Source organism: Malurus melanocephalus, unplaced genomic scaffold (genome assembly GCF_030028575.1).
Source record: "Malurus melanocephalus ecotype Western Australia unplaced genomic scaffold, MMel_1.1 scaffold_74, whole genome shotgun sequence".
Taxonomy (NCBI): domain Eukaryota; kingdom Metazoa; phylum Chordata; class Aves; order Passeriformes; family Maluridae; genus Malurus; species Malurus melanocephalus.
In genome coordinates, this window is record NW_026623306.1 from 1,491,331 (window position 1) to 1,562,460 (window position 71,130).

Genomic DNA, 71,130 nt, shown 5'->3' on the forward strand with positions numbered 1-71,130 from the left:
TTCTTCTCAAAGTTTGTCTAGAGTAAGGTGTGGCTGTGCACAGTTCCCAGGCCTGCCATTGTCCAGGGAGCACCACTCCTGCCATTGCAGCACCAGCCCGGTGCCACCACGTCAGCACCATCCGAGGAGGAGGAATCTCCACTGACAAGTGCCAGCCAGCTCCTGTGACCTGTCACAGGCAGTGGGAACAGGGGCCAAAACTTGAGTGATCCTCTCCAAGATGTGAAAAATATCATGGCATGATATTGTGATGRTGAAATCTACAGTAAGTTCCTTTGATTAGGGACAAAAAAAATATAAAAATAGARAGATCCCAAACTTCTCTGTTCACAACTATGCTGGAAGCAGGGACTGGCTGACCTGTGCTTACAGCATTCCAGGTTCTGACTCAGAACAGTGAGAGAGGCTTTACACACCATCCTSTGCTGGCTCCCATCCCAGGACAGGGCAGAGGCATCAGGCAAAGTGCAGGGAGCAGGCAGGATATGGGGAACAGGCAGGATTTGGGGAGCAGGCAGGGTGCAACCCAGGTAAGGGGTCACAAGTGGGTGGGTGCTGCTCCCATGTTTTCCTCTGRCCAGCACAGGTGTCTCCTCCTCCATTTCCCATGTCTCTGCTGTGATGTGGAGAAYAAAGGGGAGCCAACTTCCTAGAGTTTCCACCCTCTCAAAAGGGCATGATCCCATTGTTACCACTCCAAGTCTGGCAAGGGAGGAGCTGGGGCAGAGCTGAAGGGGCAGGAGAGAGTGGAYTGATTTTGGTTAAGGCTGTAGATARCATGCTGCTGATTAGACATAATTTGCTGGAATACACTTATTTTTGGACCATTTTGCACAGGCACAGCATGGCGTAGGTAGATGTGCTGCAGAAATATTAATTGATAAGAACTGCAGATGTTCTCCCTGCTTTTTGAGAGTGCTTCAGGTCACAACATAACATGCTGTGCATAAAAGAAGCCRCATTGGCAGCACAGTCAAATTTGGATGTCACTTTATTGTGCTATTTCTGATATTATGAACAGTGTTCAAAGAGCCATTTGTGAGGATTTGGGTACATTAGCCCTGTTAAAGGGAATGAAATTTGCACACATCCTGGGGACACAGCATGGGCCATACAAGCTCTTTATTMCACACTGAAGTGGAGAAGCACCTGGGTGAGTGCTGCCTATTCAAACAAGGAGGATTTTGTTTGTGGGTGGCATGTTTTTACTCCTCTGGACAACAGCTGCTTTAAGTGTTTTGGTGCTGCTCTTGCTTTAAGAATAAATAAATCAATACATAGATTGATAAATTTATTTTTTAAAATTCCCTTTTTAGAAAAGAGGGTACTGAAAAGATTAGATTCGTTTCTTTAGATCAATTGCATTGTGTGAGGATGCAGTGTTTTGAATTTAAAATGTTGGGAGAGTAGTAGAGCATGTGTGTTGTGCTTGATAAATGTGCTCTCATGGCTGCTGTGAGGGAGTGAGATAGATCCACGCGTCAGAAAACAAGATAAAGCACAGCATCTGCTCTTCYCTTCCACCTCCACGTGCTTGTGGGAGTTCTTTCCTGTTTCCTTATTTCCCCATCTATAAATCTAAAACAACAAAGACCTCCCCCACTGGAAGTTGTGTAAGCAATTCATGACCGTACAACGTTAAAACCTGGAAGGGAAGTGCACTAGGAGAGCAAAAAATATTCACTCYATAAATTACAGAAACATAGCTAAACAAAGTGATAGACAGAAAAAATCACTACAAATTCTCCTGTCCCCTAATTACCTGGGTGCATCTCTTCCTTTGCTTATCYCTGACTGAGAAAGAGCTTGTATGTAAACACTCAGGCATTTCAGGGGTGGCATGAAATCTGAAAAAGCCTTTGGAAATTAGGATYGAAATTAGGAAATTAGTGGCTCTGCACTCGTGGCTGCAGTTATAGGATGTCAAATCACGTGATTGCTACCAGATGTCCAAGTGAGCCTGAGCCCTAATGCGTCCTTTGYATCAAAGGGTCAGGTATGTGCCCATGACCACCATGACCACCATTCCTTGCTGGTGCTTTATAGGGCTGTGGGATCACAATGGTTTTCTAGACTGAGCATCAATCAGCAAACTGAAAGAAAAGCTCTACCCATGCTGGATAGACTAGAAGTCAGGTTTCGGCAACGGCAGAGATCTCCTATCCCAGAGCAACAAGAGGATTGCAAGGAGCTGGAAAGACTTTTGTAGGTGTCAAGTCTGCTAGGCTATCTTTGAAATACTTGTTGTAATGGGCATTTTTGTTGTGCTCTTCATTAATTCTAGTTGCCTACACAAAGCTGATACCTTGCTTAAGGCTTAAACCAGGGCCTGGCTTATATAACAATAATTGTAGTTTGTGTTTTAATGGCACATACACATTTTCATGCTAGATGAGTGTAGAAAATTACTCTGATGTTGGGTAGAATTGTTCCCTGGGCCACCTGGTAGATAGTTCTGACTGGAGTGAAATGAAGAAGCTGTATGGCAACTGTTAAAAAGCTCAAGTTGGTTCGTGGGCTGGTTGGCCTAGGAGCTAGCCCAAAGATCACTGAAGAGCAGAGCTGAGGATCAGATGCTGAATTTCACAACATGCTTCCACAAGTGGACAAAATGATCCCTGTCTTCCGTGGGCACTGTCCAAGCTGAACCGAAGTGCTGCACATCCAACACAGAAGCACAACGGGACCAAGCAGACAGGATCAGTGCTCTGGGGGACGTAGCAAGGTGCAGAGATATCTGCACCCCAAGTTTTAGAGGCGTCCTGAGTTCAGAGACAGAACTGAAGACAGAAAYCCTGTAAATCCAGCACCTTCAGGCAGCTCCTGCTCTGGCCTCCCCTCACAAGGAGCCTCGCCTGGGGCCCAGCAAGACCCTTGTGTTCGTGCTCAGGCACTTGATTAAATCCTGCCATCTTTGCTGGTTGTTAGAGAAGCACTTCATCAGTTATGTCAGACACCTGTGTAACATGTTTCAAAAAAAACCCAGTATATTCATTCCGTCTTGACTATCATCTCTGAAGGCTGTATTGGTTTACTGGCAAGGAATAGACCATAGGTCTCTGATTCGAACTTGGCTTCTGAAGGATTTTAAAAGCAAGAGGATCCACCACAACCTCTTTGTCAGACCTCCTTCATGYGAATGACTTAGATTGCAGCCACTGTCTTACTTTTTTGTCTTGTCACCAGTAAAAATGTAGTGCCTGATGACACAGCCGCCATCACTAGGCTTCAGAGTTAACAGTGCTACTGATGAGAATTCCAGCCCGTGTGGAAAGTGAGACAAGAATGGCAAGTTTGGGTCGTGCGCGGGATATTTTCCCAGCCGGCGGGGGCTCCAGGAGCGTCTGAGGCGATTCCCCTTCCCGCGCTCCCCACCGGCCCCCGCCCCGCCCCGCCGCGCTCCGCCCCCGGGGCCGCCCCAGGTACCGGCGGGGGGGCGGCTCCCGCCACGCGAGCAGCGGCCGCGGAACCGCTCGGCTCGGCTCGGGTCACTTCGCTTCGGCTTGGCTTGGCTCCGCTCATCTTACCTCACCTCACTTCACTTCGTTTCAGTTCGGCTCGGCTCAGTTTGCTTCGACTCGTCCCAGCTTGGTTTGTCTCGGCTCGGAGCCGCCGCTCCTCCGCCTCAGGTAAGAGCCGCAGCCCCTCTGAGGGGGCTCCTCTCGCGCCGTCGGGGCTGCTTCCCCTYGAAGGTGACGAGGAGGGGGCTGGCGGTGTTCCGCGCCTCATGTCCCCATCGGGACCCGCAAACTCCTCCCGCCCYCCTCGCACCGACCGTCGGGGCTGTCCCGGGGCTCCGCGGGACGGGAGCCGGGGCTGGCAGCAGGAGGTGCCCGGCGGGTGAGCGCCGGGTGGGTGCTCCGTGCCCCGAGGTGTGGTGTAACGGGCAGCCCTTGGCAGCGGCGGGGCGGAGAGGGCAACAGCAGTTCCATCTCTAAAATAAACATTTCCCAGCAATGAGAGGCGATATAATATTGTTTTATGAGATATAATATTGTTTTATCTCTAAAATATCCTCAGCTCCGCGGGGGGGGGGAGGGCTGGAGAGCGGAGCCCTCCCGGCTGTTCTCCAGCTGGTGCGGAACCCGCCCGTTCCCGTCACYCGGGGCAGTGCCCGGCTCGGGAGTGGGGACAGGTAATAATAACACAACTGCTCGGTRATGGAGCACTGCCGGGAAACGCGGCATCCCGCTGTCGTCGTGGCTGCTCGGGCAGGGCAGGGACCCGCCGCTGCCGGACTGCACAGCCCGAGCTCCCACCGCAGAGCCGCTGCTCGGCAGAACGGGCGAGGAGGGGACTTGCCGGTACGCCCACTGCCCAAAGCCCAACGGATCAGTCATTCTAATTTAGTTCATAAAAAGTATAAACTCTCCAGTTTATCCAGTTTATGCTACACAAAACACACGTGAGGGTTTTTTTTTCCGTGCATTCTGAGACGACGCCTTGTTTTTCCCCACTGTTTTCTCCGTGTTTGCCAGCAGCCCGGCAGTGTCGTTGATGTCTGCGGTGACACCAGGCTGTGGGACCGCAGCGGTGTCACCAACACCGGCACGAGTGGCTCCACCTTTTCGCCTCTCAAGGTCCTGTCTCCACGCTGTCCTTTCTTTCTTAAAAGTGCGACGTGTTGCGTGCTTTTGCAGTGCATCAGGTTGATCTGACCCAAATTAAGTGTAACTTATCCAAAAAAAAAAAAAAAAAAAAAAAGTGGGGGTTAATTTTAACCTGGATTTTCCCATGTCCTGAGACAATATAAGACCGTGGCCTCAGAATACATTTCTGTACAATTCTTTGGTGGTAAAAACTGATTTTGACTTCTCCTGTTGTCTCATCACTTATTTCTCACCTAGTACTGCACTCTCAGTTGTGCAAATAACAGTCTGTGGGGCTTCAGAGTCACCTGGATTAGCTCTGGGTTAAAATGAACAGCCTCTTGTGAATGGGATTTTTTCTCCCCCTGAAGGTAATGTTACTGGAACTATAATTTTGAYCTCTGTGTTTGTAACTTTACCCACATCAGTGGAGCACTGCTATTGGGTTATTGTGGGTACAAAATTGAATCCATACACTGCTGTATGGAGTGGGTAACTAAAAGGCTTTTATTTCCTGTTATTTGTGCTTGCTATCCTGTCGGTGGTTGTATATGCATTTACTGAGACTTCACTGCCTTCAGGACAGTTTCATCAGAGCAATTTATAGGATAAGTCAGAAGAGACACAAATAAACCACTATTAAAATCAAGCTTCYTTTGCAATTTCGACGAAATTGTGCTGCCCTCTTTGCAGATCTGATATATTTTCAGGTRACAAAGTGAGAACACTTGTTAGCTTTAGGTTTTAATAGCATTAGTGCTTGTGTGTAGCAAAGCAATGCATTTGGTATTTGTTAACGTGGTGGTGGTTGTTTGTGATGTGGTAGTCATGTCAAGCTGTGTGTAGTTCACAGATTGTTTTTCCTACCTTGATTTTCATGTTTTCATGCAGCTCCAGATTAAAATGGGCAGGTCACAGCATCACAGTTCAGGGTCTTGCATCAYATTGATTGTAGTGCCAGGGAAGGGCTCTCATGTCCATCCCCAGTAGGTCCATGACTGTTCTCTTTTACTAGTTGGGCTGAATAAGTAGGGTTTTTTGAGGTAGTTCTCAATGGCTAATATTGAGAATGTTTTGATCTGGTCATTTCAGGTATGCTTTTTGCTGTAAAAATGTATCTTGGGTTTCAGGTTCTGCATATTTAGTGAGCTCCTGGAAATGTGTGCTCAGCTTAGTGCAGTAGTGTTTGATATTTGACATAAGCAGTAAGCTTTATGTTTGAAAGTATTAGCTCATTAAAACACGGGAAGTGTGAGGGTGCTTGTTGTAATCCCAGTTAGCAGGTGGCTTACTTTGCAGCATGGGAGAACATCACAGCACAGAGAAATGAATTAACTTATTCATCACAGATTTTCTGCTTGGAGGAGGAGGATAAAAGGCAGCAAATTAAACTTCTGCACTGCAGAGGCATCCTGAGCTGGCCCTATCTCTGTGTAGTTCTGGTTTGCAGGTGGTTTCTACAAGGCAATTCCAGTCTCTGGTCTCTTAATTTAGTCAGGACGGCAGCTTGCATTCACCTATAAGTGAAAGATTTTAGACCCAGTGATGCAGAAAAATCTGTAGCTGTCTCATGCTTACTGGTGGAGGGGTGTMCATCCTGAATCTGCTTGTGGCCTCACTCTTGCTCCAGACAGGATGAGTTCCAACATGATCCTGAACTTTCCTTATCTTCCACCACTGTGGGAGGGCATGGTCATGGCTTTCTCCATGGAGGGCTGTATCCCAGCAGAGCATAGCTGTTCCCTGCCTTCCAGCTGGGGAAGGATCAGCAGGGACTCACACGTGTCGKGTAGCAGAGCTGGTGCAGATTAGTYGTGTGTGTTGCTCTGTGTGCTCTTATGTCACTGCTACTTCAGTGTATTCAGCAGTGAGATACTCAGAAATACCTCRCTATTGCCAGTTCCTTCCTGGAGAAAGAGGCAGAACTGCAAGGCTGGAGGTCTGACGAGAAGGGGACTGAGTTCCGTTGTCTCGGCCATCGCTGCGGTGTTTGTGACAGGAAGGAAGGGCTTTGAAGGCAGTGAGTTTTGTAACAGCCATCAACCTCCTCAGTATGCGGTTCAGTGTTCTCTGGGACTGGGCTGGATTCAGGGTCTGCTTGCAGTTCTGTAAACCTAGAAATTGGCTGGCTCTGGGATTCCAAAATTCAACCGAAAATCAGGGAATTGCAGAAGTCTCTGCCTCCACTCTTTAGGGCGTAGGGAACATTCAAATCCCCTGTTTCATGCATACCTGGAAYAGAGCTGGGTTTAGTTAGTGGGTCCCCTTTACAAGGGGAGATTTTTTTTCCTGTTAAATATTTTTCTCTTTTTTTCTGGAGTAGTGTGCTTGCCAACAGGTATAGAACCATGTGATGGTAAGAGAGTGGCAAAAACTCAAGAAAACATTCCGAGAAGAGTGAAGAAATGTGGAAACTTATTTCTTTAATTTTTTTTTTTTTGTCACTGGAAAAATTAGAGTGACTAATTCCTCTTTCCTGAGAGTTTTATTGTGGCTCTAAAATGGACTTTGAGGATGTTGAATGTTGTGCAGGAAATGGGAGAGGCATGGCTTGATGTTACRCTCGAGGAAATCTTTTTAACAACAGTCCCAGCCTACTGTTGAACCAAATGTAGTTGTAAAAGTGGATAGCAAAAACGTGGTATCTGCTGGTTCTTGACTCCTACTACAGAACCAGCAAATTCTTAAAARCCTTTTTAAAGCTCTCTTTAAAGCCTGTGATCCCAAATCTAAATGGGTAATGAAAAAAAATAACCAGTGACATTGCTTAGAGGTTTTTGTCTTTGAGTTGTCATGCATATATTGAACTTTTTTTGTAGCATGTAAATTCCAGACCTAACCCACTACAAGCATCTTCTGGACTCATTAATAAATGAATTTTACTAAAGATAAAGCGCTCAAGATGAAGAGCTCATAATTTTGAAGTAATAAACATAGACTTTCTGTGCAGAGTTGTATTATTTTTGTTCTAGGTCTGTCAATTGAGCAATTCAGATGACAGCCCAAAATCAAGTCCTGGATAGTACTGAAGTGTGAGCCAGAGGCTATCACAGGGAGCAGCTGCTGCAGAGGGCAGGGCTATGGGAATAGGAGGAAACGTAATGAATACAGAAAAATGTGCAGTGCTTTGGGCTAGACCAAGCTGCTGTCTTGTTGCCAAGTGAAGTGATTGTTGATAGTGTGGATCCCGAGAAAGRGTTTATCTTTGATCCAAATTCTGGTCCAGAGTAGGTGGCTGCAGCGTGTTATTTACCTAAGGTCCAAGTTCGCCCATGTGTTCTGTCAGTCTCCAGAAGGCAAGATAATGTAAGTCAGGATGACAAATGGGCTGTACYCTGGCTTACTGGAGAGGAAATGCACCAGACACAAACTTGGCCTTTAGATTGTATTAGCCACGAGAAAGACAACTATATTCTGTTACGTTTTTCTGCTCTGGAATAATTATTACTTTAAGGCAGTATATGTGTTGTAAGTTGCAGATGTTTCCATGTCCTATTGCAGTTGCCTTTGCAGCACGGTAGGCTTTGATCCAGGCTTTGTGCAAAACACTTGTGTGTACAGATGTATTTTAGCTGCTCCTTGATTCCATTTGCTTTGCTGCCTTTCTGCAGAAAARATGTAATGATTCCTATTTAAAGTTTCCCATCCTTTGGTGAGATTTATCTAGAACCTCAGTTTTAGATTACTGAATATAATCTCCCTTTAATAAGCTTTAAACTGATGGCTTCGAATACTTGCTGTTACTTTAATGTCTGTCACTAACTCAAGCACTGTTTCTGTTCTCTTTGTACACTACAGGACTTTCTTCTTTATCTTCAGTGGAGGATTTCTGACCTTACTCAGCACTGTGTTCCCAGCCTAACCTGCCTACCAATGATTCTGTTATCTAGTATTCTTATTGTCCACCTTTATCATAATCATTGTAATCCTTTTGCTTCTACATCGCAGGTTCAACAGTGTGACCACTCTCTTGATTCATATACTCACAGCAAAGCCTTCATCTGTCTCATGGATTATAGATCTAAATTGGTAACTATCGCTTGCTTGCAATGTTTATTAGCAGTTGTGTATATTGCTCATACTCTRTTTTCTGCTTCTAATAAATCTCTCTTGTAGAACAGCATTTGTATAAGACTCTCTAAGGTCACGGCCTTATTTCCTTTATGAGCTTTATTCTTAGGATGGCACACATTGGCTGTAAAAAAATCCATTGCTTGATAGAAATCTGGTTCAGAATTGAACTTAATTTCTGGAAAAGACACCAGAAAGTATTTATTTTCCAATGACAAAGCGCATAAAGGAGTTYTTATAATAGAAAATTGACATAGATGTGTAATTTGTGAACTAGAATATTTTAAGCTTAGATGTACTTTTTAAAGACTATTTYTGGGGAAAAAAATACACAAAGTATTAATGCTTTTGAGAAGAAGTTATGTTGTACATTAGTAACACCTCTCCTGGGTTACTGTAGAAATATAGAGGAATGTTTTCACACTAATTAAAGAAATGTATGTTAGTAGGCGATAATGAATAATTCCAGTTTTGGCTTTAAAAATGAAACATTAAAAGAGAACTAGAAATGCCCAGAAGTTGTAATACAGAAAATATATGGGTTCATAACAATTTGATTTTGCAAATGTGTCTTAGGGCATAGTTTGAAGGATAAGTTGCATCAGAGTGACCATGTTTCATGGTTAACTGGGGTGACTGGCAGCAGAAAAGGAGACTCTTGTTCAAATTCAGACTTCTTTCTCACACTTTGTGAGAGGGAATGGGTCGTGGAAAGAGCATGTCTGTGAACACACCAATGTGGTTGCTAATAAAGAGACCTCTAAACTTACAAGGTAATGATTGGGTTTCTTGTTTCTTGTCTGTGAGAGGATGAAGAAGAGCCACCCTCCATTTTTTTGGTAGCCAAAACCATAAGGGTTGGCAACATTAAGTCAGCCTTAGCTTCTTTTTTTTTTTTTTTTCTGGCAATAAATTAATGGTGAGAGACATCASTTAATTTCTAGCCAACACTTTAAACAGTTCATGACTTTTACTGAAGCTACCTTTAGGCAGAAAATACTGCAGAGCAGGGGTTATAGTGACCATTTGCAGTGATTCCTAAGAGCAGGAACACTTTGTGTTGCACTACAAACCAGTTTGAGTGTTCACCATGATGCTGGTCACAAATTGAGGAGCACAGCTGTGTGGATCCATCTATATGACACATTTCAGTGAGCACTAAAACCAGCAAAGGCTTGTTTCTCATKGAGGTGTCTTAAGGCAATAGGATTTTTTCTTTTAAACTTCATTAGACCAAAATAGAAACTAAAGGCAGGGGAGCCACCTTGACCAAGGAATATATTCTTTGGTGGCTAATAAGCTTTGATTAAGATTTTATTGCTTTAGAGCATTTGCAGCATCCTGCTCTTATGTGGTTTCTTTGTCTAATAAAAGATGAGCTCACACTGCAGGCTTTTTCCTCAATAGGGAAATAATAAGGTATCTCAGAGCTACAAAACTGCCTATTCCCACAAAACTAGTTGGAAGTGGCATATTTGAGGCCTTGCTCCCATTGCTAATGCACTTGGGGAAAAAAGATTGTCAATATTAGTATGCTCTTAGCTACAAAGAAGTGTGTTACCCAGGCAAAGAATTAAATGATGCAAGGTCTCATACTGAAGTGCTCTCAAGGACAACCTGATTGGCAGCTTTTCCCTCTCCTGTGTAATGGGTTTTATGTAATGTAGCTAAACCTTTCCTGTATAAGTATCTTATTGATGGTTGTTTCAGGGCAGTTGAAATGGAACCAGTCTTGAGCCTCTCCTTTGCCCTCTGTGTGGCAGTTGTGTTTGACCTGGTCTTCTGTAACAGAACTCTCCCTGGGCTGTGTGTTTGTGTGARACAGCAGAGGTGCTGCTCTGTTTGGAGTCATCCTAAAAGAGCATCTGTGGCTGTGTGCCMAGGGAGCAGGGGTTACACTGCCAGCTGAACAGCCTTGAGCCAAGGAGGGAGGACAATCCCCTGGGAGCAGTGGCTGTGCAAGCCTTCGGGTGATTTGGACAGGAGCTGCATGACCTCAGCGTTTGTCTCAGTTTCCTGGTGCTGCAGAATCTCCTCCAGGTGCAGAGGGCCTGCAGGAGACRTGATTTCATGGACCTTTCTCTCAGTAGCATAGCAACTGCCACCACTTCCCACTGCTCTGTCCCTTCTGCTGGGCTCCCTCAGCTGTGCGGGATCAGGAACTGAACCAACTTTACAAACAGCCCTGCAAAACAGGAGAAGCTGTAGGAGGATTTATTTTTTAACTGGAATCTCTCTGCAGGGCTGACATGACTAGGGAGTGCTTGGAGCAGGAGTGGTCAACAGGTGGGGAAGAGAAAGGGAGGGGAGGAGAACCGGGAGAAAAGTCTGGTGTTTCCTGGCTTCGGATTTCAAGCACAAATTCAGGGGCAGCCCCGTGAACACTTACAGCCCAAGTGCTGGTGGAGCACAGCTTCAGTAATGATCTGCCATCAGAGGGATAATCAGAAATTAGTGTGAAAGTCCTTTCTGTGTGACTCTATTGAGTGGAGGGGAAAGGGAAAAGTCAAATTTAAGCAAGGGGATGGAGTTTTCTTTAAAATTTTTGTGCTCTGACTGCCTCTGGTGATTCAAGGCACTGACCTGCAGCATCTTCAGCCAGCACAGAGGCCAGCGAGGGTTGTGCTTCTATGACAACAGCCCCGCGTTCTGGGCAAGTATCATTTGATCTTATTCTCTGTGTTGTGCTTCTAACAAAGCTGCTGGAGCTGGCCACATTCTGTAATTGCTTTTTCAGCTGAGATCTGAAAGTCACATTTGTAGCCAGGTACAATTCTGATTAGAGCCATCTAGGAGGGTTAATAGAGGCAGCAGTGCTTCAGTTAAAAGATCAGCTTGGAGTGTGTGGATGGATTGTGGGAAGGCAGGGGRARAAARAAGATACTGATTCCTGTATGATTAGTGGAATACATCTTTGTTAAAGGTCTGCCTCTGAATCTTTAAAAGACCAGGCTTCAGGTGATGAGGGTTTCTCATTATTTCAAGCCTGTGTGAGCGGAATGGAGAAGTAGAGATTTTAATTTTTTTTTTCTTCTTTAGCAAGAGCACAAGTGTTCTCAGTGGCATTTRTGGAGGTTATAATGTGTATGGGGAAGCTAAATTATTCAAATAGAGAATTTTATGTCATCCAGTGTGGTGATAGTACAAATCAGCTAATCACCTGATTCATAATTTTTGCAGCTGAGATTTCTAATGTTAAGGAGGTGGTGAGTGCATTGGCCTGAGTGTGTGCATGGAAGTTAGTCAGTTGTTAAATTCTTCATTTTAGAAATTCCTGTTATGAACCACAACACATGGGTAGAAGAGCTGTTTTCTGATGCACTAATGAGAAGAAAATTTGTGCTTGTGTTTTCTGGAATGCTTGCAAAAGACTGTGTAGTCTGCCTGAAGAGCAGCTGAAGTTCGGAAGAGAGTGTATCAGAATTGTGCTGTATCCTACAGAGAAATACTTGTGGGAAGATTTTGTTGCATTCAGTGCAGCTGTTCACTATTGAGCTACTGATAAATTTCTTCAGAAACTGCCCTTGTGAATGCAATTTATGAACAAAATGTCTGTTGCACCAGCCCTTCTCTGTGTGAGAAAGTTGCATGTGTTTAATCAGAGATAAGCYGTTGTGCATATTGTACTGAAGTCTAAACTGAGTTGCTTTTGTTTTGTTTCCCCTCTGCTGGGAATTTAAATTAAATTATCATCCCTATTTAAACTGCCTTGGGACAGCATTTTGGTTCATAGTTGTGAATTTTGACCTGTTTGTTTTGGTTTTGTTTGAATTTGTGGGGTTTTGGTGGTGGTGTTTTCAGTGAGTGGGTGAAATCCTATGTGCAGGTGAGACTTGCTTAGAAGCAAAGTAATTGGGCATGAGCTGAGAGTAGACACTGGAGGGATTTTTGTTCGCGAAAGTGCCTATGAATCTGAGTGTAGGAGCAAATTAACTTRCTTCTGTGGATGCTGGGTGAAGGAGAGACTTCTGTCACTGCTCAGTGCCTTCTGACACTGCACAGGAGTAGCACAGGCCCTGGTTTGGATGAGTAGCTGTTAATTAGACCAGTGCTGTCATTGCCCCAATTTGCCAACCCTGTGACTGGTTATAAGGAGTCAAGACCTTTACTTGTTAGATGTGGGGTAGTTTCAAACAGCATGAGAGATTAGAAGTGTGGTATATCTGTTAAAAGGTGAACTTTCTTTTTTGTCGTCTGTAGTAATTTGGTCYGTGTAGTTGTGTTCTGTACAGAGATGAAAAGTCAGGGCTTTGCCTCCTCCCACCAAGTGTCTGAGCTGCATACATTTGAGCAACCAAGGCTGCTAATGGCCCTTGATAGTTCATATTCTGCTGCTGGTCTTTTTGTTTCTGAATATGAAAGGGATAATTTATCCTTTGCAAATGCTGCCTGCACCCCCACTGAGTCCTCACATTTTATACAGAGCTGTTTATTCCAATTACATCTTAAGAGTAGAGAGGTGTTTGATGGATTCAGTTTCCAACTGACATTCCTGTTTTTTATCTTTTCACAATGCCTTTTTTTTTCCTTCTGTAAATGTTGAGGACCAAACTTTTCTAAGGATAAAATGGTGGTGATGCCTGCACTAGAAATGCAGATTTTCCATAGAAGTCATAAAAGGAATTGTTTAGGTTTATTTACCTTGGAGGCTGCTTGATGAATTGCATGGTTGGATGCACTGTCAAAGATTWTAGTCCTTGGTTGCAGTTTATTGGAGCAACAGAAGTGGCACCCTGCCACTGGAGTAAAGAATGCTGTTTCCCCATGAGTATGTGAACAATCTGCAATGGCCATCTGTTATTCTGTTAAACACAAAGCAGTGCAACAGGTKTATTTCTTGGGTTTGGAAGTCTTACCAGTATGACTGAACAACAAACTTTTAAAGCTAGGATTTCAAAGAAGATTTCAAAGTGTGTTTGTCTTTATTCAGCAGATGTAGTGGTTATGACATTAGAAAGTAGAGAGGTAACCTAAACATATGGTACACAGTGAAGGAAAACAAATGCTGAACTGCTCTTAAATCTGTTCTTTTTCCATATTTGTCATTTTCTTAGATGGCTTCAGTAACAGATGCCAGGTACAGGCAGAAGGATACTTCAGACCAAAATTTTGATTACATGTTCAAGCTCCTGATCATTGGCAACAGCAGTGTGGGTAAAACATCCTTCCTCTTCAGATACGCCGATGACACCTTCACACCRGCCTTCGTCAGCACAGTGGGAATTGACTTCAAAGTGAAAACAGTTTACAGGAATGACAAGAGGGTGAAGCTGCAGATCTGGGTAAGTGCCAGTGTTTTCTAAAGTGCTTTACTTTAATTCCAGCAAAGATATGATGGTAGAAAATAGCTTGTTTGAAAGTAGATTTTTGGATTGATGTAGATTTTTGTTATTCATAAGTTCTGAATGGCTGGACCTTTGTGTCCCTGCAGTAAGGATGAAGGAATTCTCTGTGTGTTGCTGTCTCACTCAGCTGGTGGGTGTCCAGATGTGGTCTAAGCAGCTGTTCTACATTTTAGTGAACTCTACATGTAACTCACACTATCATTTTATGTCCTCTGCATAACATACTTTTATCTTCTGTAACTCATGTACCTGCTCAGCAGCCCATTTCTACCCARTTCCTGCCCCACCTGAGAGCCTAGTTTTCTAATTGATCTGCATACACTTGATCCATAATTWTTCTTTAATAATTGCATTTAAATGTAAAATTACAGTAATCACATCTGGGTTTTTTATTTATTGTGGTGATCTTGAATAGTGAGAATTTAAAATGAGACTTTTTGGTTTTGGTACGACAACTAAATGATTAATTTTATTTCTGTGTTGCTGGGTAGAAGGTACAATAAATTATTTAATAAGAGAACCTTTTTGTGTTGTAAAATCCTGACATTGAAACCAGTGTAGGTCACCTGACATGAAACTGTTTGATTTAATTTAGAGTTTTGGCAATAAAAATGTTTTTACTTCAGGCCCTATAACCAACTAAAGATGATTTCCATTTAGTTGATTTTTCTGAATCTTGGAACATGAAATTTTCTAAGAAATTGTGTAAAAGCAAGACAGAAAACAACATAAAATCCTAGGGTTTTTTGGAAAGATACTGTGATTAATGTGAATTAAGCAATAATCTTAATTAAATCTGTTAGAGGGCTTTGGGGCAAAAAGGRCTTTAATAACCTTAAACTCCTTATGAAAAGAGATGTCAGGTGGATTCCTCAGAGGGTGCTATGTATAGGACCTGTAATATTGGAGTTACCAACAACACTGTTGATTTAACATTTATTTTTAATAAAAGGTTCACGTAAGTATTGGACAGTTTCCAGAGCAACTTGTGTTCTGTTCTTTTCCCTTTTTGCACAGATCCCTGACATGAGTCATGATTCAAGGACCTTAACAAAAACACTGTGTACCTCTATCAAAACCACAGTTTTGAACTTGTTTATCTCCTGCCTGTCCTGAGATTATATTTGTAATTTCAGTGTGTTCTCCAGAGTACATGTAGTAATACTAGGGTCCATTAACATACCAAAACTATGGGTTTCTATGTGTAGGAAGGAAGAGTTTTTTTTTACCATCCTGTTTTCCAATTACCTTTTAAAATAATTTTCTGTGGCTATTGAGTTTCTGTGAGTGTGRTTGCATTAAAGCCTTTGCTTTGGCTTAAAATTTTGCAGTTATGTTGACATTCTTAAAAATTATGCTTCTCCTAGGCTTGGCATTAAGCCTTATCTGAATCAGGTTTAATGTGAAACTAAGTGAAGAAGGAGAAGGTACAGGTGTTTAACTGAAGCACCTCAAGTGTGTTTAAAATCCAGAGAAAAGCACTTCTAGGAACCTCCAGTGTTCTCTTCTCTGCAGACCCAGGGTTTTTTCAGTTCAGGGGTGCTTGTGGAGCTCTGAAGTGAGTGCAGCTGTGGCAGACTGGAGGTGCTCAAGGGCTGGGCTAAATAACCTTGTTCTGTGTTCWGCAAATCTCAAGGTGAGAGGGAAGTTATTGCTGCTGTGCTGTGATCCAGGGACATCCATGATCAGTGGGACATTCTACGTTGCCTGTGTTGAACAGAAGAACAGGATATTTGGGTGCAGTTACTTATGTTATCTTGAAACTCAGAAAAATTCACACTGCTTCAAGTGCCAGGCAGCTGCACATAAAGACTGACAGCTGTGTCAGTGAATGTCTCTCTGGCCTGTCTCATGGTTTTGTTCCTCTAGCAGAAATTGATGAGGGTTTTAAAGCCAGAGATCTTAAATTTGTGTTTGTGCTGTTTCAGGAAGTCTGTATTTTGTGAATCAGGATTTGACAAGCTGTCACATGGAAGAATCAGAAAAGAGTGCTCCTCTGTTTAATTTTGGTGTCATTAGTGGGCCTCTTGCTTTGTTGACATTAACGCCTCAATCAYCCAAATTCATATTTTAGTAAGAGCCCTATCAGTTGTGCTAGTGACTAAGCAGTCTGGGAAATGATCTGTTTTGAAAAGACTTGAAAGGAGTATTTCTTTAGCTTGAGAGGAATGGGACATAGCAAAGATATTCATGATGTTTTTAAGGTAGGATGACAACACTGCTTCTGCATATGAAAACGGTAAAATGGTCCAGAGAGGGATAATGTTTTGTAGGTTTTTTTTYCTTKTCTTTAAAGAATGCTAGGATCAGTTGGCTGTGTTTTAATTTCAAGAATTTTCTGTCTTGTTCAGGAGTGGTGATGTTATGTAAATGGAATAAATGAACTTTATTGAGAACATCAATTTTGTAGTTGAATGARTCTCAATAATTTAGTATCTAATAAAAAGCATTATTTACATAAATATAGTCATATATCATATAGCTGTTTACCTATCTACATAAATGCAATTCTTAGATTAGATTTTTTTTGTRCCACTGCCATCTGTAATAATACTTTCATATGAAGCATCTTCCTTATGTTTGGTTTGTAAGGAGCCAATTTATAATACCTCTCTGCATTTCTTGACTAACATTTTTGTATTCCCAGAGTTGCTAATTACTGTTTACTGAAGGAAAAGTATTGTCTTTTCAGCTAGGTATGTTTTTTATTATAAATAAATCTCAAAGGTAACATTATTATATTCTTAGCAAATGCAAACAGTTAATACTTAATGCAGAGTTCAGGTTGCCTAGCAGCTAGAGAGGGCCACTTTTTGTCCAGATCCAGATGGAAGCAGGGTGAATGAATAAAAGTGATTTCAATTTTAGGTAAGAGCAAGGTGAGATTTCTTTTTCTCCTTTCTGTGCATTTGTGTGCCTATTGCTGATAAGGAATAATGGTGGTGAAAATGACAGCAGAACTCCTGAGCAATGTGGAATCGAGGGGAGCTACTGAGGGGCAACCTCTGGTCCTTCGTGCTGGCCCAGTCCAGATTCATTACATGAACTCTTTGCACAGTAGCAGAAATTAACTGATGAATGATCATTAGCAGGGGTCAGCCCAAAACACTTCACACCTCAGCACTGGCACACCACACAATACRTACTTTGTGTGAGGAATTTAATTACACTTTCATTATACTTTTGTGCAGCACCTTACACRAGGGACTCTGCTTTTTTCTGCACATACCACACATAACACACAAACATTGATGTGATTAATAGYAAACATAACCAAATACAGGGTTTGGCAGCTGATGTTACAGTTGAAGCTGCTTTCAACACCATTGTAAAAGGCAGAGATTTAATTTAATTTCAGGTTAAAAGGCAGAAAGGCTGTGATGTTCAGACAGAGGCAGCATATTTGGACTGCAGTATGATTTTTTCTTTTAMGGAGCTGCTTATCGAAATTAAACTGCTAGGATGAAGGTTTTTCCTTCTCATTAACAAAAATGTCTCTGTGGCTTAACTGCTGAAACCTGTTGGGGTGTGAGATTAGCTGTAGTGGATGTCTCAAGCATGTGTTACAGCTCTCAGGCACAGCTGGGGAGAGGGTACAAAGCAACATTGCTGTGGGTTTTTTTGGATCTTTAAAACCGGAAATATGACAACTGCTAATTATACTGAGTGGCAGTTACCACTACAAAGCAGAAAAGTGTAAACCAAAATAACCCCCCTGCTGTGTAGCTGTCCAGAAGGCAAATACACAATGTTTTTAAAAGCTTTTTGTATCAGGCATCGCCTGGATGACATGATGATCTTGAGCAGCTCTCCTCTTAGGGAAGGAATTCAAAGAAGTAGCACTGGCAACTGAGGGGTTTTTTTTTGTTTCATTTACAGGAGGTAAAATTAGAACACCATCATATTTGATTGTAAATTTTAATGTTAATTGCACACTTAACCAAAAGCTAATTATGCATTTCAGATGAGAGAATCATCTATTCCCCAGGCATCCCATTCCTGTCATGGTTTTGCTAAGTTCCTTGCAAGCACTGACTTCAGGCTTGAATGCTTGCACAAAACTTGTTTCTAAAAARAGAGATAATAAGGTTCAGTAATTTAATGTATAGATGTGATTATGATGGGTGTCTCTAAGGCAGTAATGGGCCTGATYCTGCTTTTGTGGACTCTCAGTTGTTGTGAAATCCTCTGATTTCACAACATTTTTGCTATTTAGATGAAGAACTAAAAYGGAGAAATTCAAGATAGTGAAAAGAGCAGGTTGATCCTTGTAAGGGAGTCAAGGATTACATTTTATTTGCAGCATTAAGGACTTGCTGGGTCCCAGGAATGAAAATCCTTGTGGGTGAGTGGATGTAAAGCACTACTTCTCATGCTAAAATACAATGCAGAATATGTGACTGGAGAAGAGATGCAATAACAGTGTCTGTAATTCAATTCCAAGGTCTTGGTTATATCTCAAGTAATAATATGGCTGCTTTGAGAAGAACTTGGTGCTCATGCCACCCTGAATGAGCTTGAAGATTAGAGTTGCAAGAGTGATACAAAGGAGAGAAATCAAAACGTGGAAGATAAGACCCTGAGTGGTTAGTTACCCCACTCACTATTGAATTTATTGAACAGCCTAAGCTTGCTGAGCAGGGCATTGCTGTGTTTGGGGTTAAACAGTTGACATGGGGATTTTTTTCTGTTTGTAGTTAATCACCTCAATCCCATTGTTAYCTCATTATAACTCTGCATTACAGTGAAGGCCAAATTCAACTTCAGTCTAAGCTCTGTTACCACTGCAGTTATCCCTGCTGATAAAACTGGATTTGCTCTCACTGCATGGTTTAGTATCTCTTTTTGTGCTCTATCTTAGCAGAGTTACTGGGTCCTTGGAGCCCTCGTTTTGTGCATTTCAGTAAAATGAAAAACGTTGTGTTCAGAAGTAGCAGGCTGTATCCAGGGGCAGTGTCGAGTRTGTTTGTGTTAAGTTGATAAAGAGCTGTTGGTAGATCAAAGGTTTGGATCCTTCCTAGAGAAAATGAACCAATGTTGACTGTTTGTCCAGCRGAGGAAAAGCTGTACTTGGGAAATTTCAAGGGAAATTATTCACTTGATGTAGTAAGGCAGGCAAGCTTTGAGAGGACAAGTGAGTTGCCAGCCTCCCAGCATTTTGCATATAATGCCTTTCTACCAGAAATTCACAATAGAGATTTTGTAATCATTTTACATGAGGTCTTAGACTCGTGTGCCTCGAAACTTTTTCCTGTTGTCCTTGTCTTATCAGAATCACCCTTATTATGATTTTCTTTCACAAGGYTTTCTTCTGTATAATGACTGGGTATATTCTATATTTAAATATGCTTGGTTGCACTGTGATCAGTTATGAGATAATACAGTGGGTGGAATTTATGAGTTCTCATAGTGCTTGTCTYGAGTGCATATTTAAACTGTGTCATATTTGGTCAAATGAGAAAATATAACAACTGTGCTTACTCACATTTATAACTTTCATGCATTGTGTTGCCTACTGCAGTGTCATGTTTATGCAACAGTTGAGCGGCTGGTTTTAGAGCTGAAATAGGGAATCCAAAWATGAATGAGACTGGCAAAGTAGTAAACATAAATCCGTTTGGGATTAGAARTACCTTCCAATACACCTCAGCACCTTGAATTTTATGGTCAGGCGCCACTGCAGCCCAGRAATATACCTTAAGTATCCTGGTGCATCCATTTCTGTATTGTGTTGTTGTATCGGACTCTGCAGACAGAATTAAACACTGGTAAGAAGTACCAGAAACTGGACAAAAAAGCAGCACATTCCTGCAGTGTGGAGAGCTGGGAGGCCTATGGTTTGCTGGTTAGGTTCTCCCATCTGCAGAACAATGTAATGTTTACCAGGAGATGCTGATCTCAACCCAGATTTCTGGTGAGTTGTTCTGGCTGCCCAGCAAATATGAATGAGACTGGCAAAGTAGTAAACATAAATCCTGTTTGAGATTAGAAATACCTTCCAATACACCTCAGCACCTTGAATTTTATGGTCAGGCGCCACTGCAGCCCAGAAATGTACCTTAAGCATCCTGGTGCATCCTTCTCTGCTTCTGGCACAGTCAGTTTTGCAGCATTGCTGAGATGTTCCTCCATCCGAATGGAGCTGCCAGTCCCAAGTGTGTTGCTCAGCTCGCGCACAGCATCCTGTGCTTTTGTTGTGCACTTGCATCTTGTTTGAAAATTCCTCTGGTATTGCCAATTCTGCTTTGCATTGATTTCTGTTCTAATCAGATACTCGCTGCTTTGCTACTAATTTGTGCTAGAAACTGAAACGGGAGGTGGCAGGAGTGTTTGAAACTTGGGGGAGCAGGTGTAAGTGCAGCAGATGAACACACTGTGTTATGAGCTGCTGTGCTTCATTAGCTGAAGTACCTTCATATGATATATGAYTCAAGTGATTAAACTTTGTGTATTACACAAAGAAGGCTCGATGGTGGTATTTTCTCAGCTGGATTCTGGCTGGTTTGTCTCTCTGACAGACTGATCCAGACATCTGCAGCAGAGCTAGAGGGTAACGTCATGGCGAGAGAGCGGCGTCTGTGGATCCGTGTGTGCACGTATGCTCCTGATTTTACCAGGAGTTTTACTGTCCCTCTGCCTTCCCTGTAGTCAGAGCAATCAAACAGAACATACAGGGGACTTGTGAATAGGATGTTTACGAGGCAGACCACTCACCCTACTGCTGTTTTTGCTTTTGCATGTACTTATTCAAAGATTCACCTGCTGCTTCCCTCCTTGGGTCCCTCGGTCGGYGCTGACGCCGCAGCAGTTGTGAAGTTGCTGCGTGTTCCAGTGCCATGGTAACTGCATCCTGCTCGCCTGGCTGCCAGCGGGCACTGAGCCTGCCCAGTTGTGGAAGGAAGCAAGTGCTCCAAGTGCCAAATTGTGGTAGACTGGYGTGAGTCAGCTTTGATAAGTCCAAGTGAAGTCTTTTACCAAAGACTGCAAGTCTCTTTTTTTTGAGGGAAGAAAGAGAAATAATTCCCATCAAATGTGTTTTAGATTTTTTTTTTTTTTTTGAACTCTAAAAGGCTAAAAGATGTGTTTCCATTGGAATTACCACCAAGTGCTAAATTGCTTTCTTGCTCTGCAGTTTAGTCTCATGCTGTACACATTGCTGTAAGGCTGTGACACCTTTCCCATCGTTTTCTCTTGGCTCTGTGTTGTGTACCCTGGCTTGCTCTTGGAGACATTAGAGAACACCTTTGTAAGCACTTTTGCACTAACTTCAAGGACAGTTATCTCAGAGTACTGTGAGAACAACATTTGAAATCATGGACATGTGCCTAAGAGTGAACAAGTAAAGCTGGGGAAGAGACAAGAAGTCAGTTTATTGCTYGAGATGAGCAGTATTTCTGTGCTGATGCTCATTCTGACTGTTGTGGTGTAATTATGCAGCTTCTGTTAATCCATACCTGTTTAAGCCTCCTTATCCTAGCTAAAATGGATCTTCTCTTTTAGAAGAATGCCCTTCATCTTAAAAATACCGTGCAGGAAAGGTCACCACTGCAAAGATATTAAACGAGGTAAATTTGTGAGAACTGCTTAGTMCCCCTTGACTTTTTGGAGGTTGGAAATGAAACCAGGTTCCACTTGGTGCTGCTTAATGATTTTAAGGAAAAACAAACTCTTGCAAGGGAAGAATCTGCATAAAGTTCTGCTTCTGTGRTGTATTTTCTACTGTTCTGAGTTGCACATGCCTTGCTCCACAGTAGCCTGTTCAAAGCTGTGGCCGTCATTCTGAAGTCTTGAACGTATTTGTTATTACTTCAGTTTTCCTGCTAAAATTCTGATATAAATATGTATAGGAGCTACTTAGTATTCAAGAGAAATCTAAAGGGAACAAATTCAGTAAAAATCCATTATTGTCATGGCAAAACTGTGATTTGAATAATCTTCCAYGTAAATCTGGAAGTGGTCTTGGTTTTCAGGATATTTACTGCTTTAACATGAAATTTCAGCTGAGTCAGTGGAACTTGCAGAATCTGGCTGTAACTTGGACACAGCAGCAKCTTTGCATCAGTGCAGTGTGGGCTCAAAGTGATTTGTCAGTTCTCCCATCTGCAGCAGGGGCTGTGGGAATCCTCCCTTGCTCACCTGGCTGGGAGACCAGRAAGGAGTTGTATGTCAAAACCTGATGTTGCTAAGTGATGGCAAGGTGGCCACCTGCCTTAGCATTTACAAACCCCCAGTGCTCAAACAGAAGGAAATGAATAGCTTTATTTTCCATTAACTGTGTGCAGGGTGTTTATTCACTCAGGTCCTGGAAGTATCAAATATGTGCATCCCGTTTGCTTCAGCAGGAATCTTCAGAGTTTTAAAGTTCTTGGAATGGCAGCTGTTTATCCTGCTTGAGAGTGTATCCTCCCGACTAATGCTGTAACTGATTACCCCGTAATTGTGAGAGACAGTAGTGAGTTTAATGGTTAAAAAAAACAGACTTAAAAAAAATAGATAACCACCCAACCAAAAACCTAATACAACATCAAACTGCTTTTTGTCACCTAGTACAAAGGCAGAGGAAGAGGTGGTATTTGTTTTGTTGGTTACAGTGTCAGAATCCATTCCATTCCCCTCTTCTTTTTCTTTTCTCACCTTTTTCGTTTTTTAAACTACAGCCTATGTGGCCAAGAAGCATTGTAGCATTGATTTTATTTCTTACTGTATTTTTTTGTGAAGGAAGCTGAGAATAAATCCAGGCCATCATAGTCGGTAACTGCTCTGGGACTGTTATCAGGAAATAGGAGGAGATCTTTCACTTCTTGTCTACTTACTTTATGGATATTAAAAAAAATTTATAAAGGTTTAATTGCMCTCATGCCACAGGTGAGTCATGTGTGTTCTGCTAAAATCTGTCTGTTCAGTAAAGCACTTGTTCARAATAATCTCTCAAAGGGAGATGCTGAGTGACTTTTGCAGCCTTGACTCATTGGATCCTCATTTTTTTTAATGAAAAGATTCCCAAGACATGTTAATTTTAAGATCTCACCTATTAAATTCTTGATTAATAACAACAACAATATTAGTTTGACGGCATGTCAAGACTTGAGGGATTCATGTTACCAGTGTTCTCTATTCAGAAAAGGAGGGATAGTTTATTTTTTCACATAGAAGGACTTGGCACCAGGTTCCAGGTTCCTGGACTTGGTTCCAGGTTTGGAACTAGAACCCCTCAGCTAAGAGAGGGGAAGTTTTCCAGTAGTTGTCTCCCTGTGAGGTGCAATCAGGAATCCATCTCCCCAACTGCATGGTCTTCCCTTCATCCAGAGCACGTGGRGCACTTGTGTGTGTGCAGAGGAAGGGTCAGGGGTTGTCCAGAGTGAAATCTRTACTGGCATCACTGATTACTTCCGACTTCTCAAAAATGAGGTCTTCCCAAGTTTTACAGTCCTGCCCAGCACTGCTTGCCCTTTGAACTTGAATTTGAATTGGAGCTGTTTCCAGTAGGGCCTTCTGACCCCAGAGCAGCTCTCCCCTGACTCAGGAGTGTGTYCTGTGTAAAGAAGGTGTTCTTTCTTGGGAGGCTTGGTGCCTTGTTTCTTGGCTTTGGTGGTCCAAAATGTCAYTTAGCTCCCACAGGTTGCTGTAAAATCCTATAGGTTTAATTTCGCTGTTAACTGATCTCATTCACTCTGAGTAATAAATAGAACAGAAAATTGTGTTTCTTTGTTTTATTGAGTAATGAAAGAAAATTTTGTTTCCTTTACTAAAMAACCATTGCCAAAAATAGCACCTAACTGTATTTTATCTGTCTCTTCTTCCTTACTATTATTTTACTACACTAAATGCAATCTTTTTTTTCCCTTTGGATTTCTTTCTGTCTTTGTGCCCTGAAGCCTCAAACAGCAAATTTTGTGAGTCATATAAATGTTCTGAGACATCAAATTAAGTAGAAACTGGAGAATGAGTTCTCAAAAGGTTGTGAATGCTGCTGACGTCAATCTCAGATTGAAATAAGAAAGAAGATATGGCTGGCAGATCCTGTGAGCAAGACAGTAAGCACACTTATGCTAATTCTGTTGTTTGAGGAGAAATTGTGTTTTTATAAATGAAGGCAATAGTCCCAACTGAAGACTTAACAGGCATTCATCTTAGTAACTAGATGATCTCGAGCTTTCATACTTTATGCTGAAATTTGCCTTCAGCAGATTCAAACGAAATTGCTTGGAAGTGACTAAAATGAATGGCAGCATGCTTTCTGCTTTTTTCAACTGGTAATATAGTTCAGTTTTTCAGCTCTGCTTCTACAGAATTCCTCCTTCAAAGTGACATTGCAAAGTATGGGGTTTTTTTAATGAACAGAAGACTTTTTTTTAATGAACCTATTAAGAGATTTTTCTTGATTGGCTCTGTCAGAGAACAAAATCTTGACAGTAGCAAGGAGTTCTGAAAGTCAATATATCTTATGAATTATTTTGTTAACATGAAACATTTATCTTGTAGAAAGCAGTTAGTAATACTGGTTTTGAAGTTAAAARCATGCAGATTGCATATCCATGTTGAATTAATGGTGCCATTGAAAATTCCTATAGGTGTGGTGAGAAGAGTGTAAGAAATGACTAAAGGGAAGGGATGCTTTTTTTGTGGAAACTGCGGAGAAGTCATTTGCTATTAGCTTATCAGTGCAGAATGTTTTCGTGTATGTGCATGTTTTGGCTTTAATGAATGCAGTAGTTCAAAACTGACACATAACTGATGTACTTGTTGACTGCTTYATCTTACCTTCACTGAGTTGGGTCTCTGGGAGTCTGCATCCAATTGTTAATTAATAATGCTGCAGAGATCACTGAGTCTAGATGTGTTTTGACCAAAGGTATGTTTCCAGAGGTGAAATAGGAGTTGAAGATGTTTAGCCTTTTGTCAAATCAAACTGTCTTTTGGAGAGGATCTTACAGCAGCAGGTAAAATAGTGCCAGGCTCAGAGAGGCCAAAGTGAATTGAAGTGAGCCCAGAGGTATTGAAGGAGCAAGATAATGTGATTGCTGGTTAACTGGATCAGGGCAGCAGAGGGAATGCTTCCATCAGGTATCTATATTGCTGTGCTTTCTGATGCTGTGAAGAGCTTTTSACAGATTTCTGTGGGAAGTCAGTTTTCAGATTGGTGGCATAGCAGGTACCTGGTGCAGYCAAGGCCAGTATGAAAATAAACAAGAAATATCCCTTAAATTTAGAGATTAAATACAGGCTGGATTTACCTGCAGGTAGCTAGCAGGGGCTTGAGGGAAAGTAATGAAGTTGGACTGTCTAGCTGGGTACTCACTGCGAAATGTGCTTTTGCTTTGAAGCTGAGGAGAGTACAGGATAAGAAATTCTGGCTCTTGAGGCCTGTGCACACTTTCCTGTGAGTAGAAATAACAAAGAAGAGCAGTCCCAGGGGCTGATGCTGCTGCCAGCTGCAGGGAACACCAGTGAGCCTGTCCCAGGGCTCAGGCTTCAGTCACTGGCTCCTTCTGGAAGGGGGACCAAACCCCATCAATTTGCAGTCCTTTTCCTGCCATAACTCCTTGTTACCATTGAAAGGGAGAGGCAGGCAGTGATGACAAATAATGTGACTGAAAATGTGTCAGCCACTGGGATAGGAGATAAAGTGTCTGATGTATTTGATGACAGTAGAATACTAAGGCTTCTGACAAAAAAATTATCAGAGATCATCTGGTTCTCACAGTGTACAGATTCATCAGTGAGGAAGGGACCTGTGAGGGGTGASCCCCTTTAAATTACACCGACAGGATTAAGAAGAAGTTTTAAATTGAGACTGTGGAAAAAAACAATTCTATGGAATTTGCCTGAATCTGCATGGAGGAGAGGTTTTATTATTTTCGTATTGAARAAGTGGTCCACCACAAGCTGGTTTATTGGTGATTGGCTTCTAAGTTAGGAAAGTGTTTCCCCTGTTGGTAAAGTTTTGCATAATTATACTTCACTGCAATTTTCTGTCTATTGCAGAAACATCCATTTCTGACTGCTGTGTGGATCAGGAGYTTGTAGTGTTCAGGACAGGATGCTGAAACACTTCAGCTGCTAATCTGAGCTSACCTGCAGATTTCTTTACCCCATGGTGATTTCTTTACTCCCTGGTGATTCCTCTACCCTATGGTGAATGAGCACAAACAGAGGAGCATTTCTGTTTCCTGAAGCTTCCTGTTTCTGATTAACCAGCATAAAAATTAATATCTACTGAATTGATGCTTATCAGAATTCCTAAGCAACTCCTCTGCCTCCAGCAGTGACACTCGATTATGTTTCTCACTCCTAAGCCTCTTAGAGGTTTAGCATTTATGAATCCCCTCTAATACTTTGCTTGACACATTTGGTTAGGCATATGACAGTGATCAGCTGAGAGAAAAACAAGTCATCTCATCAAGTACAAATTGAGGCTTCTAGTAAGGAGAGTGAAGAGGCAAGCAAAGGTTTCCTGCTGTTTGAAGTCTGGTTAGAACAGGGCTGTTAAAATAACTGTAATGCATTTAATATAAAAACAGGCTATGSGTTCATTTCCCAGCCAGCTTCAGACAGTCCAGCACAGCTGGTTTTGTGAGCTATGGTAGGAAAGAAGCTGATGATGGGTGCACTGAAGGGASGGTGGTTCAGCTCTCACCTGGCCCCTCAGGATGCTGAGCACACTGAGGGTGTGTCGTCTTACACTTGATATTGCTTCTGCAACTATATTGGGGGATCAAACTCAAAAACGGGGCTGCCAAGGGCTGCCCACCCAGTGCCTTCTGGAATGCAAAGTAATTGGTCTAATGGGGAGGGGGCAACCCTGGTTCTGATTGGGGTGGTGGCTCCTGCAGSCCCTTGGTGCTGCTGCTGCTCAGAGACACTTCAGTGGCTGGAGGAGGTGCTGCTTGGCCAGCCKGGGTAACCTTTCAGCAGCGCCTTCACAATGCAGGCTCCTAAGCATTGCTGTAATAGCAAYGATGTTAAGAACTAGTTGGTATTGTAAGCAGGTGCCTTCCAGCTCGGCATACCTTGACAATTTGACAGCAGCCAGATGTTAACTAGGTGGAGTAAGCGATGACTCTAAATAYCATCATATAAATCTTGCAAATGGTACTGCAGCTGAGTCTGCCTGGTGAATTGTGATTTCTCAGAGGTCCTGTTTGGTCAGAGAGTGAGCTCTTCCTTTAACCCTTGGTTGGACCCCACAGAGACAGCAGGTATTGTGATGCATCAATGGTAACTAATTTCAACAAGTCAGTTAATTGATCCTTTGGAGCTACACGAGGCTGGCTGAAAATAGTTAAATGTTGGTGTTCTAATGGAAATTGTCCTAATGTTGCTGTGAAATGGAGCTGCAGAAAGAAGCTTCCTACAGCTGCACAGTCTTGCTTTGGTGTACATTTCAGCCAGCATATGGTATGCATTTTAACYGAACACATGGAGAACTAATTTGATTTGAGTTGATTGATTTTGATTACTGGCATGAGGATATGCTAATATGAAACAATCCAGCATGTCTAAAAGATTGTTTCAATTTCTAGCACAGCAGATACATAATGTTTGTATCATATGCGTGAAAAGCACAGGAGAAAATGTTGTCTATTTTGAAATTTTTCTCAGTGGTTACTCTGTGGTGAACAGGAGGAGATGCATTATTGTGATTGTAGCTTGACAACACATTCTTCTGTCAGTACAAATTAAGACTGATTGAATATATCTAGCTAGGACAGGTGTAATTTTTGGATCAGGAAATGGGCAATACTGGTAGCTGTAAAAAAAACCCAAACAATTTTCCAGGAAAACCTCTGCTGTGGATCAGGCGGTGAATCAAAAAAGTTTCAGAAGGAGGTTGTTCTCTAGAGGTATATAAGGTCTAGGAGACCAGCTCAGACCAATGTCTTTGAAATTGGTTTGTTAGTTTTTAATTTACTGGAGCCTGTTCAGTTTAGATGCTTGTGYACGTGTTGCTTAGGGAGAAAAAGCATAATATCATAGTGAAGGATTTTCAGAGATTTTGGATTGTTGGATGCAACATCTCAAACCTGAGGCTAGAAACTTTTGCTTGTGAGCATTCAGTTATAGGTGGGAAGCCTTCCTGTTGTTTTGTGTGGGTATCAATCAGCCAAGGTATGAAGKTATGCTCTTTGAAAAGAAGTTCACTTTTTCATCCTTCCTTGAGACTTGGAATCATGGAGTTGTTTAGGTTGGAAAAGACATCTGAGATCAAATCCAACTGTTCACCCAGCACTGCCAAAYCCACCACTAASCCATGTCCCCAAGTGCCTYGTACRCKTGYYTTTTGAATACTTCCAGGGATGGTGACTCTGCCACTTCTGTGGGCAGCCTKTTCCAATGCCTGACCACCCTGTCAGTGARGAAATTTTTCCTRATACCCARTTTAAACCTSAGCTGGTGAAACTTGTAKCCATTTTCTCTTGTCCTGTCGCTTTTTACCTGRGARCAGAGCCTGATCCCCACCTGGCTATAACCTCCTTTCAGGGAGTTGTAGAGGGTGGCATAGTCCTTCCTGAGCCTCCTTTTCTCCAGGCTGGACACCCTCAGCTCCCTCAACTGCTCCTCATCACTTGTAATCCAGACCCTTCCCCAGCTCCATTACCCTTCTCTGGACATGACTGATACCTAAGCCCCAGRGTGATTTCCTCCTAGCCAAAAATACCCACTTCATCAAGGAGTTATAAAACCTTATTTGTATGAGAACATTAAATGATAATCCACCACACAGTAATTGATAGCAACTGATCTGAGTGACTTATGCAAATAATCACTATAGACACAGCTGGTGCAGGAGGAGAAAAAAGAGTGGGATGCTTTACAGCCATCTCTGCGTGACGTTTCTCATACAGCACTTGAGTAATCACACTGCCTGTGTGCAGCTACCAAGGTGAGCCATATAAATAATGTTTATTTAAGTAGGCAGGAGCCTCCTGTATTAAACGTGAGTTGAAGGAGGGGAGCTCTGCTTCTTACCCCCCTGCTCCAAAGTTCCACAGTGGGGTCAAACTTTGTGCTTAGGCACGAAACTGTAGCTCAAGGAGAAGAATTTTGCAGGTAAGATAAGCCCACAAATGTCAGAGCTGCAGTTGCTTTGTCCCAGAGCAGCTCCAGGGTGATGACAGTGCCTGTTGCACTGTTGGCAGCACAGCTGGCAATGCTGCCATCGAGGCTGGCTGCTTTGGGACTCTGGAGTTTTCTCACCTTTAGGCACTGTGATGTGTGGAGGAGGAGATGGCACCCCTGAGAAGCAGAAAGCCCCACTGACATGAAGTGTTACTCTGTTGCTAAGTGGGGTGTTCTCCTTGGGCACACAACAACACAGCCTGGCTTTTGCTGTATGTTTTTCAGGACTGATTCATGGGATGTGAGCMCAGTTGCTAAGATCAGGAAGAGGTTTGCTGGAATTTGTCCCTGTCAAGCATCAGGATGGTATCTCCTCCTGGATGTAGCAGATGGCAGCCTTGATGTGTGCATGAGGCWGTGTGTGTGTGATATTTGGAAGGTGTAGCTTGTCAGTTAACACCTGTATTTATTCAGGTGGGTAAGCAGAACTAAAGGCAAATGAAGTATACTCTAAATATGAACCTGTGAAATCTSTGTGGCCAAAACAATCTGTATTTCAATGTAATACTTCCAATTTGTGTTTCAGTATAAATGGCTACCTCCAGCCTGGTGTTTCCTTTTGTTTAGTATTTCTCTTTCTTTTCCTTTTTCTCTTATGTATCAACACTTCATTCCTTAGGAAGAGCACTAACTGCTCCTGGAATGGCTTTGTCATACCCATGTCTATAGATGCCTGTCTCTCAGATGCCCCCAAAGTTCARGTCTTCTCTGCAAGGACCATTTGGGATAGAAGCAGACCCATGGCATTGGAAGGGGCCAGAAGTAATCARTGGAGGTGGAAAGGTGTTTATGTAATTGGGAGGAAAATACTTGCTGGTAAAGGTCAGTGAAGAGAGAAGTGTTCTCACAAAGACTCAGCAGGACTCCTAAAAGGCCCTGGCGATGTGCTCTTGTCTCCCTTGCTTTAACACCATGTGATGAGCTTTCTCTCCTCATTTTCTGAGCTGCCCCTCMAGCACTGTCCATCTGGAGTGACAGGAACCTGCTCTGTGATTGGCAGGGATTGTCACTGTTGAGCAAGTGAAGAAATGGAAGATGGGCTGCTAATCTCAGCTGAGCTCAGACAAACCCAGAAAACTCCAGCTCCTACAGCAGCCTACCTGGGAACAAAACCTGGATCAGATGCTCTGTCTGTAGTTACATGGGAAAACCATGCCCAGAAATGATTTCACTTTCAAATTGTGGGAACTATAATGAATTATGAACAACAAACTGGTGACTCCTCTGAATAAAGAAATTCTGTAAAGTCCTGTGCTGGTTGTTGCAGCTTCCCACAGAACAGGATGAATGAGTTTGCAGCAGGGAAAGTACAGCTGTGTRTTGAAGTGTTCAATTTTGTGCTGAAAACATGAAGCTGGAAGGAACAATGGTATCCTGGTAACTTGTGATTTTAATCTTTCTTACAAGATTGTAAAACTGTTTACCCTGGCAGTATCAAGTTAATATAGCACATTCTTTCTCAATTTCTTGTTTTCCCTTTTATTACAATGGTGTGTTTGAAAACTCTGATGCTATATACTGCTCCTGAAGCCTTGTAATCCCTTCAGCAAAACAAAGATGCTAATTTAAAGTATTTTTACTAYTTTGCCCAGATGATTTCTTTCCTTCAGTTGTTTGCTTTCTTTGTTTTTAYAATCCTATTAGCACCTGAAAAGGCTGACCTAAGCACAAGCTAATTGGGACACAACGTGAAGCCTGTGATTGCATTTCTCTTTTCATTAGAATATTTCATTAATTGTATTTCCATCAATTCCTCCTGGAATCTGAGTATGTCTGAGAAATGGCTTTTCAGTAACCACATGGATATAGAGGTGGTGACAGCTTTGATTCTCTTGTTCCACAGTCAGTGCACTAAAATCTGCATTACCATGCTACAAAATTGTCCAACATTCAGATGATGCCACAGGGTGACAGAATGGAAAAGCTCCAAGAGGAGGATGCTACTACATGCTAGGAACATGTCACATGGCATCAAATCCTGACCTGACTCTCTTGGACGCATAAACAAAGTGCACTTTGAATGTCTCAAGCTTTACCAAATTTCTTTGCTACTCTGACTGCTGAGTTTGGCCAAACCCCTGGAAGTGACAGAAGAAACTCTACACAAAGATGTAAAAACCAACCAAACAACAAAAACCAACCCTAACAACAAAAAAAAAACCCCAACCTACCAGCCAGATGCAGAGGTCTATGATTATCAAAATAACTAATTAATAACTAATGRAAATTTAAATAGTAAAATGGGCACAAGTCCTAGACCCAGTGAGAGCAACAGGAGTTCTTTGCTCCTGCTGAAAGTGGCAAGGATAACATCACTTTATCATCTTCAGTTTCTAAGTACCTTGGGAGTTGCAGATTTAGAGAGTCATTCAAGCTTGAAGGAGAGACTGCCTGAAGACCTGGTGCTGCTGATCTCTGTCAGAGATGAAGAGACCTGTTCCCTGCCCAAAGAAGCTGCTTATTTTGACTTTTCTGAAACATCCTGGGATGATTGTTGTGCTTAACTGACCCACATACAGCTCATCTTTCCAATAGTTTATGATAAGCCTGCCCTCCCATCATCTTTTTTGCTATTCTTTTGGCTCATTTCAGTTTGTCCCTTGTTCCTCAATCACCCTGTAGAGAAGTCCCAGTCTATTTCTAGTTTCATCTCACCCCTTTTCTGTCACGGGCACAGAGATGAACCTCATTGTTTGCCAGGTGCACCTTGAATACCTGCTGTTTTTCTTCTTTCCACGCAAAAATGCAGCGTCTTCCCTTTCTGAAGAGCTGAGCACTGGATGTGGCACTGAAGGAAGTGTGGATGAAAGATGGTTCCTGCAGCTTGTGTCAATAAGCTGTTTTGAAAAAGGGGGCATGTGTGGAGGTCGTTTATGTTTACATCTCATTTCAGGAGATAGASWGCAGSYSRSCTGCWSTCTAATTAAAAGGAAGTAAACATGTTGCCTGTTCTTATCTAAGAGTTTTTATATAACATTTGCTGCCTGTTGATGTAACTGCCCTAATGAATGCAGGGTGATTTAATGTATCATTAGTGATGTGGAAGGACACTGTGAGATTAGAACAGAGTGTTTATTCTTTATCATCTCATACTTATTGTCTGACTGTTTGACTCCAGGAAGAGTACATTATATGGATGAAACTTTGCTGCATATTTATTTTTGCCCTACTTTATGAGGATAATTGGAATCCAGGAAATTTTTAGTCACCAAGCATCAGAAAGGCTGAAAGTACTGTTTAATTGTGACAAAGACTCCTTGCTAAGGACTAGATCTTAGGATTCCCTTCTCTCAGCKGGAGGAGTTGGCAGGAGATGAGCTCTGATGTTACCGCATGGTTTGCCAAAAAGGCCTGCCTGAGTTTGAGATTTGTGGAAGCTCTCAGTTTGATCTGGTAGGACAGGGATGAAGTCTTCCACTTCCCTCCAGGCTTCATATGAAGAACTAGCAAAAAGCCACATCTAAACAGATTTGGATATTATTGTGGCTTTCATAATTTGTCAACTGACTCAGAAGGTGTAAAGAAAAGCTTTGGTCAAGAGAAGTTACTTCCCTTGGGAAAAATAGATGGAAAAAGTAGGTCTGGGTGCTGTGTGACGAGAGACTTGTTTTTCCTTTCAGTTTTTGGTATTAGTTTTATTAAATGGGGATRCATTTTGTTCTCTGAACTCTGTTCTTCTGACAGTGGTGTTTGTGATAGGAGTATAACAGTGAAACAGCAAGTGTTCCTTGAAAGAGCAGAAATCATTCTGTTCTGCAGAATGGGCAGATACTGTGACTGCCTGAATCTTGGGACAAAGCATTAGAGTAAGCTCCAGACAGTCAACACCAAAGATTCCCCTGCTGCTCTGAAGCCTCCAAARTTGTGTTGAGTTATAATTCTTCGATGTCAGAGTAAGGCAAAATAGCAGCAGGCAGAAAGTGCAGTTCATTTAATTGTAATTTCATAATGTTTTGAAGCAGTTACACTGTTGCTGAAGTCATGTCCCTTTTCATGAAAATGTCTTTAGCTCACTGGTACATCTAATTCTGCTCACTTATGCTTTGCTCAAAAATTTGCTTTTGCACCCTTTCAGTCCAAGGAAGGGATTTGGACTGGGGTGGGTCAAAACACAAGTTCTAAGTGCCTTCTTTTAATCTCCRTCACAGTAAATAATGTGTGTTGCTCCAAACATCAACTTGTCGCATCTTCTCCAGACACATCACTCAGCCACRCATGAAAGCAGAGCACAGTCTGCCCAGAGGYTGGTGCTTGCTCAGGAAGCTACTTKCATTTGATAAATATTTCAGGATGTGTTTTTCCCAGTGTAACACTACAAATTCATTCCTAAGCTGCGAAGTGTTTCCAGAAGTGCGAGGTAATGGAGTGTAGTTCAGCTCCCTTTGTGAACTGAGCCAKGGGTCCAGAGAGTCTGTTTTCAATTTTCTGCTGGCAGAGGGCCTGGGTGATTTAGGAAGCAGCATAATGCATGAACCTGTGCATGTATTGTGCCTGATGCTATGATCGCTTCAATTACAGATTTGTTGATAGACCTTTGCTGGCTTGGGGTAATGCCGTGCAGCTTCCCTATTTTATGAAGCTATATTAATATAAAATTGCTAGAATATAATGAAGACTGACTGATGYCCCTGTATTTTTGTTGATCTGTAAAGCATTGCACACATTTAGTGTTCTGTACRAATATCATCTCATGTTGTCTCTGTTGCTTATAGGATTTTTATTAGCTTTAAATAAGACAGTTAGGTGTTGTCATTAATAGCTTTTTTACAGACTCCTATCCTTGGGCTGAGGTATGTGTTTTGAGAAACAGATCATATGGCAAATGCTGTGTCTTGTTTCCCTCTTACCTAGATATTTAGTCTCATTTGAGAGAAGTCAGGACCTCTGCATATGCTGAATTCTTTGCTGAGGTCACCGCATGCAGGAAAGACCTTACAATTCTTCAGGACTTATTTTATAYCAAAATTCAGTACCAAATGGCATCTTCCCAGATTTGGGCTGAACTGAGTGGTCCTAGTGAGTAAAAGCAGCAGATTGTGCTTGGGAGTCTGATCAAAACCCCACTGGTGTGAGTAGGGATAGGTAAACCTGTAGACTTGGAGCATCATATAGCTTTTTTTCTAATGCCAACAACACGTTTTCTTCAGTTGGGAAATTTGCTGTCATTTTCCTGTCTTTCTGAAAAGGCAAATTTGAAGGTTTGCTTCTCATCAGGCAGGTTTGAGCCACTCAGCCCCTTGATGCATCTACTGGCCAAAGGCATTTTGGGGCTTAGCAAGAGCAGGGAGGTGGTGGTGAAATGATCAGTGAAAACGAAACAATTAAAATACCAAACAGCAAAGCATCTCACAGATATGTCAAGGATTATTTGCTCATGGCTCTTTTTCCAATAGGAAAAGAGAAAAGAGCATCCAGTTTCCAAGAGAAAAATGCATCACCACAAAGGTGGGTGAACTTAAAACTGTTCAAAAGGACCTCACACCTAGAAATGCATCGACTGTAACCACTTCTGCCCCGAGGTTCTTCCTGGGCTGCCTCAGGAGCTGCCTGCAGCTGCTGCACAATGAAATTTCTGGTTTAACATCTTATCCGTGTGGTTATAATAGAAAACATCACAGTAAATGGTAGAAGATTATTTTCTTTGTCTTGTGCTATTACTGAGCATCATCACAAGTGTACTGTTGTGGCTGACAAAGCACTTCAATTCTAAGCCTCTATTTTAAGATGTTTAGGACTACTCAAAAATAGCTGTTCTTTAGCTGAAAGTCTTTTATATTCTTAGCAGAGATGTGGGTTTACTTGGAGAGTTTCAAATTCCATTCGATTTTTTTACATTTCTTGTTCATTTAAACAAAACCCTCTTCATGTCACCAATATATCAGATCTATTTATTACATTGCTTTTCAAAGTATGYGCACATTCCTGTCAAATAAACACACATGAGACAGAGGAATCTGTGTTACTGCTAATTCTAGCATTCAGAAAATGTATTTCAAACTCCACTGAAGTAAGATATGTACTTTTTTATTTTCCTTTTTGTTTAGCTTCTGGTTTCTGTGGTTCAGATTGCTCTTGGGCTTTTGTGTCTCTAAGCTTTCATTCTACCTTCTTGAGTGCTAGAACCTTCTTTATATTTTTGTTTAATGCTCACCTGAATTCAGCAGTGGGACTTTTTCCTTATTTGGGAGGTAATCCATTGAAAAATTGCCTTATGAGCTCTTAATTTCCACCAAATTTTGAAAAATTTCACATTAGGATTTTAAAGACGTTCAATTAATATTATGTTTTCTTTTTATTGGCATGTTGTTGTTGTTAATATAAATTAAGCTYGGTTGTTTTATTTTTGTCTTGCTGCTGCCCTTCACATGGAAACACACGTTCTTACCTCATGGTTCTAATTCAGTTTGATATTTTAATCTCAAAAATATCATGGGCAAGAATTTCTGAGCACTCTGTCTTATAATTGACCCTCTTGACATAGTATCTCTGGGGGTTCTWGTGAAGTGTGAGGCTCGGATTTAGCCTTAATCTGCTACTAAATAAGGTGAAATCTTCCCTTGATATGAACAGCCCTCGGAGGGATGCTCCTAGAGGAGTACCACTTTTTTTACAATTAGGGGTTGCAACAGGTCTTTCAGGCACAAAGTCATTGATTTTCGGAAACACCGAMAGAATTGCTTTGTAAATGAGTTAAGCGAAGATCTTGCCCGGAGCCGGGGGCCGGTACCATGGCCGGGTACCATGGCCGGGTACCGCCGCGATGCCCATCCTTGTGCCGCAGAGCCGCGGGCAGCCCCTGTCGCTGCCCGGCTCCCTTCTGGTTACCATGACATTTSATCACCCAGAGAGGGCTCCGCGAARYCTGGCTGGGGYTTATTCGAATGCTCTCGGTGCGGGGATTTGCTCCGTTCGCCTGCGTGCGGTGGAGGGGGAGGGAGCCCGATTGCACCGCGAYGCCGATTCCTTACACCGGTCCTTGKTCCTTTCGAGATCAAAGAGCCGGGCTATTGAATCCGGACAGATTTGTACCGCAGATCACTTCCCTTCCACCTCACAGATTGTGCCCTTGTTCTTTTGGCAGCTGATTCATAATGTGTTGAGATTTCCCTTTGTGCTGCGCATCTCCCGGATTAGCACGGAGCTGTTCCATCCCACCCGGCGGCAGCTGGGCTGGAACACATGGATCCCTGCCCTGCAGGACCAGTTAGGATGTTCACGCTGCCTCATTCACGGGAGTGTAGTGCTGCTTCTGAAGTACTCTGGCTGCGATTAATTTAGCAGCTTCTCAACAGCAGCTAATTAATAATGCTTATGGTGGCTAACCCTGCTCAGGCATCTGTGCATTGTACAGCTGTTCTTACAGTAACTGGTTAACAGAATTAAAGGATATACATGGGATCACTAAAAAGACATAGCAAAACTTGCAATATATTCTGTGATAGTAATTCATTCACTGTCCAAATATGGGATCTCAACCTCTTAGATGTTTTTGTTTTGGTTTGGTTTTTTATCATATCAGTGATGGTTTTATCACTTGCTCACAGTGGATGGGCTTTCAAATGCATCATATRCCTCTTGAACTTTGTTTGCTGTTTATTTGCAGCTAAAGAAATGGAAGTTGAAGTAGGCGTGTGKTGTGGATGCTACAGATTTTTATCATTTTGTTTTTCTATTGAGGTAGCTKGATCAGAAAGAATCAAAAATATGAGACGGATCCTCATGTTAATTCTAACTAATGAAAAGATTTTTCAGTTCTGTAAGTTTTAAGAAATATGCATAATRAACTTAATCTTTGTGTGTAGCTCTTCATGTGATTTCACCTTTGCAGCSACACTGTCTTTTAAATACTTTAACAGAAAAACTCAGCCTCCARAAAGATGAGAAGAGCAGATAAGGTTCATAGGCAAGCCAATCTGATTCCAGTCCTCCTTACCCTCTGACAGATCAGGAAGGACAACTGATGCTAATCTTCACTGCAATCTCAAGGCATCTGTGAAAATGGAAATAATATTTTTAACATCTTAGCAGGTCATGAGCAGAAGTGCTAATGACAGTACCTTGGCYTGATTCCAATGTGGGAATTACATTCTGCTGAGCAAATGCACCCTGTTGCATTTTCAGTGATTCACTTTTTGTCTTATATGGTGTGGATTGCTGAGAAAAGTTAAAAGAGCTGGTGCTTCCCTAACACCAGAAATATTTTAATGGTGTATTAGGTCAGTTTACAATAACTTTACCTCCTTGTCTGTCAGCTTATTTTACAAAGGTTCTTTGAAAAGTAAGTGCAATGCCTCACGTGAAGAGATACTCAGCCACTGAGTTACAGGGAACAACTTCAAAAGTCTGTATGTTGGGCATGACCAAGGCCTCTGATGACTGACCAGATGCTGATGAGCTCTTGTAGACTCTGCATGAATTAAAAGTCTCTTTTCAAAAAATTTCCATTTCTCTGTTGTGAGCAGTTAGTGTGGGAATGTTAGAACATGGTGGTAGAACCTTCTGTAGAGGGTAAGCAAAATAGGATAGGAAAAGTTTTTGTAACTGGTAGTACTGAAATTACCCAAGGCTGCTGGTTTTACTGCATCTAAAGAGTAGGAGTGCAAATAGCCATAATGGAGAAATGTTTAAAAAGCACCTAGCAAGGATAGAGCATTTTATCAAAAAAGGCAGGGATTTTGTATTGGGTCTTTTTCACATCAGAAATGTTTTCCTGCATATTGCTGAAATGAAATGTCTCTCAAGGTAGCTAAATGTGTCTGAGTAGGTTCCAGTGACTCTTGGGCAATGGGAGCACTCAATAACAAGAGAGGAAAAAAGACATACCTAATATGATCTGTTGAACTGGAGCATCTTAATCAGAGCTGAGTTCTGAAGGAACCAGGTGTTATTTTGCTCCTGGCAGCAATTGAATCTTCACAGGTTTTTCATGACATCACATCTTTTCCATGTCTTAACCAGTGACTCATCCTGCTTGCCTGTTTGTTCCTATTTCTAGCTGCCAGCAGGAAACACTAAGCTTAATGTGAACATTCTCTTATTAATGACACATTCTAGTCTGCCCAAGGTCCCTCTCCCTTGTGCAGCCTGGTGGGTGGGTTGTTTTTTTCCCCTTCCTCTTTCCCAAGGTGACTTTTGTTTATCTGATTATTGGTGACTTTCACTCCAAACTCTACTTTTGCAAAGGAGATGTGCGTGTGTGTGTGAATKTAACATCCCCCTGTAACCCCGGGGCTGGGAAGTGGGTTATTCTGTCTCCAAGGCTGACCGAACTCCAAACAAAAAGGTGCAGAAAGCCGTAGTGTAGGTGCTACAATGTGGCATTTAACAGCAGGGAGGAAGAAGTCTTTCCTCCACCACATCTGATGAAGTCCCAAATTGTGGTGGGTGCTGGTTATTGGGGTGGAGGTATCCTCTGTTCTGACTCTGAGTAGCCTAAGCAAGGGTGATGTTAAATCTACACAGCTTATAAATGTTGCCAATATTGCTGGACAATAAGCAACTCTTGTTCTTGCATATTATTCTTCAAAAAACAAAAAAAAACCATGCAAATCATTACATAATCCTTTAAAAAAATTGGAAGGGTTTATTTCTTTAGAGGCTATTTGTCACATACACTGCTAGAAAAGCAATGGTGCTAAGGGGATTAAATTCAGTGCAGATTAGATGTTTCAGTGACATTTTATTTGGAACAAAGAACTGGCTGGAAATCTTCACTAGAAGAAGGATGGCTTGGAATAAGGGATTCTGATTTTTCAGACCTGCAGCAAAGAGCATCTATCATGATTTAAAAACTCAAATATGTTTGCCTTGTTAGTACCTTGCAGTTTCTGCTGAGAGAGTCAAGTAAATTTAAGAAAAGCTTATTGTACTTCTGTTGTAAATGGGTGCGTGATGGATCTTTAGACTAGAGGGCAACTGCACACAATGCAAATGCATCTAAGTCTTTTTCTTGTCTGATGAACATTGAATTTTGATTGCTCATTAATGCAAAACCTTGAAATTTTTGTTTCAAGCTGCCCACTAATGGTCCTGTGGGTGTTTTTAATTGTTTGCGTAATGGAGAGGCGCACAGAAGAACAGAGCTGTTAGCACACCGGTGTAAATACACCTCACAGAGACCCTTCTGTGCCTGGTTACAGCCAAGCTCTTTGATTCCTCCTCAGGGAGAGCCTAGCAGGTTTCTGGATGCTGGGGCTCAGGCTATTCTTCCAGGCATTTGGCTAGACTGTTAATTAGTGCTACATCACCTTTCTGCTGATCCCTGCCTGTGCTTCATGTACTTGTCTCCTAATGAGTTTGTGGTCTACCTGGAAATCTTGCAAACAACTTGTGGGGGAAGGGGAGGAAGCAATTTCTGTCAGTTATTTTCTCCTTCATTAGATAAACAACTTGAACTTAAAAGCCTGAAATGACTAATTACCTGAGGTTTGTGGTGTTTTAAACTGAGGAAAGCACAAGTGTTGTAAATGCTKAAGAAAGTGAGCTCAATTTTTGCAGTTTGTTTTATTTTATTTATGCTGAGGCATCTGTGTGTGGGGGTGTGCACTTTAGTTCTCATGGTGTAAGTCGAGAAAATTAAGCCAGTTTATCGCTGTCTAAGAARCTAATGTAACCTGAGGAAAAAAGTRATTTCAGGGTGATAGTACAACAGTTGAAATGCAGTTGGAGAAATGGCACTGTAAAGCTGTGATGGGAGGTGATGTGCTCTGTACCTGTACAGTCAAACAGAGCAAGGAAGCCATCAGTGACTCACAGAGGGGTGAATCACATTTCTGCATTGTAACACAAACTTTATATACCATAAGAGACAGGATGCTTTTGCCTCACACACACTCCCTTTGATGACCTGAGAAGGCAGGCACCTAAGTATGACCTAATGATTATACAAATCAACTTTCTAATGGCTATAAGTTCACTGTCCACCAGAGGACAGGTTATGACTGAGCAAATGCAGGTTGTCCTTTGGGGTTCTGTACCTCCTGCAGTTCCATCTCTGACTAATGTACAAATTGGGGTCCTTCCCCATGCAGAATACTGAAATCAGCAAAMCAGATTTGCTAAATTCCAGAGCTGTCAGGCAATAGCACAATTTGGCTTTTTCAGTCCAGTTCCTCATTGAGTTGTGGCACTGAGGTGGCATCAGGGCAGATTTTGGAAGTCACCCTGAGTGTCCCTTGGGGCTGCTTCCCAGGACAGCCTGGATGTATGTCCCCAGAGCTGAGTCCTTGCTCTGAGCCATTGTCAAATATAATTTCTTTCCAAATTACTCTGCATGTAACTTGACAATGTGTCTTGCAGTCACTTACTGCCTAGTCACAGCCTCATGCCCTAAGCCAGAGTGAGCACAGAGGAGGAAAAAGAAGGTGAGATTTGGAAGGCAGGAGAGCCTGAGAATGCAGGTATCAGACAAYAATGAGCAGTGTAGAAGCTTGACTTCCTGTGGATTTGTTTGGTTTTGTTGGTTGCAGAATCTGTGAAGTTACTGGTTTAGGGCCTTCTCCTAATGAGACACGAAGAAAGCCTCTCTGAAGTGAATCCTTTGGTTCTGGGAAGGGATGATCATTGCACTTCAGCTTTTTTCACAGCTAAAGTATACTTAAGGTCTCTCTTCACCTTACTAAACACTTTTTGTGACATATGTAAAAATATTTAAACACATTTTCCCTCAGCCAAATTTGATCAAAATGCATGTGTGGAGACTGATGATTTAATAAGCCTCACATCTTTAGGAAATCAGGCTAAAATAAAGCAACTCTCATCTCTCTGAACAAAAGAACAGTACYATTGCTGCTGAGACCTTCCTTGCTTGAAGAAATATAGTTAGGATCTGGTTGTCATGGCGGGTTTAGCTGTTCAGCAGCTAAGTGGGGATGTTGTGTCAGTAAATATGAGAGTGCTCTGTGATGGATTTTTCACTGGCAGAAAGACAAATGGTCACTCAGGCTGCAGGGTGGAGCCCACCTCATTCTGGTACCTCCTGTTAGAAGGGAACTGGAGAACTATTCCTCAACAGTGTTTCATGGTGATCAGCCAGTGGACTACCCCATCTTGAAATAATGCACAGCTTTAAGGGAAAAAATCATGCATTTTTCCAGAGAATTGGTGAAGAAAGAGCAAGATTGCTGCTGCACAGCCTCTCCACTGGGAAATTCACAGTATGTTACAGCTGTGGATAGTCTCACAGTAGTGCAGTGCAGAGCCTTTCAAGCAAGCTGTAGGGAGCTTATTTACAAGCACAGTCCTCCTGCTGAGAGGCTCTGTGATGTTCTGGTGCAGAACAGGTGACCCCAGACTGGCTGCCGTGTGTTCTGCAAGGGCCAGCACTGTCTCTTGCACGCAGCAAAACTGAAGCTGCTTGCATGGGAATGATGGGCAGGATGATTTTAAAGCTGAGTAGTTTCCCACCCACTGTCTTCTGGGGATGTGCTGATGTGCTGTGTCTGTCTGATCTCTACTCCTGCCAAGAGTGCTCTACGTGGTTTTATTTTACTCTTCCAACAAGTTAYATGGTTGTTAAGTCCTTTAGGGTCTTTTCCTTTGGAACTTTAATCACATTTTAAACCAGTGGCAGCAAATGCTTTCTTCAGTGTGGGTTTTGGGGGACTAAAGGATGGTTCRTTTTAGAACTAACCCATCACAATAAGTTGACGTCTCATACTGAGCACACACTTTGAAGGCAGTGCCTTTTGGCTCCCTGCAGCTGTTTCACAGACCTGCCAAAAGAAGGATGAAATGTGTTCAAAAGATAGAAACCTTCTGAATGAGAGAGACAATTCAGCACACGATTTCTCTCCTGGGTTCAGAAGGCAGGTCCAGAGGGAATGGATTGGGCTGTAGGACTGCTGTTCTGGTGTAGAAGTATTCCTCAGTTTAAAAATAGGCTTGARAAATGTGAGGAAAAGGTGCTGTTGGCATCCAACAGATGGTAGTTGACATGTTTTCTAGCTGTCACAAGTCTTTCAAAATTCTYCTGTTGCATATGCCAGAGTTTCACCTTTGTGCTGCCCAGCTGAACGCAGAAATGACAACTGCAGGTGGAGGAGCTCTGCAGGAACTCTATGGGTAAACAAAATTAAGATGATCTAAAGAAGAGAATTAATAGATCTCAAATAAGTGTGTGCATCTCAGACTGTGTGACTGGGATATTCCACGTTAAATTCACTGTATATAATAATGTTTATTGCATCAAATCTTTGATTACTGTCTCTAATCTGAGGCAAGAAAGAAGTTACCCATAGCATCCACCTCAAGGACATTTTCCTGACCGTGACACTGAATTGCAACACGTAAATGTTTTCTGCCTGGTACAGTCCTGGACTGGTTATTTTGCCTCTGCTTTGAAGTGTCTGCTTTCAGTGAACTCTGCTAACATTTTATTATTGCATTGAGGCTGAGGCAGAGAAGAGTAATTAAAGGGTTGACATCTTTGGTATTTTTTTAATAGTACATGTGTCAAAATGCATTTAACAAATCATGGTTGATGCAAAAGCCTAATTAATGCTAAAATGTAAGTAGAGTTCATTTCAGTTGGGAGCAACTGAGAATTTTAAAATGTATAATAACAAAAAATGGTTGCCTGATTTTAGATATAAGACCTAATTACAAGTCTTGCTTCTGAGAGCTGAAGTCTTAAAGCCTAAATATTCCTTTCTGTTGCAGGATACAGCTGGACAAGAAAGATACAGGACCATCACCACAGCCTACTACCGAGGAGCYATGGGCTTTGTCCTCATGTATGATATCACCAGTGAAGACTCCTTCAATGCAGTGCAGGACTGGTAGGAAATACTGTTGTCGTGTTTGTTTGGGTTTTGGCCGACTATCTCCTCACAACTGAGACATCCCACTCTCCATAGTGCTTTGCATCATGGTGTTCTTTCCTCTTCATCTGAATAATTTGGTTTGTAAACGTTCCTTAGAAAAAGTTCTACAGCTTCTCTTTAATGAAAAGGTTGTAGTTGAAATTTTGTAGCATACTATAGCATTTGTTGCTTTAAAACGTTTAAATTTATTGTGAAGAAATTAATCCTTTAATGCTTTTTTGGGCTTATGAGGTTTCTGRCTATGCTGCTAAAAATTCAGATTAACAGTGGTTGTTCAATTCACATCTCAGGGATTTGGGGAAAGGCTGTGTTTATCCTCAGAAGTAGTGCCCTGTGACTCCACTCAAATGTCTTGCAATCCTKTCTGCTGATTACCTGGTTGCTCTTKGCTGCAGATAAGGCTGGTCACCRTGCAAAGAAGGGCAGTGCAGTGGTTAATGCGATCTCCTGAGTCAGATTGATTTGCAGTGATCTCAGTGACCTTCTGGGAGCGTGTGACATCCTGGCTGTGGTACTGGCTCTTAGCATCTGGCTCAGCCTGACTTTTTCTCAACAGTTATTCTGTATCCCTATCTAGGCTGTAACTCAAAAGCTGCAAAAACTTTTGGTGGTTTGTTGTTCCAGGTGATTTGTCTTTCCTCCAAAGCTGCCCAGTTTTTGTTCTCTCTGTTCACTAAAGCAGTTGTTCACRATGGTCACATCCAAGATGTAGTCTCTGCTTTCAGCCCCCCATCCCCAGTACCATGRCAGCAGTTGAAGTGCAGCACCATCCTGAGCAGCCCTTCAGCAGCTTGTGATAGAGGAATGCATTCTTTTCTTGTTAGAAACACAAACACAAAGGTTTTGTCAAAAACAGTTTTGTCCATCAAGTTTTGCTCACCAAGCTCAGATGAAGCTTCTTCTGCGTCTGCTTGGGGATGTTTTCCATAGGAGTGCAAGCATGTGAGCTGGGGCAACATCTTTTACTAAACTCTAAATATTTTCAGCTTGGTTCCCTCATGAAACAAGATCCATATGATCACACAGTTGATCTACCTGTCTGTCTGTTGGTTCTGCTCTAAGAAGTTGTACTTACCAGTCTTAGCCAAAAATTACCAAATCTCATTCTCCGAGCTGCTTCTATTTTCAAGTTTGCACAGGTGAAGTTTAACCTGAAGCTTTACATTGGAAGTAGTCTAAAGTCTGCTCCATCAAAGGCACTGGTGTGAGAGTAAGAACTGGGAAAGGTCAGCTTTGTCTGTTTGACTTCACGTCTTCCTGTGCCATGGGAGCTGCAGGAATATCTTTGCTAAGAGCACTTGTCAGCCAAAGGACAGAGGTGAACCATCAGTGTGTTTTTCCTCTGTATGTCAGGAATCTTTCCAACTAGCTTTCAGGTTCTGAGCCCAAGTGAGGTAGTGGGGCAGAAAAAAAKGTCCCATTTCCTTCCTTCCTGAAGCTTGTCCACAGGAGAGGAGGGCTGCAGTCAAGCCAGCATCTCTGGGCCAGCAGAGTCCTCTAGTGGCTATTGCAGCTGGGAGATGGTTTTTCCCAGTCTATGGAATCTCTTTCACAACTTCCAAAGGCACAAGAAATGGAAAAAAAAAAAAGCTTTTGTCTGATGCTGGTGTTGCTCTCTCAGTGTCTGCCATTTTCTAGCATACCAAGTAGGTTTTTTTTGTGGTTTTTTTCCCACTATTCTGCATGATACCGTTATGATTAAATAACTTAACTACTCTGGATCTTCAGTCAAGAACTGCCCTTTCCATGGAAGATTAAGATATCTCCTACTTGAGCTCCTTTATTTCCATCTCWGGTTCATTGGCACATGCCTGTTTTAACAGCCCCCTGATTGGGCTTCACCTGTCCACAAGGGAAATGAGAATATCCCTCCCAGTCAGCCAAATGATTTCTTCCTTGAGAGATCTTTTTCTCTCACCCTTCTTATGGGTGGATGTCCTGAAGAGGATCTTGATTTGCTTTGTGGCACTCATACCTCTCCTAAACCAAGTAAAGGCACTTTTTCTCCTGAGTGAGAGGACCATGGCTGTATATCAGGTATTTAGACAAACTCTCCAGGTACAACATGAATACAAAATGGAGTCTTTCCTTCATTGATGTGAATCATCCCAATTAATGACCATCATCTTAAAACCACTGAGAAAGAGAAACAATTTAAATGCATTTGGGAATATGCGGAACATGACTTGTTCTCTTGTTCACTGGAAAATGTACAGCTGATTGTATGAGAAGCCTTAAAATATTAAGCCTGAGTTATTTTCGTTACTGCAGTGTGGCAAGAATTCGGTCAGGTTATTTTATGAGAAGAAACATAAATAGGCAAACACRMAGTTTTRACTGATATTTGAAAATAAGTAATTWTTTTGTTTGAATATAAGATATCTTTATCTCTCCTGTAAGGTGAGTGAAAGGGTTAAATGAGTTTTCATTGCTTTCAGCTCAGTTTCTAGAATTTTCTTTTAGTTGTCTTCTTTGATAGCTATTATTTGACATTGAGTTGATAGTTTTGTATGTAGATAAATCAGTTGTTTATACCTCATTTGAAACTGTACTGTAACTAAAATATATTCAGTACTGGAAACTGTAAAGTAAATAGAAAATATTATGGAAGCTCTGCTTTAGGCAATCTAGACAATTTCATAGAAGGGAAATAAAAATTGGTAAGATTAAAYTTAGATGTGACAGCTGGGTTCACAAATCATCAGCTTTATTTATTTTAACTCAAACTGAGTTGATGATACCTCCATGTAACTGTGAACCTGAGACTATTTTTCTTCTAAGCATGAAGCACAAAGTTTGTGTTTTATTGTTAATTTGGGGAATTCAGCACAAACAAGRCACAGCATTTTATTGTGTCACAGAAATATGTTTCTCTCAATTGTATATTGGGCTGCCCTGCTAGTTGTTGAAACAGCTCCATCACACAAACCCTGCTGTTTATTCATTTATCTTTCTAAAAGCATCTGGAAATTTTCTGTCTTCATCTTTATGTATGGACATCAGGGTTTCTTTTACATGTTCTTTGTAACTTTTTTGGTTGGTTGATTGCCTTTTATTCCTAAGAAGAGTAAATGTTGGAGTGCTGTAAAAGGTTTTCCACTAACTCTTATAAAACAGGGAGAAGGATGCATTTCTCTGGGAGATCCTTCATGCTGATTTCTTCTTTTTTCATTTTCTGAGTAATTCTGTTTAAATAGTTAAGGTTTGGCAGTGTGTCCCCATATGATGCCAGGGGCTGAAATGAATCCAGAGGCTGAACTGTGGGTTAGAAGAGGAGCCTGCTTACAGTTGAACCTGGGGAGACTTTATTTCTCTATTGTTTATGAAGGGAGACTGGGGAGATCTAATCTTCCTGGACTTTTGGTTGGACTGGGAAGATTTCATCTTCTGGGCTTTTGGCTGATTTCTGCAGTCATCCCGTTCTCTGATGAGCCTTGAGAAACCCCAGAGGCCCACATAAGCTCATCACAGACTCACATTAGCTCTCTTGGGGCTTGTCTACATGGAGTTTCTCAAACGGTGAGACTGGAGGAGCTAAATTGGGATTGGAGTGAGTGCCTTTCCAGGAGCACACTAGGGAGAGTAGGAAGTTTCATTGAACAGTCTTTGGATTTTTTGCATTTTGCACTCTGGGTTTGGGTGAGTCTCCCGTTCTCCAGGGCAGTCCAAGCAGGCTGCTGCTTCAGGGCAGGTTGCACAGTGAAATGGCCCCTTTTTCACAGTTATCTGTGGAGTAACATAGCTGGCGGCTTTYCCTGGAAAGAAAGCAAGTAAGCAAYTCAAATTAATTAAAAACTGTCATTAGGAGATCAGAGCTGGAGGCTGCTGCTAATTCAAAAGAGAAGGAATCAAGTGCTTTATTGTTAAAGGAGCTTCTTTTACACAGAAGTAAAAGTTTGAGGAGACTTCTGGTTCCACTGGGAAGTGGCAGATTTGCCTGAAATGATAATGCCCTGCCTGGAGTGGTGGTGAGTTGGGGCAAARAGTGGGATGGTGAGTTAGGGAATGGAGGAGTGTATGGCTCCTGGCGCTGCAGGCTAATTACCCTTGAGGAGGAGGGAGCCTTAAAAGATAGAGCTGACTTGGTGAAGATAAAATAGGTTGTGTGGGTCTGTAAAGATGGATGAAAGTGAATGCTGTTCTGCTGCTGGCTCTGGGACATCTCACCAAGGATGGTGGGGAGAGGGCTGGCCCCTCAGGATATATAAAAAAYAATATCCTGTTTTGTCATGGAAAAACTTGAAAGAGGCTAAATGTAGGGTCAGAGTCCTGGGATCCACAGTGAGCTCCACTCCWGTTTYAGCAYGAGCCACAGAAAACTTTGGAGGCTYCAAATTCACCYGAGTGCTCCTGCCTAAGCCCCCATGCCCTGCACCCCTGTGCCACTGAGGTTAGCATTGGTCTGTCATTGCARCTGCTCTTTCCTGCCTTAGGTATCCCTCAATCCTGCTGAGTTCAAGTATTAACTCCTAGATCCTTGCTTTGATCTCAAATCTTCCCAATTTCCTAAATTTCTGTTTCTCCTTTTCAGCTGTTTCCATGTTTCAATGCGTTTTTCAGTTTCCACGAAACTGTTTTCCTGTTCAAGCAAAGACAACTTGATGCTTCCATCTGTTTTTGTGGTGTCCCTAAAACTCAACAGCAAAATGTGCTATAGAAAAAGAGAGAATTATTGTTGTTCTGCCTTTTATGGGAAGTTATAAATCCAATATGAAGTGTGCATTTATAGTATGGATTTCTCTGTGGGACAATACCCTTAAAAGCTGTAATTAATTGTTGTATCTCTGACAGATAACAGCTGAAAGAGAATAAGCTTTACAAAAAGACTTCTTTGTCCCTAATCTTCAAAATTTACTTGATTCATTTTTTATCTGGATCTCATGATCTTTAAAATAATTGCAAGGTCTTAATAAGAAATTTCATTGTCACACAAAGGTAAGGAGTAGTGGAATAGAGCAGTGCTGTGAGTTACACACTTTGCATTCTTGCTTTGTGTGTCAGCCTGGTCRTTTGTCTTTGAACCAACACACAGCCTGGGGATGCTGATGTCATTAATGGTACTTGTTTTAATATTTATTATAGGATTGTATTTTGGCACTGCTGATGGAATGTAACTATCTCTCTTGACCTGCTCTAGGGCCACACAAATCAAGACTTACTCCTGGGACAATGCACAAGTGATCCTGGTTGGAAACAAGTGTGACATGGAGGATGACAGGATTGTTCCCGTGGAGAAGGGGCAGCATCTGGCAGATCAGCTGGGTACATGGAAAACTGTCCTTCTTACCTTCTATCTTTTGTTTGTTTATACTGTCTGCCTTTCAGTTTGAACAGTATTCAGCCCTTCCAGCAGTAATACTTGAGTAATGGTCTCACAACTAAGAAATGTAATATATTCTAGGTTCAGATTTTACTTACTTYGTGCTCGGTAGGCCAAGAATACCTGGTAGAACACTTGTGGTGTTGCTGTATCTATAAAGTGGATGTCTAGGGGTGGAAGGAAGATAAAGTTTATCTGTAGAGAAAAGCTTTATTAGCTCARCAGAATGAAAAGAGAAGACGTTTTCATAAACACAATTCTGTCTCCAGGTCTTCAAGTACTGTGTGCTCATTGCAAATCAATGCAAACATTGATTTTTGTTGAAGCATTTTTTTAACTAAACAAGGAAAAGAAAAAAGAAATTTATATATCAGAGCTGAGGAATTGGGTAAAACRTATTTTAAAAATGTACTAGGCTTCTCTATCCAGGCAAGAAAATGACATGTTATTGACGTGGGATAGAAAAAGCAAAGCAGTTCTATTGAGAAGAAGCTGGGATGGCAATGAAAAATTTATAATGAAGAGCAAAGTAAACTCATGCTAGTTTATAATTTATTTATCATTTTTCATTATCTATTATAGTATATATGATATTTTTAATATTAAATCAGAGCTCTGTGTTAAAATTTAACTATACTGTTGTCTTCTGTAAAGAATTCAAAGTTGCAAGTAAATCCTGTTCAAATTTAGTTTACCTAACAGTGGAGGTCCTTTCATTGGGCATAAACATTCGTTTAGCTTGTATGAATAGACATTTCTGCCATACCCAAAGGAATCACCATCATCCTCAATTTATAAAATCCTATGTTGTCTTCAATTCTTAAACAGTAATTAAAGGGTGCATAATGAGGCGTTAAATTGGAGGTATTGGAGTTCCAGGACACACTGCATACAGTGGTGTAGTTTGAAGTGTGACCTTGAAAGTGTGAATTCTATATATAGCACACAGAGGGCTCCCATTCATGACTGGAGTCTTGAGGCASTGCCATCATGAGCAAATAATGAGCAAATATCAAACTAAACCCATCATTATTATTGTAATAGTAAATCTTTATGCGTAGGATTGGCAAAGCAAACAAAGACATGGCTAATTTGCCAAATCATTCAGGGGCTCTTTTTTGCCGTCAGAGTTTAATTTGGTTTTGAAAATATGAATATGAATAAACTTGGTTCCTGTCTCTCAAAAAGGTGGATGCGTGTGTGTCCACCTATTTCACAGGAACAATTACATTGCTAGTAATAGAAAATTTGTCCAAACCAATGTAACAGCAAATGAAGCATTTTATTTGAACTCCCACTCCAAATTGGACTTCCAATGTTTTTTTCTRCTCCCAAAATTCATCTGTTTGTCTCAATACAAACTTGGCATCTAGAATCTGAATCCTTTACGTGTGGGACACTTCAAAACACACACACACAGAGTTACCATAGCAACTGATTCCATCAATAGGAAACTGTTTTGCAGAAGAATCCCCAGCTCTGCCCCAACCTGATGCTTGTCCAGCTCASCCTGGAGAAACCACTCCAGTGCAGAGCAAACCAAAAGCTGATCATGCCTTTGGGAGATGTTGTCCCAGCCCTGCTCTTCTGTAACCTCCCAAAATCTGAAACACTCTTTTCAAAAGAGCTGGAAAATAGATATGATTTTATCAGATCAGTTTTTCCTTACAGTAACTATGCTAATGTGTACAGCATTATATGAAATTATTTAGTGAGTTAGGTGGGAGGAATTTCTTTAATTGGCTATTGACTGCTTAAAGTGCTAATGTTCATCATAATGATTCACATAAAGGTTATCCCTTAGCATGTTTATCTAAGTTTGCATGGTGACATTAGCRTCATTGAAATAATTCCCTAATCAGATTAAGAAATTATTATTGGCCTGAATGTGAACTGAACCAAAACAGATGGGTTTAGAGGAAGCTAAATCAATGTTGGACTGACACATATCTAATTGCAGTTCTCTGATGTCCTGAGCTTTTCATAGATGTTTTTATTCCTCATCAAAACAGCAAGTGGGGCAGGCAGAATCCTCCTCTGATACAGGACAGGCTCTCCCTGCTTGGTAACAAGGCAAACATCTCCACCATCACTTCACCCCTTGTCCCATGAATCTTAAAAAAGGTTCCAGTGAGGTGGGTACCCCCTTATCTCACAGATCCAGGTGACTCAGCCAGCAGTGGCAGACTGATCAGTTAAGATAAATTTTCTCTTTGTTTGTGGCAGAATCAAAGGATATTGATGCAATGCGGAATATCCCGAGAATGAAGCACAATAGAACGGAGCTTATTGCAAAATAAACTCACTGTGGTGCCTCAGCTCTCACTGCTGGCAATTTAATAACCTGATAGAACAGAAGCAAAGCCTGGTTGGCCCTTGAGGCCCCTGGGGTGAGGGAGATAAGGAAAWGCTTCACAGTTCAGGGCATTCTGCTGCTGAGGCAGGCCCTGGGCTGTCAGTCAGAGGTGGCAGCGGGAGGCAGCAGGAGGAGCTTGTGCCATCCCCTCCTTGGTGTAACTCCAGCCTTGCTGGTTGGGATTTTTTAATYAGAAAGGGTCAGTGTTTGAGGGTCAAGGAGCATTTTGCTATTTGAGTTGGTCAGCAGAAGGGAAGCAACCACGATCTTCATTCTCCTTCTGGCCTCTGCTCTTGCTGGAGGGCAGCAGGGKTTGGCAGAGCCTGGCCCTGGGGCAGGGCTGTGTGGAGCCCAGGAAGGTTCCTCACATCTTGCTGGTGATGGCATGTCACCAGCTGCAGCCCAGGGGACCTGCACTGATCAAAGRGGGAGAATTGACTCCCTTTTCCTGGCTTTACTCAGATCTGCAGATGTATTCACAGGGGGGGATGGTAAGGATCCATTATCCCTTTCACTCTTAACGAATCTTGATACATTTTAAAAATATTTCTGCTCTCTATTCTTGAGATTGTGGGGATCAACTCACCCTAAGGGATRTCCAATGCCTTGTTTTCTTAAGAARTGGTATTTTGAAAATRATGATCATCATCTYTCTATTGATACTTTTTGTTCCCTTTTTCCCCAGGTTTTGACTATTTTGAAGCCAGTGCCAAAGAAAACATCAACGTGAGGCAGGTGTTTGAGCGTCTCGTGGATATAATCTGTGAAAAGATGTCGGAGAGCATAGAGTCAGACAATTCCAGGGGCACTTCTGGAAGGAGCATGCGGCTCACAGACAACCCTCCCCCTTCACAGCAGAACTGCTCGTGCTAGTGACCTTTCACATTGAGAAATGTCCTTCTCCCCCGATTAAATTTTATCTTTTCATTTGTGGTGGTGCATTATCATGTAGTCCAAAGACAGAAGTGTCTGTTGTGGGAAACTGGTATGTTTGTTTAATGTGCTGGAGTGTTAATATTATGTATTTCCTCATCCAATAATTTAATAATCTGAAAAAATATTGTAAGTGCACCTCGTGTGAATGTGAGTTACACTGAAGAAAAATAATTGTTTAGTGCTGAAAATGTTATTTCTACAGAGAATGTTGCATTTTTAAATTATATATTCCTGTATTGCAGAAAGAGGTTTTGTTTTTTTTTTGTCAAGAACAGCAGGAAGCACAAAAACCAATTAGAAGGGACCAGGTCTAAGAGAAAAAAGGGGAAAATCTCTTAGAAAGCAAGAATGTTCATTTTTGTAACAAAAAAAAATCATCCCCAGATATTTTGAGAATCATTGCTGTCCTCCAGACCTGGACCTCAGTTTTTTCTGTAGGATGGAGCAGAAAGCAGAGAATTTGTCTGACATTGTGAGGTAGTTGGCTGCTGCATGCTTAGTTGGAGACAAAAACTGACTTATAAGACATGGAATAGCACTGCCTGAGAGAGATAAAAATATCAGGAGCCAAAATGTGAATGTTGGCAAATATTTGTGCCAATATTATTAGATTTTCTTTCTGCATTTTCTTGTTGATTTGTTTTTTTTAATCTTGTGTTAGAGGGGCGCGTGTGTGGGGGGATAGATTTTCTGGTTTCAGGTTCAACCACAAAGTATAATTTAAGAAAAGGAAGAGTGATTAAGTGATTATTAAAACACARCTGCCAATGAAACGTGGCAAAGATGTCCTGTTAGAGGTATTCTGTGAACKTTTTGTTGCGTCATGCTTTGAAGGGAGGAAAAAATTTTCGACTAAGCGGTTGTGAAGAGAAGTTGGCAGTCTTAAGGGGAAAATTCTGGAAAATTTTATGGTTTTACCTTTGATGTGTGATCATCTCTGACTCAGGGGACTTCCTGATGTCAGGAATGGGAGTCGATTGCCTGTCCACTGCCCTGTAACGTGCTGGATTATGACACCAGTGAGTGCTTTTGTAATTTCCTTCTTTTGTGTCCCTAAGTGTAATAGCTCTAAGAAAAAAAGCACAAAATTCTGGACAAAAATGCAGCTATGTTGGGGTGGTTCGARTTTGTTCTGCTAAAGCCTCGATCCCTCTGTTCGTGTTTTGCTTTCAGGAATCTTTACTGTGACATGTTCTGGGTGTGTGTGATCTTGTCCTGAGAGTGTGATTCGTGCAGTGCTGGGATTGTGGCTGTTGTATCTAAACCCTTGAAACTGCAAAATAAAGAGAAATGTAYTCACTGGGTGTGGCCAGAGAGCTTGTGTCAGCTGCATTTTTGCCTCGGGAATCCTACGYGTGTGTAGAGGAGAAATCCTTTTTAATGTTTTCAAAATACATCAAACTGCATTGATCTTCCTTTGACAGGGTGGTGGTCTTTGGACCCAGCAATCTGGAATCRCTGTGTAGGTTAAGAACAATGAAGAGAAGGATTATTTGGCCAATAAATGTGTAGTGTTACGTTCTAAATGTAGAAGGAGCAGATTGTAGGGCAACCTGTATAAATAGCAAAAAAATTTAAAAATTCCACAGCAGATTTTGAGCTGTGCAGATATAATTTAGTACCTCAATGCAAATGATTTGTCAGCTCAGCAGGTCACTGGTAAAAGAAAATAGATTTAGCAGAAATGGAATTTCAATTGCTATCTCTTACTCTTTTTTCCCCCCTCTAGCAGAAAAGACCTTYCCCTTTTCTACCCAGTGTATAATTGTGTTTTGTTGTGCTCTGGTCAAATCAGATGGGTTTGTTTAAAGAAGAATACAAGTAAATTCCAGGCCGTTCAATCTAAGATGCGCAGAATTGTTTTTCACAAGCCAGCAATTAGCTACATGGCAGTCAGAAGAAAATAGAGTTAGGAATTCTACCCTAGCTTTTATTGCATATATGGAGAAGCCTGATATTTTTTGCAGAAATCCTGCAGAGTTTATTTTAAATAAGGAATTAAATCATCACAGGTAACTGACACATCTCTGCATYAATATATATTTTGTGTATCTCTCATCATCTTACATTTGCTCTGAAGGAATACGGGGAAAGCCTTTTGCCTTAAAAGGATTGGTTTCACTATCAGCAATGAGTCAATAGTAATTGTTRCTTGTATTAACTTGTAAGAGGAATGGCAGAATGTGGGACGGTGATTTGTCAGGGCAAGGGAAAGAAACCTGCTTGTACTGTAGGCAAACCTGAAATTTGTGATGTGTTCTTGTAAAGGGCCTTCCATTTGACTGGCAATGACCCAGGATAGTTGTGTTGATAAACCAGCGTGGTTACAAGGTAAAAAAGGGCACTAGAGTGTGAAAAGAGAGGGGAGAGCTCCTCACAATTATGTCTATGGCTGGTACCGAGAGTGCCCTTCTTCAGCAAAAGCCATAGGGAAACCTTGGGATGAGAAATGTGTCTTGGCTTCCATCTGGTGGAGAAATACAGCACTGAAATATCATTTACGCATCCAGGCTGAATTATCACCGCTGACCACAGGCTTGGCCTGTGCCCCCATAGCTTGGCTTTCAGCACCCGCTCTGCGGGCAGCACCGGGAGCGCTGCAACTGCAGGGGAGCGGAGCGGGGCGGGTGGGCAGCCATGCACAAGGGCTGGGTTTGTCCCGGTCCCTGCGATTAACGCAGGGTCTTGGCAGTGCCGTTTGGAAGCGCCAGGGGATTTAAACCGAGCGGCAGAGCGGCATTCCCGCAGTCACTCCATCGGCACTGGAGTGGGATAGGGGGAAAAGTTATCCAAGTGCTGACAGCTGCTGAGGTGGCCATGTAGAGAACAAAGAGTGATTTGTGCTAAGCAGCCATGGGTGCAGACTTGGAGCTGTTCAGGACACACCGGGTTACACCACCCCGGGAATGCCGGCGCCTGCCAGGCTGCCGGCACCGGCCCCGCGAGCTGATTGGTCCGTGCAGGTTGAGCGACAGCCAGTCTGACCAATCGTTGAAGGCCTTGAGCGGAGGGGGCTGCTTCCGCCAGCTGGCTGTTGGGCTATTCCAAGGCGAGATCAGGGGGGGCACAGTTCAGGTTGTAGGCTGCTGTACTCGTGGAAACGTGACGTCTCGGAGAGAAGTCCACGGAATCTGGATTCACTCTTTCCCCTTCCTCTCGTCCGTCTGATTTTTAGKCCCGCTGYGCCCGATTCCTGAAGGGGCTCGCACCCCCCCCACCTCTACTCCATCAGTGGTTTCCCCCACCCGCTCACGCCGGCAGCCTTGTCTCCACCAATGGGAGCGCGGCGCAGCCATGCGCATGCGCAGTCTCGCGGCCGCCCTCGCTCGGAGCGGGCGGGCGGCGGCGGCCAGGGGTCCCCGCGGGCGGGCCGTGGCCGGGGGCTGGCGGCCGGGACGGGCCGTTGTGCGGCCGCTGTGGAGCGGCGGCGCCGCCGCCATGCCCGGCAGGAACAAGGCGACGTGTGGCTACGGCAGCCCGGAGCTTGCGGTGGGGCAGCAGGCCGCGGAGGGCGGGCGCGACGCCGGGGGCCGTTCGCCTCATGGGGACGAGGAAGAAGAGCACGGGGGARCCGGTCCCGAGCACAACCTCGGTGACCCCGACATCGTTAAATCCCCCAGCGACCCCAAGCAGTACCGGTGAGGGCAGGAGGGCAATGCGGGAGGACGAGCCGCCGCCGGGGCAGTCCGGCCGGTCGGTGGGGTGGGCCGGGGTCTGCCCGCTCCGTGTCCCGGGCACTGCCGGGGGCTGGAATTCAGGCTGGTCCCGGTGGCCGGGGGATTTGGGGGCCTCTCTGTGTGTCGGGGGCTGCCCGGTGCGTGTGCGGGCACAGGGCTGGAGGCTCGGCTCTCGTGCCCAGTCTGGTCGGTACTGGGTGTTCTCCAGGCACAGCAGTGCACAGTTGGTGGTTTGCAGCCCTCGGCCAAGCAGCTCCTTTCCGAAAGTGTTAAGTGCAAACTGCGGTTTAAGTATTTCAGAGCAGATCCCAATTTAAAAAGTTACTCTTTCTGTTTTAGATGAGYTTCTAGGTTTTAACGTAAATATGTCTGTGAGTTGAGGCAAAATGCTTTTAGGCTGTCATTTTGCTGGTGAATTTTTCTATTTGAATATTTCTAAGTAATACCCTGGAAAGTGATGAACAAGATCAACTTTCCTGTTCATAGCCCACAGTGGCCATGGCCCAGACACAGCGAGAAACTTAGATGAGAGCTCCAGCAGAGGTTGAGCTTGTTGGGTGCTGTTATGCAGTCTGTTCTTGAAGAGACACTGGTAACTTCTTCCTGTAAAACAGAAGATTATCCAGCCCTTGTTAGAGCTGATGTTTTTTGTTTTTTAAATMTTTACTTTTCTTGATGTCTAATCTGTGCAGCCAGTGGAGAATCTGCTGCCTGAGCCTGGAACTGAATTTTGGRTTTGCAGTGACATTGGCTGACAGTGGGATTCCCTGCTGGTTGCCTGAAGAGGACTGTGCCCATTGGCTCAGGGAGAAACTTGCTCCCTCCCTTCTTGCCCTACTTCCTTGCWGCTTCCTCTGGATCTCTGCCTGCCTCTCCTGATGGCATTCTTACTCATGCTACTTTGTGGCAGCCTCATCCTCCTGCAAAGCTCACAGCTGCAGATGCTGTCAGCTATGGGAACTCCTGCTTTTGCTACCTGAAGCAGCACGCTGGTGGATGAAGCTTGGAAAATCCATTAAAGGCTTTCACTATGTATTCTGAGGCTGAGGAACCTCCTCTGCACGTGAGAATTGGAGAGAGTATTTGCTTATAGCATAAACTAATACCAAAATCTTGCAAAAATCCTACTGGCCGTTCTTAACCGAATTTTTCAGTTGGGAGCAGCGAGTTGCATCTTCTCAGACTGATTTCCCTTTGAAGTGAGCCTGGCACAGCACAGAGATTGTCCTTATGAAAGAGAGGTTCATTGTGGCTGGAAGCAAATGCACCTGAACCTGTGCCCATGTGTGATGTCCCAAACTTCCCACAGGAGTGTCCTGGCAGGTGATGTGATGATGCTGACACACTTTCCTCTCTTCACACCTCAGTGATAAGTGCCCACAGAGGGCTTAGTGTGTCTGTCTGGTGACATCAGCCTTGACTTAATGAAAAATGTCATATTTTGCCTTGTCAAATAATGATCACAAAACCAAAAGAGCTCTGATGTAGATTGCAGGATGTATCTTCAGAAGTGGGTTTGTTGGGACAAAATAATTGTCATGATAAAAATTTGCTTATTAGAGCTGTAATGGTGCAGTTATATTTTCCAAAAAATACATGTTTTATTTACATTCATCCATATATGGAATTTCATGCTCTAGTTTTTCTTGTAATTTGGGAAATTAGAGCATTTCTCTCAGTGTTTACCATGCACTGATACATATTTCAATATTTACTTAGCTTCTAAATAATTAATATAACAAAAAACTTTGACAACAAAATCCTGTTTAAACTTATTCAGGAGGYTTAAACAGTATTTTTAAGAATCTGAATTTTATTTTATGTTTAAGCCTTATTTGCATCAATACTGTATAGTTCTTCAAAAAAGCAATTGGGCTGTGCTTGCTTGTCTCTACCTTTAGCGATTGCATTTTTTGTACTGTATTTTGCATACAAGTGGATATTAGTTACATTTGTCCTTTTCCATTGGACTGAAACATGGAAAAAGTAAAGAACACCTATGTCAGTGGTGCCTCTGCTCAMTATAACCTAAGCTGTTCAGATCATCCTGGAGTGAAATCCGAGAGCCTCCGTGGTTCAGCCGTGTCCTTGCTGCCGGCTGCTTTCTGTCCCATGTGCAACACCCACAAGCCTCCAGATGAGCAATGTAAAATTAGTATAATCTGCTCCATTAGCTTAATGGGGCTGTGTGGAAAAGATCAACAAGAGCTGCYGATACACCTGGCTGAACAGCTTTATGGCACATTGTTCCTCGGGAAGAATAGCCCCATTCTGTTCTCTGCTTTCCACCAGTGCCTGCTGCTCCCTGGGGTTCTCCATGGGCTGTGAAAACCTGCAGAGCAGAGCTGTGTGTGGAGGAGGAGGAGGTGCTGCCTGTGCTGGAAGGTGCTGTCTGGGGCTTTGGCTCTCAGCTGCCCAGAGGCTGAAGCACCCACGTGTGCAGTGTGTGTTTTAGGACATTCAGGAGCGCTGCTGCTGTGTCATGGGACATGTGTACATGATGGGAATGGTTAGCAAACAAGCTTTCAGAATGCAGGTAGATTAACTTCTGTTCCCAGCACTGTCTGTTCCTCCTGCAGTTCTTCAGAGCATCCCTGCAAATTACAGACTCCGTGCTGTAGTTTGGACGAGTCAAAATGTGYTTGTGCTTTTGATGGGAGCAGATTTGTCCTGCTCAGCAGTCCTGCAGCAAGGAAACTGGGTGTGTTCATGGTCGTGAAACCCTGGCCCAGAGTGAGCGCTGTCACTTCCCCTTGGGTGACTGGTCATGAGTCAYAAACTTAACACAGCTATTAGACATTTGTTCATTAGTTTTTTTCATAGGCTTGGTAGTCCARGAGCTGGGTCCACATTGCAAAGTTCTGACCTGGTATAAACTCAGGGGTTGGACTAGATGACCTCTAAAGGCCCCTTTCAACAAAGACTGTTCTGTGATTGTGTTCTGTAACTCAGATTTTTCTGGGAGTGTGGGATGTGATCATGGGTTTGTTTTATTCTAGCTTGCTTTTTTTTTTTTGTTTTTCTGCTGGATCAGATACCACAGGTCTGTATCACACTAGTTCATAGGATGGATCAAGTATTTTCTGGATCCAGCATTCCTTCCTTTCTGCAGCTGATGTACCAGTCAGTGCAAGCTCCTGAGAGGGGTGCTCTGGCTAATTTGACAAATTGTGACTCTTTTTTCAGATTTGATGGTAACTGAATCAGAATGAGGGCTCTTGTAGTGCAGAGCATTGGTGSTTGCTGTCCTCAGTGGGAAATGTTGTAGAAGGGTGCTGCACAGAGGGCTTGTGGGGTTTTATTTTTATATATATACACATTCTCTGTGCATGTATAAACACACACACATAGAACTGTTCATTGCTTCTCAATAGGAACCCAGCCAGCTCCCTGTGAYTTGTTCTATGGAGCCTGCAGAGGAGCTCTCTCCCTTCTAACACTTGAATGCTACRTCTGCAGACCCAATTTAATAGAAAACATTCATGAAAACAAATCAAATCAAATGCTCTGGGGCCTAGTTAGAAGCAAAGACTAAGATCTTAATTCTGTCACATAATATCTGTTTCCAAGAGCCTGACAAGCCTAAGAGAGGATTGAAGTTTGAGTTTGCCTGTTCTGAATGTCTGAAGTGAGTGCTAATAGCTGAAATGTTTCATAAAGAGAGAAATAAAAGCCAAGATCAGGGTGCTTGGCCCTTATGGGGAGAGGGGTTTCTGCTACTGCCCTGAACTCTTCTTATTCCCAGAGCTGTTGAGTAGCAGAAGAGTATTTTACTTTCCTACTATATAAAATTGCTCACAGTCTTGGCTACCATTATATTGTCATTATGAAATCACTCTCAAAGTATCAGAGGAAATAATGAAATCTTTGCAATTCTGAAAATTCAGACTTAGGAAATGAACATATTCATTGCAAATGATTATTCTTTCAGGTATATCAAACTGCAGAATGGCTTATGTGCACTTTTGATTTCGGATTTGAATTACTTGGATGGTGCCCCGGCATCTTCAGAGGAGGAGGAGGAAAATGATGATGAATCTGAAGAGGGCAGTGATGAATATGATGACTCTGGAGCTGAGATCGAAGATGGTAGAGAAGATGATGAGGACTGTGATGATGAAGATGACAGTGATGACAGTGATGATGATAATGAGGATTTCGATGATTCTGATGACAGTGAATTAGAAGAGCTGGCTGAAAAGGAAGAGACCAGAAAGAGAGGTTGTTCAGAAAAACAGGTATGTACTTAAAGCTGTAGGGTGTAAAAATATATAGTGAGCTTTCTTGAGGTCTGAAACCTTGTGATTTTGCATGCAGACACGACCTTTTTATTGTGTCTGTCCCAACTGATTAATCTTGTACTTCTGTCATTTTCCTGAAGTGTTTCTTGAAGCAGCTTTTACTGAGAATGTTGTATTTTCTCTAGTCTGCAGCAGCCCTCTGTGTTGCWGTTGGCAGCTTCTCTGATCCTGAAGATCTGCCTGGATTAGCACACTTCCTGGAACATAGTATGTATCAGCTCCTRTTTCATCTTCTCTACCTTCAGTGCAAAATGAGTGCTGTGTAGCTCTGAATTTCTGAAGTATTTAGTATCATTTCCTAATTTGGCTGAGAATTTAATGAGTTTGTGATTTTATAAAAATACTGACTTAGTAAGAAATTCTTAATATGGGAGAAGGTGTCTCATACCYTTTGGCAAGCTATGCATTAACTTATATCAACCTTATTTGTTACCTATTAAATTGAGGGGAATTGTGTTACCTGTGGCTTTATAAACCAGGCAGAAGTTACAGGCCTTTGTCTCCTGTTATATAAAGGGTGATGAATTAGTAATATGGACACAGAAACCACGTGAAGTTTCTGACCAGATGTGTCTTAAAATACTGCTCTTGCCTGACTGAGGCCAGGCCTGCCTGGGAGGGGAGATTATATTGGTTTCTGCAGTTTCCTCTGCCTGTGAGCTGTGGGTCAGTCACAGAGGGGTTGCCATAGCTGCATTTAAATGAACACTTTCATGTCATCCTGGTAATGCTGGTGATTTTTTGTTACAGTGGTGTTTATGGGCAGTTTGAAGTACCCAGATGAGAACGGGTTTGATGCATTCCTGAAGAAGCACGGGGGTGGTGACAATGCCTCCACGGACTGTGAGAGGACAGTGTTCCAGTTTGATGTGCAGAGGAAGTACTTCAAAGAAGCCCTGGACAGGTARCTTTGTATGAGTGGTGATTAGATGTTAATTAATGTCTGCATGTACCTCAGGAGTTTGGGTGTAGCTGTTCAGTTCTTCATTTTGGGCTGATCAAGGCTGTTGCTGAACTTCCATAGATACCTGCACTACAGCAGTGATACTGAATATAGGGAAATGCTGTTTCCCTTTTGATATGTTGCTGGATTTTTGCTGTAGTATTATGTAGGACCCATGTACAAGTCTTAATGCATGCAGCTGTTTGATTGTTTTGGCAGTCTCAAACTAGTAGCACTGATGACAGGAGAAATGTTATGCAACGTGACAAMTGATCAGAGGGGAAGTGCTCCCAGAATCCCAGTGACTCATCCTTTGAAATGTCTGTCCTGCTAGAGTTACTGTTTCTTCTAAATTGTTGTTAGTTTGTTTCAGGCAGCCTTCAGTGATGGTACAACGTGTGTCTCAAAGGGAGACATTTAACCCAGTGCAGGTTATTCACTGCTGAATGTATCYTTTGTAGAAAGTGCTTAACTTGCTCTTTTGTGCTGTGGGATGTATTGGAACAGCAGAGCTCCACTGGTTGGCATGGTTTCCTTTAGTGAGAGGAATTTCTCATTCATGGGGGCACAGTTGAATGTTCTTGATGCCATAAAATATCTCAGGAGGAGAGTAGACTCTACTGCAAATTTACTTTGCAACTGAGAGCAAGTGTTTGCACATTTTTCCAAGTATGACCTGAATTTCACTTTACTAGGCTACATTCAGCTCCCATTTGCAGATTAATCCAGCTTTTTTAGATGTTTGGAAGTGTGAAAGAATCAAAAAATATAATTGCAGTCTGTCACAACAGCTTGTTTAGTGCARAGGAAAACAGAAATTAGGAGCTCTGTAGAACAGCCTCCCATACAGAGAAGATAAATGAGTGCTGAGGATGAATTCTGCTCATTCAAGCACTTGTGGATCTGAAGAAATTAAAAAACATCACCTTTCAGCTGTGTTTAGTGTAATGGGTCTTCTACTGTAGGAGTCTGTCAGCAGTGTATTAATCTTAACATTTTATTACTCTTAACTCTTTGAAGATGGGAAGCCCTGCCATTTGGTATTTTATGRGATCACAAAACTGGCTTTTATCTTTCTTTAAGACACTGTAGTAAGGGATTACATAGTTTGTAGCAAGACAAGCAGCTTTATAAACCAAAATAGTAGATGTTGGATTTAATTGTTGTTTTTTTGCCCTAGCTTAGTAGACACTGAAGACAATTATATGAATTTTTCTGTTCCATAGGTGGGCACAGTTCTTTATTCACCCATTAATGATCAGGGATGCAATAGATCGAGAAGTGGAGGCTGTGGACAGTGGTAAGTAAGAGAATCTTTTCATGTGTGCTTAGCCCATCTTCTTAAAAGAAAACCCACTTTGTAACACTGTTTATTGGTTTCTATGGTGAACTCCCATTCTGAGCACTTCAGTCAAGTTCACCTAAATCATCAGAGAGGCTAAAYTCTTGAACTGAAGCTTTGTGGACGTTAGTGGCTGTTAGAGGAAGAAAGACTGAATGTAGTGCCATCACTGCGAGAATTTCCCCTCACATTTTCATTAATTGGAAATTAAKAATCTGCAGTGGTTTGGCAGTAAGTGGCAGGGTGGTTTCATGAGTAAATGGATGCTCTGCAGTGAACAAAAGGCCTTTAGATCAGCCCCAGTGCTCTCTCTAGTCCTGTCCAGAGTTTGTACTTGTTTTTACTTGTCTGCTTGTTCTAACACCTGAATAAGTACAACGTCACTTCCCAGAAGGAAATTAAACCAGGTGTAGAAGTGAGTGGAGTGTTGGTTTTCTAATATGTGATGGAGAGTCACAGACTGCCTATAAAAACTTCACTGTTTTAGGAAAAAAGTGGKTTTAGCAGATATACCAACTGCAGATATTTATTCCAAGTCATTATTTGTCTTCTGGCAAGGAAAATTGAGCTATTTGATCTTTGAATTTAGATAGAAGTCAGCATAAACAAGGACCTGCCTTTGAGTTAAGGTGTGGTTCTTCAACAGCTTCTGCCATTTTCCACCTTGGTGGTGCAGAACCAGTTCTTCCCTTGCAGTGACTCTGGGATAATGTGCTGCCCACTAAATGGTGTCAGCTTGCTGAACTGGCTGCAGGAGAGCCCAGCCAGAAGAATTCATTTACAGCTCTGCTGTACATGTTTCTTATTACCAGCAAAAACAGGAACAGGAAAATGCAGTTCAGGAGAGTGAATTCTTGATTTTGGCAGAGTTCCAAAYTTAGATTAATGTAAGCTGGTTGTAGAACTTCATTTYTGGAAACTACTTTGCTCACCTTTCAGTTTCCTATTTCRTWATCAGGCTAGAGGTTGTWCTGTGTGATATATGGTAGAAGCAGGATTATGATTGTTCTCTGCCTCTTTCTGCAGAGCCTGATCTTGTATAATATTGGTAGCCTTTTGCTCCCACTGAACTTAACATATTCAGACAGGACAGGCTGGGGCTTTACATGCTTTTCYTTCTTATCCCTTTCTTTATTTCTCAGCAATGAGCTACATTTTTCCTGTTATATTAATTACTGCTACCAAGTCCTCTTTTTTATYCTATTTCACTACTTCATCATATATKAAAAGAAATTTCAGGCTGTATCTGTGTGCTATGTCTCCTTTTGAGTTTGGTTGGGATTTATGCTTTGTTTTGTGGGAACACGACCTCAAACTTTGATGCATGCCACTGCAAATTCTTTAAATTAACAGAGTATCAGCTAGCAAGGCCCTCTGATGCAAACAGAAAGGAGATGTTATTTGGGAGTCTTGCCAGGCCTGGACATCCTATGAAGAAATTTTTTTGGGGTAAGTCCTGAATTTCTGTTATAAAATGTTATAAGATGCACTAACATGAACTGTGATATCACAGCAACCATTAGCCTTGTTCAGAAGAATTAGAGCAATTATCCATTTTACAGGAAAATGGTTGGGAATAAAAGCAGCTGTCTGCTTTTTAAGATACTTTCCATTCTGGTACTGCTTTTTGCTGATGTTAAAGCTGGGTTGCCTGAGGTATATAATCATGGAACTTTCTGTTAGCACAAAGGTGGTGCTCTCTGAGTCATTTCCATCTTACTTTAGATTAAGGTATTTTTCTACTGAAAATTCCTGGAAAAATAAATTATTTCTGGATTTTTGCATGAGGAGGCTTTTCAAAGTAAATAATTCACTGTTGAACTTGCAGGAGTTAGACCTTCACAGCCATGTGAGGGGAGCAGAATGGACAGGGGGAGGGGAGCAATCCTTGTCCTGGACAATCCAGTCCTTGCTTCCTCACCCCTGTGGTGCTGGTGAATGTGTAAATGGCAGTGTGATGGGTATTAGAGTTACCAGCTTTGAAATATAGCTCATTTTTATAAATGTCTGTGGTGACATACATTGAAGTTCATATTTCCTCCTCTTTTCCCTCTGCTGTTTTGCAAGTTCCATTGGTGAGGGAATAGCTGGCAACACACAGTGAGCTGTGCACCATGTGGGAGATGTGATATTGCAGGAGGACTCTGTCCTTCCTTGTCACAAAAGTATCAACTGTCCTTGGAATAAGAACCAGAAATCAGAAGATAGTACATTTCACTCCAAAGTTCTATTAGATATTTTTAATGTGCTATATGATGACTAGACCTAGGGAGGAAAATAAATTCTCAGTCAGTCCGGTCTTGCTGTAAGCATTGTGTGGATAACTAACCCTGCCTCCCCTTTGATGTTTKCAGGTAATGCAGATACACTCAAACACGAGCCCAAACTGAACAACATTGACACCTACACCAGGCTGAGGGAATTCTGGCAGCGCCATTACTCTGCCCACTACATGACTTTAGTGGTCCAGTCTAAAGGTAACATCAATTGCTGCTTAAAAACAGCCTCCTTGCTGCTGTTGGTGCTGTTGGAACCAGGCCAGCTGTAGCCCAAGCCATTCTAGTGCCTTGTCCAGTCCTGCAGAGGGKATTTATATGTAGATTTTAGCCTGGTTTCCAAATAGAACAAGACCTGAGCACTTATCCTGTGTTATTGTCATCCTGCCACTTCTTGAGGAACGTTTAACTGAAGCTGCTGAATAGGTTCCATGTTAACACAGAAGGGAAAATCTCAAAGATAACATTTCAGAAATAATYTTGTGAAATGAATGGTCAGACCACTTAAATGAATTAATGCCACTGATTTCTCTGCCATCAACAGTGAAACTCCACAGAAAGTGATGGGGAGATTCAGTCTCCCAGTTGTCTTGTTTGTCTAGGAGGAATAGAGATTCTATTTTTTCCCCATAGTCTGAAAAATTTATGCAAATAGATTTGAGTTTCATTTCAGTGGAGAACAGCAGAGCTATGGGTTGTTTGTGCTGAGAATTGAAAAACACATTTCTAAGAAGTTACTCAAGTTATGTTTAGGTTTAGGGAGGGGTTTTGTCAAATGTTAAAACTGATTGCAGTTCCCATCTGTAAAATGGAGATGGTAATAATAGAGGCAATATTTGTTCYTTGTTTTTAATTTTGATCTAGACAGTAAAACGCTTAGGGTGCTGAATGCTTTTTGCGTAGTCATTAACCCAGTAATGGACTGTAATATTTCTTAGGGTGGTTGGGAGGAAAATGGTGGTAATGATAACCAGCCGGGTCAACTTTGTAAACAAGCAATTTCTAATTTTTATTTTAAAAACCTTTAAACTTCTGGTCTTGGCTCATTTCCCTTAGAAAAGAGGATAGGAAGAAGGAATCCTAAGCACTGGGAAAACTCCTGTGTATAATCTGGAGAGTAATGGAATGAGTTRCAAGTGCTGGTGATTTTGTAGATTCCCAAGACTGTAATTCCTTTTCACAGTCGCTCCAGACACTCCTGAACGTTAAATCCCAGTTGTGTCAGCCTGGGATTTGAGCATTGTATACAAACTCAGAGCTATGACCATGGATACAGCTCAGTGAATGTTAAGAATTGGCTCAAACTAACAGCTTTGAAGTTTATAATTTTGAACTTTGCAATTTTCAAATGCACTGACTTGCAGCCTCTTTAGAATAACTGAACTGATGAGATAAGATTTGTCTTAGATCTTCAGGAAATTGCATTTCTGTCTTTCTTCACTCTCTTTTAGAAACACTGGATACATTGGAAAAGTGGGTGACAGAAATCTTCTCTGAGATCCCAAATAAGTAAGGTTCTTTTGATGTATAAAGACTTGCAAATGATAAAATTATCTGTTCTTAAAATATTCTTGAACAAAGGCCTTACTGGAGAAACAAAGGAAATCACCATTTGTTAATTATCTGGGAAAAATAAAGGCAACTTTTTCAGTTAAAGACCAACATTAATTGTTCCAGGAAGATTTTCTTTCTGCTTAACAATTATTTAGGCTGGGAGTTGTGTTAACTTGAAGCAGTGTTTGCTTAATATGTGCTGATGCCTTGATTTTATGATAAGTCCTTCGGACCTAGATTATTATTTCACATTGCTAATCTTTGCTTTGTGTCAAAAATAATTGGAAGCAAAATTAATTAACACAAAATTAATTAATTAATATCTGGAATTTAAGTGCCATCCTTAGGGTGGCAGTGGGTTAGAAATAAGTTTTTTTAAAATTGTTCCCAATTTTAATGGTAACCTAATATGCTCCCTATAAWGGGGGTTCTTCAAGAGCTTTGTTAACTTGAAAAGCATTTTATTTCCCCTCCAATTTTCTGCTTTTGCAAGATGTTTGTTTCCGTGGTGCTTCAAAATGCTTTTGTGAGACAGATTTGTCTCTCCTGGCCACCCCGTTCCTCATTCCTCCTGCCCCACAAGAAATCCATGAGGATTCCTTGAGTCCAGGGTGATCTCAGTTCTCTGTAGTTGGCTGTACAAAAGCTCTGTGCTGTTGCTGTCTGGTAGAGAAGGAAGGGGRGCTGTTGGTGTTTAATTCTCAGTGGTGTGGGAAGTGCAGATGAACACCAGGCTGCCTCCTCTGGGGCTGGGTGGATTCTGGGCTGCTCCCTTGGGAAARGGCCATTTTCAGGCTCTCTGCTGTGCTGTCAGAGCTGTGCTGGTTGTGTCTTTGAATATCTSRTTGAACCCTTTGAACCCCTGCCAGTAACATCACACTTCCATTTTGCTTTTAAGTGGTTTACCCAAACCCAGCTTTGGCCATCTGACTCAGCCTTTYGACACACCAGAATTTCACAAGCTTTACAGAGGTAAGTGAAACAGATTTAAATGTTATGAAAACCTGAATACTGAAAGAAATTTTCTCTGAGTAATTGTGTGTGGTTTTGAATAGCTTTTAACTATTCTGTGCATTATGTAAAAATTCTTATCTCTATCTAATCTTATATATTTATAATTAATCAATTTATTTGTGTCCAGTTGTTCCAATCAGGAAAGTTCATTCATTGACCATAACTTGGGCACTCCCCCCACAAGAACAGTTCTACAGGTATGCTGTGCTGCATTTTACTTCTACCATGTTTAAGCTGTGAATAATTCATTGACTTTACAACAAACCAAAAAATCTCATTTACTTGTCTAACAGATTACTTTGGTTCATCTAGGAGGGCATTTAAAAATGAATTAAACTGCGGCAGATATGGTTCCCTATGCTCACTGACTCAATCAGTCATTATGTTCTGAACTCCCACACTTTTAGCTTATTATCTTAATTCTGCCTGAAAATGCAAAACTTGCCATGAAAAAAGAGACTGCTTATTTTAGTCATTAGCCCAATGATTTGAATGCTTTCTGTGAAATGTCTTACCTCCTGGCATCTAATYTCTTTCAAATTTTCTCTTAGGGTGAAGCCTCTTCATTATATTTCCTGGCTGGTGGGACATGAAGGCAAAGGCAGTGTTCTTTCTTTCCTTAGGAAAAAGTATGTGGTTTTTAAGCATGGTTATTAAATGCTTTGATCTCATTCAAATACAGATAAACTATTTTGTGCATTTACATGTTCTATAGATAGAAAAGCAGGCCAAGCCTGCCTTTTTGTATCAGTGTTTTGTGGTGATATTCTCTAAGTTGATGAACCCARTAAGAAATAAATGGGTTTGTTTGTCTGTGATTCATGGATCTGTATCTGTGACTGATCTTTGAGACCTTCAAAGGATAACTTATTTTTTCACTGTTTTACTTAAATTCTATATCCTGAGGTCACATCCTTAAGTTGGAAAAGCTTTGTGTAAACTGTAAATGGATTGAAAGCTATAAAAATAGCTATAAATAAAGCTATTATATGCTACTGTAATTGAGCTCAAACAAAGCTGAAATGAGTAATCAATAAGTACCTTTAACTGTTCCATAGGTTTTGGGCCCTTGCATTGTATGGAGGAAATGGAGAGACAGGRTTTGAACAGAACTCCACTTACTCCATCTTCAGCATTTCTGTGACTTTGACTGATGAAGGTTACAAGCACTTCTAYGAGGTATGGTTTCCTGCCGTTTGTTTTTCCTGCTGTTTCCCTAATGTCTGGGAAAATGATTGTGTTTCTTTCTGTCTGCAGGTGGCCCACGTTGTGTTTCAGTATGTGAAGATGCTGCAGAAAAGGGGGCCRGATCAAAGGCAAGTGTTTGCCACTCTATCAGATGTTTGTGATCTCGTCCTCCATCATTCTGTTGTTTGTAGTGTTTGCATTTTTTGTGGAGTTRCTGGAGCAGAAACAGGGAGTCGCTGGTAAAGCTTGTCTGTGTGGGTAACATGTCAGTTTAAAAAGGAATTTTTTCCATGTTTGTGCTTGTTTCTTGGTGCTTTTAGGTTGATTTAYTGTGATCTGATTCCCTAAGCTTAGTAAGCTGAGCTAGTGTAGATGTTAGGTGCAGTTTTGTGTTTATTTTAAATAAATTTGTTGAGCCGGATATGTGGTGTTCTGCGCTCAGCCTTCATGTTAATTTGGTATCAGATTTTGACTCTTCTTAGTTAACTCYCTTCCTCTGTGGAAAATAAGAGAACTTTCTGCCAGTTCTGAGAAATGCCATTTTGGGAAGTGTGTTTAATRCTGGCTTCTGTGTCTTGTACCTGAATGAATCACTGATCTCACCATTGCTGCTTTTCCTAGAAGGCTCCTTTTTTAAGGTTCTTGATAAAAGTTGTGGAATAATGGAGAAAATCCACTTTTATTCTCTTCTTCCTCCTCTGCAGAATATGGGAAGAAATACAAAAGATTGAGGCCAACGAATTTCACTATCAGGAGCAGGTATTTATCCCCTGTTACATGTTGACATAGGTAAACCATTAAAAGTATGACTTTTTCGTTTTGAAACACATTTTCAGAGTTCTATTCGAGAAGAAACAAATTGTGCACTTAATGTTGGTCTCTCAGAGGACACTGAATATTAGATATTGTTATGAAATATATGTGATTTAATAATTGAAACTAAATGCTGTCACAAGCACAGCATCCAAAATATGCTTAACATACCTGACTGGTCAAACTCTTCTCAGAAGAGAAAATTGATATCTTGGGTTTCTAATTATGTGRCAAACAGCTTTATTTCTTTGCTCGCAGACAGATCCAGTTGACTATGTGGAAAACCTTTGTGAGAACATGCAGTTGTTTCAGAAGGAGGATTTTCTGACAGGAGATCAGCTCTTGTTTGAATACAAGCCCGAGGTAAATGTTCTTTGAACTCTGATTATATGTTTTGCTGTTAGGAAAATGTACGTACTGTGTCATATAGGCATTTGTAATTAAACATAATGCAGGCACAGGTTTTGTGTTAATTKAAACACKTTGTGTATTCAGAAAGCAAATCTGTTTTGTAAGCTTGTTATGTCTTGTTCTTCCTACATTCCGACTGGGAAGTTTTTGCTGGATCATGCAGGCAGAGCTGMATTTGAACTGAAATGTTGTTTGGGCCTTGTAGATCATTGCTGATGCCTTGAGCCAGCTCAGCCCTCAGAGAGCCAACCTGGTTTTGCTGTCTGCTGCCAACGAGGGCCAGTGTCACCTCAAAGAGAAGTGGTTTGGGACTCAGTACAGCGTGGAAGGTAACACAGCAGCAGGAGCTGGGAATTRCTGCATTAGGGATAAGAATGGGTGACAGCACAGAACACAAGTGCATGGAAGCAGGGAAATGAATCCTCAGTGCTTTACTGAGCTCACCATTAGTCTCTGTGCCACTCAGTGACTGCTCTTTGTTTGCTGTCAGTTGATTCCCCCTCCCCAGCCTGCAGAGGGTTATTTTGGGAGGCAGAGGGCCCAGCGAGCTCCTCTTGGCTGCCATTCAGGGGAAAGAACACCAACAATGGAGCCCAGGCTGTAGTGGGAGCTGAGTTACTAAGGCAGACTTGATTTGCTTTTTAATAGGATTGCTTCAGTCCTGCTCCAGAAGATTTTGTGGGAAGGGATTTAGAAAGAGTCCTGGTGAATGGGGTGACRTTAAGAAACTCTGTGAATCTCTATGGAGATAGGGAAAAGATGACTGGAATTAGGATGGCCTTACCTTCCTATGGAACTAATGCATTTCATGGTTTTTTAYAGATATTGACAAGTACTGGAGTAATTTATGGGCCAGTGACTTTGAGTTAAATCCRGATTTACACCTTCCAGAAGAAAACAAATACATAGGTAAGGCACCTGGGAATGAATGAAATCTTCCCTAATGATTTATTTGAGAATATGCTGTGGTTTAGAACAACCTGAACTGGTACCAGCCTGTTTTTGCAAATTAAAAAAACATGAGCACTCTGTTCAGCTTGATTTTATTTACTGTTCTTTTATTTATAAGCTTAAGAACTGAGTTATTTTAAGGTAYATAAACTTGCAGATCATACAGCCATAACAGAGCAGGCCTCACAGTCAGTGAGAGTTTAACAGAGCTCAGACACCTTAGAAGAGAATTTATTTGCTTAATGCTCCTGTTTCTGAAAGCATCTAAATGCCATCTGGATTTGTTGCCAAACCAAATTAAATGAAAGCCAGGAGTTGTGTCCTGGATGGAATGTAATGCCACCACTTCTGCTCTGCTTCTGAAAAATCGATGTTCTCAGGTCCAGGATAGTACTATCACAAATAATTTAGAAAACTGGAAGGCAAAAGCGTATTTTTTCATACTTTTGAAGACTTAGATGAATTCAGCCTGATTGTGTCTGTGAAAAACACTAAAATGTGGTTTTGGTGTGGTTTTTCTCTTTGTTAGCCACTGACTTTGCTCTGAAAGTTGCTGACTCTCCTGAGACAGAATATCCGGTCAAAACACTCAGCACACAGCAAGGCTGTCTCTGGTACAGGAAGGATGATAAATTCAAAATCCCAAAAGGTAAATGTCTGAGGGCTTTCTGAATAGCAAGTGCCTGTTTCTACCAGCTGGAATTTATTTGAGGGCACATAACTGGTGGAAATGTTCACCATTTAAACCAAGCACCTGCTGTCAGCTCTTCCATGGTCCTTTTGATATGTTTATTAGCTACAACAAAAGGAAGCAGGTGAACTAAGGCAACAAAGGCACCCTGCTGATACCTGAAGTTAAAAAGTGGAATCACTGAAATTTACTGACTTCTGAAGGTCTAACTGGGCAAACAGGATTGGKCAAACAGAATATGCTGCTGAGTCAAGGGCTTGAGCAAGAAGGAGAACATTAATTAGAAGGTTTACAGGCTCTTCTATAGAAAGAGGAAAATACAGCCTGGATCTGAGACAAGGGTGTAAAATATATTACTGCTTTCAAGCAAAATGCCACAATTTTTAGTGTCTCTTAAACAGATGTTTTG

General features: G+C 41.9%; 2 protein-coding genes across 2 annotated transcripts in view; both read left to right on the forward strand.

Annotated features, from left to right (window-relative positions):
* Window positions 1-3,446: 3,446 nt before the first annotated feature.
* RAB3B (RAB3B, member RAS oncogene family) lies at window positions 3,447-52,414 on the forward strand. Its single transcript, XM_057367043.1, has 5 exons — window positions 3,447-3,629; window positions 13,715-13,942; window positions 42,785-42,903; window positions 48,086-48,210; window positions 51,310-52,414. Exons 2-5 carry the CDS (start codon window positions 13,715-13,717, stop codon window positions 51,495-51,497), a joined length of 660 nt encoding a protein of 219 aa, XP_057223026.1. The 5' UTR covers window positions 3,447-3,629; the 3' UTR covers window positions 51,498-52,414.
* A 2,489-nt stretch (window positions 52,415-54,903) lies between these two features.
* Window positions 54,904-71,130, forward strand: part of NRDC (nardilysin convertase) — a 25,756-nt gene continuing 9,529 nt past the window's right edge. Inside the window, exons 1-18 of the mRNA XM_057367053.1 lie at window positions 54,904-55,198; window positions 59,169-59,475; window positions 59,664-59,745; window positions 60,289-60,442; window positions 61,708-61,781; window positions 63,177-63,272; window positions 64,178-64,300; window positions 65,551-65,608; window positions 66,552-66,625; window positions 66,795-66,864; window positions 67,219-67,296; window positions 67,726-67,846; window positions 67,925-67,983; window positions 68,560-68,614; window positions 68,927-69,031; window positions 69,285-69,408; window positions 69,902-69,988; window positions 70,560-70,679. Of these exons, the coding sequence (XP_057223036.1) occupies window positions 54,999-55,198; window positions 59,169-59,475; window positions 59,664-59,745; window positions 60,289-60,442; window positions 61,708-61,781; window positions 63,177-63,272; window positions 64,178-64,300; window positions 65,551-65,608; window positions 66,552-66,625; window positions 66,795-66,864; window positions 67,219-67,296; window positions 67,726-67,846; window positions 67,925-67,983; window positions 68,560-68,614; window positions 68,927-69,031; window positions 69,285-69,408; window positions 69,902-69,988; window positions 70,560-70,679 (1,987 nt within the window). The 5' untranslated portion in view covers window positions 54,904-54,998. The remainder of the gene's footprint in view (window positions 55,199-59,168; window positions 59,476-59,663; window positions 59,746-60,288; window positions 60,443-61,707; window positions 61,782-63,176; window positions 63,273-64,177; window positions 64,301-65,550; window positions 65,609-66,551; window positions 66,626-66,794; window positions 66,865-67,218; window positions 67,297-67,725; window positions 67,847-67,924; window positions 67,984-68,559; window positions 68,615-68,926; window positions 69,032-69,284; window positions 69,409-69,901; window positions 69,989-70,559; window positions 70,680-71,130) is intronic.